Here is a 72,089-nt window from a genome sequence, read left to right as displayed (position 1 = left end):
CAAGGACCAATCGCCTCCGGGACAACATCTTCTGCTAGGCCAATCAGACTGATTCATTCATGCTGATACAATTGCATTTCCATGTTTTATTGTCTGTCCTATGTACAAACTATTTATTATAAGTTACAGATTGCACATTTAGACAGAGACGTAACGTAAAGGTTTCTACTCCTCATGTAATAAAGTCAATTTAATTCAATTCACCCTCTCCACTATCTATTCTGTCATTATGGCTCCCATCTCCCCTACAACTTATTTTAACCACATCACCTCCTCCCCCCCATACTAGTATTAGCAAGCCCTATCTCTTGTTCTGTTCCCCTAACTAACAAAACCCCTATCACCCATTTCACTTTAATCTGCCAGGTAATCCCCCCCACCCCAACAACTTCTACAGTAGTCCATCTGTTGTGCGGGTCAGCAACAAGAGTACTCTGTGATCGCTATTTAACCTCATTCCCCTTCCTGACTCTCAACCTGTTTCCTGTGTCCTGCACCTTGGGTGTAATTCACCTCTCTTCCTGTCATATCTATCAGCCCCTCTAACTCCTGGATGATCCGGAATTCATCCATTTCGAGTTCCAAATCCTTACAGTGCAGGGTTACAAACTGCAGCTGGATGCACATCTTGTAGATGAGGGCATCAAGGCCACGAGATCTCCCCACCTTCCCACCAATCTCCCCTCTAATTTGTAATGACCAGTGTATACATAAATCTTGTACTGCGCATGTATTTTACCCAGTGACATGTGCACAGTAAATTTTCTGCAGAGTGGTTTTCATTTGAACGGCTAACAAATCGTTGTCAATAAGAACATTGATCACCTCTCGGTTTGATAGAGTTCATCTGCACTCTCACACAAACCATGCACCACACTTGTAAAGGGTAATGAAGGATTTTCTCACCAGAGCTTTTGCACATTGTCCATGTGTGGTTTGCTTGCCAAATTATGCTTTAAAAAGTCAGATTTCCAAGTATCACTCCACTTCTTCTCACTTGTAAAAAATCTTCAGCAACTTTTGCATCACTATAATACACACAGGTAACACCAGTTTCTATATTGGACATAAATATTTCCCCTGAACCCTCCAGACGAATTGAGGGTATATGAAAAAAAAATAATTTTGAACCTATGTAACCTCTGGCTAAAAGAACAATTGGGACTGAATAGGAATTTTTGTACTGAAGTAAACTCTGTCTTCAGCAGGTAGCTAAGACAGGCTCATTACCAGTTCACTGCAGCTTGCAGAGAGACACACTGAGAGCTGGTAACATCATACATTGTACCCTCATTTGAGTAAAGGAAGAAGGACTTGCAGATAAGGACAGGAATGAACTCTATCTGTAATTAAATCCGGACCCTGCAAAGGGAATAACTGATAAGGACAGGACAGTACATCCATCTGTAATTAAAACTTTGATCTAGTGAACACTCTTAACTAAGTAATTAAGTTTTGCACCAACAGACTTGGTGGGCATACCAGTTGAAACAACATCTTGCAAGAGTAATATATGGGGCTTACTATGTATAAACAGATGGCTGTAACCTGACTGAGTCAGTCCACTTGTCAGATGGTGGCAGTGCTTATGTGCCTTCCCGTTGACAACTGGGTCTCATTCTCCTGCAGGAGAATACACAATAAACTGTGGAGACGTTAAGAAGCTGGTCTCCCAAGTTTTATTCATATTCAACTTTAACATTTGGCATCATGAACAGGATCCCAATATCGGTCGTGCCAAACAGATGGGCTGAGTAAGCGACTGGACCACTCTGGGGAATACGGAGACCGACCGGGCACCCAATAGGTACCTGACCTATTGTCACTCTCCGTTAGTTCCTTTGGAGGTACGGTCTCTCGCCCAAGGCAGATCGCATAACCTTGACAGGATTGGGAAGGAATCCATCGGGAGACTCGTATAAGGTAGGCAAAATTTATCAATTGAGCAGATGGTGCCAGCCGGGTAAATTTATTAAGTAGGCAGGAGGCTTTGTGCCGGGTAAATTAATAAGAGAACAGGGGTCAATTGCAGTCGAGTGATACGAGTGGGCCAGGAGCAGCCCTACAGGCAAAGAGGCCAGGCAGCGCAGGCGCATGACGTAGCGCTCCAAAGGTTTAAAAAGAAAGACCGCCAAATACAGCGGCCATCGTTGGAGAGGACTGAGACAGAATGGGTCAAATCAGCTCAATCAGGCTTCAGCGAGAACAGGCAGAGGCGAGGTTTGAACAGGGCACAACTGCGCAAGCACGTGTAAGTCAGTGGGAGAATTTAAATAGCGAGTAGAGGCTCTGTATAAGCTACACTCCAGGTGAGGTAAGGCCGGGTAAGATCCTTTAATTAATCTAATTAGATTAGGAGTAGGTAATGGAGGCAGCAGTTAGGGTAGTTGAGTGCTCTGTTTGCAGTATGTGGGAAATCAGGGTGAGCACAGCTGTCCCTGATGACTACACCTGCAAAAGGTGCATCCAGCAGCAGCTCCCGACAAACCGAGTTAGGGAACTGGAGCTGGAGCTGGATGAACTTCAGATAATTCGGGAGGCAAAAGCAGAAATAGACAGGAGTTTCAGGGAGACATTCACCCCTAGGAGTCAGGAGACAGGTAGTTGGATGACTGTCAGGAGAGGGAAGGGGAATAAACAGGAAGAGCAGAGCACCCCTGTGGCTGTTCCCATCAACAATAAGTATACCGTTTTGGATACTGTTGGTGGGGACAACCTACCAGGGACAAGTTGCAGTGGTTGCGTCTCTGGCACTGAGACTGGACCCTCAGCTCAGAAGGGAAGGAGGGGAAAGACAAGAGCAGTAGTGATAGGGGATTTGATAGTTAGGGGGACAGATAGGAGGTCCTGTGGAAGAGATTGAGAATCCCAGATGGTCTGTTGCCTCCCTGGTGCCAGGGTCTGCGCTATCTCGGATCGAGTTCTCAGTATTCTCAAGAGGGAGGGTGAGCAGCCAGATGTCGTGGTCCATGTAGGGACCAATGACATGAGTAGGAAGAGTGTGGAGGTCCTGAAAGGTGAGTTTAGGGAGCTAGGTGCCAAGTTAAAGGACAGGACCTCCAGGATAGCAATCTCAGGATTGCTACCAGTGCCACGTGCGGGTGGGTTTAGAAATAGTAAGATAGTGCAGATCAACACATGGCTGAAGACAAGGTGCAGGAGGGAGGGCTTCAGATTTATAGACAATTGGGCAGTTTTCCAGGGAAGTGGGACCTGTTCCAGCAGGACGGTTTACATCTCAACTGGAGGGGGACAAATATTCTTGCAGATAGGTTTGCTGGAGAGGCTCGAGTAGATTTAAACTAGATACAAGTAGGGAGGGGAACCAGAGTGTAGGAACAGATGTATGGGAGAAGGAAGAAAAAAAACAGTACAGTTCTTTATACTGTTAGAGATTAACAGAGAGGAAGAGGTGGAGAACTTCTTAAATGCGTTTATTTTAATATGAGGAGCATTCTAAGAAAACTGGATGAGCTTAGAGCATGGATTGATACCTGGAAATATGATGTTGTAGCTATTAGCGAAACATGGCTGCAGGAGGGGTGTGATTGGCAACTAAATATTCCTGGATGTCGTTGCTTCAGGTGTGATAGAATTGGAGAGACAAGAGGGAGTTGTGTTGCGTTGCTTTTCCGAGAAAATATTACAGCGGTGCTCTGGCAGGATAGATTAGAGGGCTCATCTAGGAAGGATATTTGGGTGGAATTGAGGAATGGGAAAGGTGTAGTAACACTTATATGGGTGTATTATAGACCAACTAATGGGGAGTGAGAATTGGAGGAGCAAATTTGTAAGGAGATAGCAGATATTTGTAGTAAGCACAAGGTTGTGATTGTGGGAAGCCTATACTGTAAAAGGGATGGATGGTTTGGAGTTTGTAAAATGTGTGCAGGATAGTTTTTTGCAGCAATACATAGAGGTACCGACTAGAGAAGGGGCAGTGCTGGATCTTCTGTTAGAGAATGCAGGTGATGGAGGTATGTGTTGGGGAGCACTTCGGGTCCAGTGATCACAATGCCATTAGTTTCAATATAATTACAGAGAAGGATAGGACTGGACCCAGGGTTGAGATTTTTAATTGGAGAAAGTCTAACTTTGAGGAGATGCAAAAGGATTTAGAAGGAGTAGATTGGGACAATTGTTTTATGGGAAGGATGTAATAGAGAAATGGAGGTCATTTAAAGGTGAAATTTTGAGGGTACAGAATCTTGATGTTCCCGTTAGGTTGAAAGGAAAGGTTAAACATTTGAGAAAGCCATGGTTTTCAAGGGATATTGGAAATTCGGTTAGAAAAAGAGAGATATCTACAATAAATATAGGCAGCATGGAGTAAATGAGGTGCTCAAGGAATATAAACAATGTAAGAAGAATCTTAAGAAAGAAATTAGAAAATCTAAAAGAAGATAAGAGGTTGCTTTGGCAAGTAAGGTGAAAATAAACCCTAAGGGTTTCTACAGTTATATTAATAGGAAAAGAATAGTGAGGGATAAAATTGGTCCCTTAGAAAATCAGAGTGGACAGCTATGTGTGGAACCGAAAGAGATGGGGAGATTTTGAACAATTTCTTTTCTTCGGAAATCACTGAGGAGAAGGATATTGAATTGTGTAAGGTAAGGGAAACAAGTAGGTAAGTTATGGAAACTATGACTACTAAAGAAAAGGAAGCCCTGACACTTTTAAGGAATAAGAAAGTGGATAAATCTCTGGGTCCTGACAGGATATTCCCTTGGACCTTGAGAGACATTAGTGTACAAATAGCAGGGACATCGACAGAAATATTTCAAATGCCATTAGAAACGTGGATGGTACCGCAGAATTGGCATATTTCTCATGTGGTTCCATTGTTTAAAAAGGGTTCTAAGAGTAAACTTAGCAATTATAGGCCTGTCAGTTTGACGTCAGTGGTGGGTAAATGAATGGGAAGTATTCTTAGAGATGGTATATATAATTATCTTGATAGACAGGGTCTGATTAGGAACAGTCAACATGGATTTGTGCTTGCAAGGTCATGTTTGACAAATCTTATTGAATTTTTTGAAGAGGTTATGAGGGAAGTTAACCAGGGTAAAGCAGTGGATGTTGTCTATATGGACTTCAGTAAGGCCTTTGACAAGGTTCCACACTGAACATTAGTTAGGAAGGTTCAATCATTGGTATTAATATTGAAGTAGTAAAATGGAGTCAACAGTGGCTGGATGGGAGATGCCAGAGAGCAGTGGTGGATAACTGTTTGTCAGGTTGGAGGCCGGTGACTAGTGGTGTGCCTCAGGTATCTGTACTGGGTCCATTGTTGTTTGTCATATACATTAATGATCTGGATGATGGGGTGGTAAATTGGATTAGTAAGTATGCAGATGATACTAAGGTAGGTGGCGTTCTGGATAATGAAGTGGGTTTTCAAAGTTTGCAGAGAGATTTAGGCCAGTTAGAAGAGTGGGCTGAACGATGGCAGATGGAGCTTAATGCTGATAAGTGTGAGGTGCTACATTTTGGTAGGAATAATCCAAATAGGACAAACATGGTAAATGGTAGGGCATTGAAGAATGCAGTAGAACAGAGTGAGCTAGGAATAATGGTGCATAGTTCTCTGAAGGTGGAATCTCATGTGGATAGGGTGGTGAAGAAAGCTTTTGGTATGTTGGCCTTTATAAATCAGAGCATTGAGTATAGGAGTTGAGATGTAATGTTAAAATTGTACAAGGCTTTGGTAAGGCTGAATTTGGAGTATTGTGTACAGTTCTGGTCTCCAAATTATAGGAAAGATGTCAACAAAATAGAGAGAGTACAGAGAAGGTTTACTAGAATGTTACCTGAGTTTCAGCAGCTAAGTTACAGAGAAAGGTTGAACAAGTTAGGTCTTTATTCTTTGGAGCGTAGAAGGTTGAGGGGGGACTTGATAGAGGTATTTAAAATTATGAGGGGGATAAATAGAATTGATGTGGGTAGGCTTTTTCCATTGAGAGTAGGGGAGAGTCACACAAGAGGTCATGACTTGAGAGTTAGGGGGCATAAGTTTAAGGGTAACATGAGGGGGAATTTCTTTACTCAGAGAGTGGTAGCTATCTGGAACGAGCTTCCGGTAGGAGTTGATATTGTCATTTAAAAAAATATTGGATAGGTATATGGTCAGGAGAGGAATGGAGGGTTATGGGCTGAGTGCAGGTCGGTGGGACTAGGTCAGAGTAAGCGTTCGGCAGGGACTGGAAGGGCCAAGATGGCCTGTTTACGTGCTGTAATTGTTATATGGTTATATATGTATGAATATTGGGTAAGTAGTCTTTATAGGCTATTTAGTATAATGTATTGATATATTTTTTTCCTTGCAGTCTTTACTCTTATATGCAGATTAATAAAAATATTGGAAAGAAAACACTCTTTTAATATTGACCGAACCCAAGACATTGTATCCCATCTCTGGGCAATTTAAGGCCATGAAGTCGACCGCACCAACTGACCCCCCCCACCATCCGGATTGCCGTGAATGAAGGACAGACTCTCCCATTCATTCTGCGATACACCCTCAAGCCCGGGGTAACGTTTTATGAGGACGAAAGCTCTTTTCTGGATCCAGAAATCCAGAAGGAAAACGATATTCTGGCTATGCGATATTAACGGAGAGTGAAGTCATTGAGCAGGCCTCCTTTGAAGCAGCTGTCTCCGCCCAGAAGTCGGAGCTGTTTGCTCTGACTCGTGCCAGTAACCTAGCAACAGACAAAAGTGCGAACATTTACACAGACTCCCGTTATGCATTTGCAACTGTGCGTGACTACGGGGCTCTGTGGGAACATAGGGATTCCTGACTTCCTCTGGCCACCCCATTAGTAAACAACTTACTCACCGCTCTACAGCTACCTTGACTTTTGGCTATTATTAAATGTGCGGCCCACACCCACATGTCCAACCAGGTCACTAAACACAATACTTTAGCGAATAAGACAGAGAAAGGTACGGCACAACCCTCCGTAGCTGTCGTCCCCTTGGGTTCCTGTCAAGCAACCTTCCGTGACTTAAGCAGAACGAGTTTGTCAGACGTGCAGGATGTACTTACTTTTCAGAAGGATGCCTCTGAGGAGGAGCTGTGGTCCCAGATGGGGTGCCAGAAAGACCCGACCTAGGTTTCCGGATCACCCTAGCGGGACAGGTTAGTGTTCCTGCACAGTTTTTACCAATATAGGTTGATTATATACATAATTGTACACACCTGGGAAAGGAGGGAATGGTTGGTAATCTGTATTCTGCACTCCGGGTACCGCTCCCTTGACAGGTGAAATGTTTTCCTGTCTACAAGTTGATTTTATTGAATTGCCTAGAGTACATTGCTATAGATACTGCTTAGTTATTGTAGACGTGTTTAGTAGATGGATTGAAGCTTTTCCAACTACCAATAATACTGCTATGACTGTTGTGAAGATATTATTACGGGATATTAATTCCCAGAGATGCTGAGCTCTGACGTTCCCACACTTTGTAGCAAAAGTAAACGAAGGGGTATGTAACAAACTAGCTATCAAGCAACTATTCCACTGTGTACACAACTCACGGGCCACTGGCATAGTGGAAAGAGCCAATGGCACTCTGAAGAGTAAATTGGCCAAACAAACAGCGGAGACTGGACTCACTTGGTTGAAGGTCCGACCACTGGCCAAATTCCACAGGAGGGTTACCCCACAGGGGAAAACGGGTTTGTCACCAGTTGAAATCATTTCTGGTCGGCCCATGAGGACACCCTGGACACCAAGACCTTCTGTACCACTGCTCCCAGAACGTCTACCAGCAAAATTGGATATGCATACCCTCGGGGAAGAGATGGGGAAATATATATGCCAACTAACCAAAATTCTTCAAGCATTACATTCACAGGTACAACAGGCTCACAAGGAAGAGAACTACCCCACAGAGAGGAGTGACTATCCCACCATAGAACCTGGGAATTTTGTCCTGATCAGAACAGGGATCGAGGGAAACTCGGACCTCGGTGAAGAGGACCATATCAGGTGTTACTGACCACTCCCACGGCTGTGAAACTGAAGGGGCAATCTCCGTGGATATTTTGAACAGATTGCAAATGTGTTACTGAAGGAACTGAGTAGAAGGACTCTCTCGGACTAAAGGGAAATGTATTGGTTGATAGTGGACTGATGAAACCTTAGGTTTCCAGCCGTGGACTGTCATTTTAAGAGAAAGTGCCTGAGTAACATCAGCCACCGGGTTTCTCGGCTCCTGTTTGATCCTTACAAAGAGAGAGTGAGGGGAGGAACTATTTGACTATGCAGCGTGTTTACACTTGCTCACAGCTTGTGTTCACATAGCTTGCAGTTTGTTTTATTTAAGCAAGGACAGTCACAGACACAGTCAGATGGAGAGAAAGAAGGAAGATGGAAGGTTCGACACACAGGTCAAAGGTCATGTTTGGACTCTCCTATGCCCACAAGGGTGGGTTGATTATTGATCCAGCGTATACCGAATGTGTGATTGTCACTCTGTTTGATCTGTAGGAGTGGATCTGTTGGTTTGGGAGTATCCTGTGAAGACAACTTGTGCTCACCCTTGCCTGGGGGTGGTGATTCACTTGAAGAGCATACCTGTGACAAATCCCTGTTGGTGATGATTCCTATAATCCATATGTGGATTTTGATGGAGTATCCAATGGCTACTTTTCTTAACCCTTAGCTGCATTTGGGTGTGTTATGTGGTAACCACTTGTGAGAAGGGATATTCTGTGCAAATCACTGTTGGTAATACTTTGTGTGTTGGATCTCGATTGACGGATTGAAGTACCTTGTGGAGTCTGCCTGTGTGTTCACCCTGCCTTGGTGAAAGTTCCCTCTGAAGACGATACCCCTGTGATAAGCTACTTTTGGTGATTATTCATATGTGGATTTGGAATGACGACCGATAACACCTACGGTGATTGTTATCCTGCCTTACCACCATGGAATTTGTGGAATTCGATGTAATGCCTTCTCTCGACACTCACCCTGGATTACCAATATCTCTCTCTCTCATCATTTATTTCATGGATGAACTGAACTTTCATACCTCACCATCTCAAGACTCTAAGCTTGGTATTCCCTGAGCTCAATGGTTTGGGAGTTATATTTACACATATGAATACTCATAACACTTAACTTTTGATTGTTTTGCATGAGTTGTTATATTACAAGTAGATACAAATAGAGTTAGAGCTGTTAACATCAAAACCAGACTCCAGGTGTGGCCTGTTACTGCTGGTTCATTTAAACCGTTACGGGTATGTAATCGTGGTGTTCGTGTTTATGTCTTTGAGAGGGCTCACCCCAGAATCCAGGGGCCCGCATATTAACACCTTTCTGTCTCTCTGTCACACTGATGCCAAACAGGTACAACTGGGGGCCTGCTGGGTTTGTGCTGAAATTGCACAGCATGCTCAAATTATGATTCCAGTGTCAGTAATCCCGCTCAAGCAGAGAGAGAAACTCTCAGCCTGGGCTTTCTCGGGGAAGTGAGGTCAGGAACTGTGGTCCAGTCAGAGGTGACTGTGGCTGTCAGTGTTTTGAGGGATTGTATCTCAGGCCCCCACCAAATGGAACCTCCTGTACTGAGAAACATGCATCCTGGCCATACTTGCAGGTGCCCAGCAGCGGACAGGAATAACTGAGACTGAGCGATTTTGGATGATCACTTTTCTCTCCTATGGAGTAGCCAGGAATTCACAAGAGGTAATTAATTTGGCTACAGCACTTGAGGGGCTGGCCACAATACTGCAGAGGCTCTGACAGAAACACAGACCCAAGTAACAGAAATATCCACTGAAATGATTGCAATCCGGCAAACGGCCCTACAGAATCGTATGGCTTTAGATTTTATCCTAGATGAGAAAGGGGGAACCTGTGCTATTATTGACACAGAATGCTGCACCTATATCCCTGATGAGTCTACTAACATTACATCCCCTCCAAGCACAATGCCCAGGAGAGTGACAGCATCAAGAAAGTAGGGCAGGAATTACACGGGTTCACCGAAGGATCGAAACGGTGCTCTTTGAAGGCCAGTTCGGTAATTTGTGGGGCATGCTGGTGCTTCATGGCCTAACAGTTGTACACATCATTGTTATAATTATTGTTGTACGCTGTTTTTACCCACTGATAAGTCAATGCTGTACTTCATTGCTTTCTCTGTAAAAAAATTACTGCTTTGTTGATCATGTAATAATCAAAAGGATGGAGTGATAAAGTATGTAAAAGGGTTAACATCTTGTTAAAAAATAGCAGCCTGTTTTCTGACAGAAACTGCTGATGATGAACAGATGTGCTAAGCCATGCTGAGTCATATTTCTTCTTGAGGGTAGCCAGCTATGGTTTCAGGATGGTTATCTCCTTGTGCACTCATGCGTAGAGATAGGACAGCTTCAGTCTGTTCTGTGTGTGTAAGCCATTATGACTATTTTGTAAGTTGACTTTAGGGGCTGTCATGTAATAAATAACTTTGGCTCCAGCCTGTCTTGTGTGGGGGGTATCTGGACAGATATATCTGTGGTGTAAGGGGAATTGTTGCTCAGTTAGTGGATTGGGCAGGAAAAGTCATAGACTGTTTCTGTTTGAACAACTAACTGAGTAAGCCCTGGGTGCTTGGAATAAAGAGTTTGTACTTATATGGGGTCTCAGTGACTTTATCCAGATTTGATTTCCACAGAATGGGAGTGGTTTTAAAGGGCTGGGCTGCTGGAAGCACATCACCAGACCTGGAGTGATTGCATCTGGGTCTGACAGAGGAATAACTGGTTCTTCTGGGCACATTCAGTCTCACTCCAACTATTCCCTACCTTCCCTTGTACAGGTATGTAATGTCTAAAGGACCAGAGTTTGAGTAAATGAGACTCACCAAGCTTTCTCCTGACTGAATCACTGGAATCTCCGAGTCAGATGGGTTCCCTCAGTCTCCAGTTGATGCTCTCAGTCCTCGTTCATTTGTTGCTGTTCCCTCGTCTTCGGTCGTGGTTTGCTTCTAGTTGGGGATTTTTCTTCCAGTAAATCTCTCACTGGATCTAACTTTAAATTGAAAGATAATGAAGCACATTAACAATAAAAAAGAGAACCAAACATTTCTGCTTAATGGTTCTAAGAACAAAACTCACCGAAATCTAAATATTGAAGGCAAATACACAGTAATGATCTCAGTGAACCTTTTATTCTCCCTCACACGTCACAAAACAATATGGGATAAGCAGGAGCCATCATTCAGTCATGGTGAGACGTAAGACACAGGAACAGAATTAGGTGATTCGATTCATCTGGTCTGCCCCACCACTCAACCATGGCTGATTTTTATTCCAACACCATGTTCCTGCCTTCCCCCTGTAACCCTGTAGCTACTTAGCAAACTGGAATATATTAATCTGTCATAAATATACCCAAATGGCAGGCTCAAACAACCTCTGCGGGAACAAATGCCATACTTCAGATATCTTTTGGCCAAAATAATTTTCTCAACTCAATTTTAACAGGAAGCATCTTTATTCTGAGACTGTGCTGTCAGATCACAGACTCTCCGTCTGATGGAAACATCCTCTCCTTGTCCACGGTATCCAGGCTTTTCAGCATTCAGTAGTTTACTTAACCGTACATCTCCCCACCACACCACCATCCCTCTGAACTCCATTGAGCACAGGTCCAGAACCATCAGATGCTCCTCATACATAACACTGATCATTCCTGAGATTATTCTTGTAAACCTTGTTGGCAACAACTGTACTGAACACATTTCCAGGAATAACAGATAAATTGGTACCAGGATAATTTTCAGGGAAATGTTGTGCTTTCTTTACTGTTCTACTATCACAGAACGAGCCAATTCCATTTCCAGGTTTAAACAAGTCCGTTTCAGGAAATATAAGCCATTGCAGGGTGAATGTAATAAATAGAAACCGGAATTACCAGAAACGCTCAGCAGCTGAGGAACAGCTGTGGGAGGAGGAACAAACTATACAATTCAATTAATAACGTTCGTCAGAATGACCTCAAACTTTTTCAGATGTTAGTGCAGATCTCCAGCAACTTGAGATGCTGCCTGATTTCCTGCGAGTGACAGTGAGGGGGGATTTCCAAACACAGTTTGAACACCAAACTCACGGGTCTACTTCTACTGTTCTAAACAACGGTGCAGCCCATCCGGGGACTGTCCACCCACATCACGTGATCTTCCGTCATAAAGCGGAGGGCGGGGCAGATCGGGGCACACAGGCTCACGTGACCCGTTGGCGGGATTTCCATTTCATTTAGAAACATAGAAAATAGGAAATAGGTGCAGGAGAAGGCCATTCGGCCCTTCGAGCCTGCACCGCCATTCAGTATGATCATGGCTGATCATCCAACTCAGTACCCTGTACCTGCTTTCTCTCCATACCCCCTGATCCCTTTAGCCACAAGGGCCGTATCTAACTTCCTCCTAAATATAGCCAATGAAGCGGCCTCAACTGTTTCCTGTGGCAGAGAATTCCACAGATTCACCACTCTCATTTCTACGGAAACTAACAGCCTGGGCTCCTGGTTTGCATCGTTCAATGCCGATCCAGTGAAGCTGACACATTTCTGACGAGCCCAGATGACTGGGTACTAAATGAGTAATCGGCCCTCAGGGCCAACATCGGATCTCCCCGGTCGGGATCGGTCTCAATACTCACCGACGCAGACAGTGATACCGACCCGCGGCTCTCGGCGATAATCCTTTAGCGACCCCACAGACGATCCACTCCTGCGCTGAGCGGAAAGGAAACACGGTCACACGGAGACAGTGAGCATGCGCGAATAGATTGTTACATCATCCGGAGGGCGGGGCCTCGGAAACAGTCGCGCAGATGCTGCCCGTCTGTGGTTAAATGGGAAGGACAAACGTAATCACGTGACCGGTGGGGTCTCCCACCCCAGGAAAAATATATCATCTGTCCACTCTATCTTTTCCTCTCGTAATCTTGTAAACGTCCATCCAGTCTCACCCCAGCCTGCGCTGCTCGACAACAACATTTTGTACAACGTTTCGCTATCGCTCATACTCTCCAATCCAGGCAGTATCCCGGTAAAGCGCTTCTGCACCCTCTCCAAAGCCCCGACATCCTTCCGAGAATGGGGGCAAACAGAACTGTATCAAACACTCCAGATGAGGTCTAACTAGTTTTATAAAGCTGTGTTACGAACTGTAACACAGATTTTGCTGCTGACCTGTATACAATGATACCATATTCTAATCTTGATCTTATTAATACTTCAGTGATGTAAAATCAGCACCCCATTCCAAACCAGCAAGACACCTCATGACATTTATCACATTTTTACATTTAGCAACTACATATCTAACATGTTTTCTCCATGTTAATCTCAAGTCAAAGTGCACTCCCAAAAACCAAAAACTTTCAGCTCTCTCCAGGTTACTTCCATACAGAGTCAGATAAAGTCCCCTGATATTTTTCCTTGTAAAGAACAGGTTTTTTGTCCTCTTCACTGAAAATTTAACACCCCACTTTGTCCCACACTCTTCAATTTGATTAATTCCATCTTGCATTTTCAGAACTATATGTTCAATATTTCTCCGTCTTTTCCACAAAGTCCCATCATCTGCAAACAAAGACCTTCCCACATCCGTTGGTATATTTACGAATATATCATTTGTCAAAATGAAAAATAAATTTGGACTCACTACACTCCCCTGAGGCGTCCCGTTTTCTATAACATACTGGCTTGATAGCTCTGATCCTATCTCCACCTGAATAGTTCTCCCATTTAAAAAGTCCTTAACCGAATTGAACATTCCCCCCGATTCCCATTAAATGCAGCTGAAGAGCCCCTCCTTCCATAACATATCATCAGCTTTCTTAACATCGAAAATGACAGCAACCACTGTCTCTTCATTTACTTGTGCTTTTCTTAGACACACCACTGGATCCATAGTATTCCTTCCTTTCCTGAACCCGCTTTGATACGTAGCCACCATACCTCTACTTTCCAGAAGGTACACTAACCTCTCATTTATCATACGTTCCATAAGTTTACATATATGAGATGTCAAGGCAATTGGCCTGTAATTTCCTGGTCTGCTGGCATCTTTTCCAGGTTTCCTTATTGGAATAATTATTGCCTCTTTCCAGCTCCCTGGTATTCTCCCTTCATCCCAGACTTTGTTATACTGAAGCAGTAGTTTGTCCAGACTTCCTTCATTCAGGTGTGTTATCATACTATAGCACATTTCATCCTTACCTGGTGCAGTCTCTCCTGTTCTATCTCGTGCCCTTCTTAATTCTCCCATGCTAGAAGGGACATCTTACACACTGTCAAGGTTAGTTTTCCTATGAAAAGCCTCCATATTTCCATCTTTTGTTCTCTCTCTACTTCTTCTTCCCTTCTCAGACAAATTATCAGAACTATGTACCATAACAAAAGTACTGGCAAACAACTCTGCCTTTTCCATGTTTGTCACTGCAGTCACATTTCCATTCACCAGAAATGGGTACTTCCACTCTCTCCTGTTCACTGCCATCCTTCTTATCATTTCTCCCCCCCCCCTCCTACCCACACCTCTCCTACTTGGGTTGTGCTTCTGATTGAATCACAATACTTTTTCCAGTGTGTCCTTTTAGCATGTCTTATTGTCCTCCTCACTACTGCCTGAGCTTGTTTGTACTGAATCGTATGTTGGAAGTTATGTGTTACTTTAACCAATTTAAAAGCCTTATTTCCATTTCTCACTGCTTCCTTACAATTATCATCCCACCATGGCATTACTCTCTTCTTTGTTCCTCCTTTACTTTTAGGAATGGATTCTAATGCAGCTGATGTTATACCTTGTTTTAATATGCTGTCAAGTGTTTCTATGTCCATCTCACCACTGACCCAACTTAGATATCTATCACTTTTTCCAGAAACTTCTCCCAATTGGCTTTCTCAAGGATCCACTTACCACCTATATTCTCTGTGACCCATGAGGCAGAAATATTTATCTTGCACCAGATTGAGTAATGATCACTCCCTACAGTTCCTTCTTGTTATACTAATCACTCACATACTGAAGCAATAGAGTCTGATACTAATGTAAGATCAAGCACAGATTGACCCACTCATCCTGTCTCTTGACTTGACTGTATGCTGAGATATCATTTACCTCTTCCCATTTTAACCCTATCATACCCAAATGGTGCTGTGCAGCTTTCAGAATAATCTGAATCCTTTCAGCTTTAGATTTGATCTCACAAGTTGCATTTATCACTCCTGCTATAAAGATCACCAATTTCTTCTTCTCTAGTCATGCATTCTTCTTATCTTGCCTTTCTTTAGCTGCCACATGCTCACTCAATCATTTTCTTCTGTCCTGCCAACTTGACTGCCTCAGCATATGAGACTTTTTCCTTTACCCTTATCTTCTGCACCTCCATCTCTTTTTGCACCACTTCAGTACACTACACTATGGTTATGTCCACAATTACAGCACTTTAGACCCACTCCCTCTCCATATTTTCCATAGTCATGTTCCCCACCACACCTAGCACATCTTCTCTTTCCTTTGCACACTTTGGCCACATGCCCAAACTCCTGGCGATTGTAACACCTCAGATTTTGGTATATCTTCTCTCACATTGTATCACAGAAATCAAAAATATAACTCCTTTGGAGGCACCTTATCCTCAAATTCTACGGGAACAGTTTCAGTCTCCCTTTGTCATTCTTTTCGCACTCTTCACTGAACTATTCCTCACCCTTAAGTTCGCCACTAGCTCCTTCATATTAACACTGAGGGGAAACCCAGACATCACCCCCTTGCAACCATTGACCCTTTGTGCTCCAACAACCGTGGACACTTTGACTTTCCCAACATTAGTCACCTTCATTGCCTTCTCCATCTGCTCTTTAGTTTTACATCCTATCAGCAGGTTTTCATCTCCTAAGATTCTCACATGGCTCAATCCCCTACTGGCCCTCTGATGGTTTTTGTTAGATTGAGCGGATTGATTGTCTTTACTCCCTGTTCTCCCACAAATATTACAACTACATTTAGCAATTTTGCCCTCAGGCCCTTCTCCTCAACTTCTCATCCCTCATTTTCCCATCCACCTACAACCAACACTGCCATCATCTCCACTGTATACACCGCTAACTTATCAGATATTCTTCTGCTGATTGCAATTGCTTTTGCTGGTGTAGCCACCCCAAACCCTGTCACTCCTGTCTCAGGTTCCTTAGCACCATCTATATAGACCTGAGTATAATCACTATACTTTTCCATCACATGACAGTTAAATGCACTTACCAAATCAGCTTTATACTTCCCTTTCCTTTTTACCTCTAACAAATGCCAGTCTACATCAGGCCATACCAGCTTCCATGGAGCTACAACTGGATAAACTACTGAAGGACTTATCCTTAGATCAAACACTCCACATGATCTAGCAATATCATTCGCTACCCGACTAAAGTTTTCCCTCTGAAACCTCCCATTTTCCCAGGACTCCTGCAACACTCCTTTAGCAGGGTGAGTACCATTGTGTCTCTGCAAATTAACCCAATAGTTTGCCATCAATTGCATCCTTCTTAATTCCAAAGGCATTACTCCCATTTCTACCTGCAGGACTGATACTGGTGATGTTTTAAAAGCCCCACTGCACACTGTCAAAACCTGAGCCTGAATCACACCCAGTTTCCTTATAAGAGACCTAGCTGCTGATCCATATGCTACACTTCCATAATCCAACACCGATCTTACTAAAGCCGCATACATTCTCTTCAATGCTGAACAACTTGCTCCCCATTCCCTACCAGTCAAACATCTCATCACGTTTATTACTTTTTTACATTTCTCCTCAACTTTCCTGATATGGTCTGCCCATGTTAATCGTGAATCAAATATAACTCCCAGAAATTTATATGATCCAACCCTTTCTAATTCAATCCCATACATCCTTAACTTCTTCCCCACTTCAATTCTTTTCCTAGTGAAAAATACAGTTTGAGCTTTTTCCACTGAAAATCTACATCCCCAATCATAACCCCACTCCACCACTTCATCAATTGCTCCTTGTAGTTTCCTGATTATATGCTCCATGTTCCTGCCTCTTTTCCACAAGGCCCCATCATCCGCAAACAGTGATCTACCTATATCCACTGGTACCTTTCTGAAGACATCATTGATCATAATGATGAAAAGTAACGGGCTAATCACACTACCCTGAGGTGTGCCATTTCCCACTATGTACTGTTTTGATAATTCTGATCCAATCCGAACTTGAATTTTTCTACCAAACAAAAAATCTTTAATCCAATTAAAAACTCTACCCCCAACCTCCATCTTGTGCAGTTGTGCACTTCCTTCCACATCATATCATAGGCTTTTTCAATGTCAAAAAACACCGTAGCTACTGATTCTTTATTGGCCTGGGCCTTTCTTATTTCAGTCTCTAAATTTATCACTGAGTCCATGGAATTCCTTCCCTTCCTAAAACCACTCTGATATCTTACCAGCATTCCTCATTTCTCAAGATCATATGATAACCTTTCAGTTATCAACCTTTCCATGACCTTACATATATTTGATGTTAGTGCTAGTTGTGTAGATGTTGTGTAGCTAGTGGGTTTTGACAGATCCTTGCCCGGTTTCCTTACTGGAATTACTACTGCTTCTTTCCATGCACTTGGTAATCTTCCCTCCTCCCACACTCTGTTATAAAAACGCAGTAACTTCAAGAGCACTCCTTCTCCTAGATTTTTTAGCATAACATAGCATATTAGATCTTTCCCTGGGGAGGTTGGTCTCGATCTCTTTATTGCTCTCACCATTTCTGCCAAAGTAAATGGATCGTCAATCATATCATCTGTTTCTTTCCTCCTGTTTAACACGCCTGGGTATTGACTCATTGTACTTACTCTTCTCCTTCTCCCTTCTTCAGACAAATTTTCTGAACTATGTATCTTTACAAATGACTTAGCCATGGTCTCAACCTTATCCCTGCTGGAGACTGCTGTTTCCTCCTCAGATATCATTACTGGATACTCCCAATCCCTTCTATCTCCCCCCCATCCTCTTAACCATTCCCCATACATCTCCCACAGGCGTTGTTCTTCCTATTTTGTTGCAAAAACTCCTCCAACTTGCCCTTTTAGCTTGATGTATAGTTCTTCTCACCACTGCATGTGCCTTCTTATACTGAATCAAATGCTGCATATTATGGGTTCTTTTAACTAGCCTGAATGCTCTATTTCTGTTTTTTACAGCCTGACAACTTCCTCTGTCCACTATGGCACTATTTTTCTATTCATCCTATTTTTACTCCTGGGTATAGATCCTTCTGCTGCCATAATAGTTGCTGAGGTCACCTGAATGTTCAATTCATCCATATCTCCGGAAATGTCAATCTTTGTCAATGCTTCATCATTTAACTTCTGGCACTTACCCCAATCTGCTTTTCCAAACACCCACTTTGGGACTCCCCCACCTGGACTTATTTCAACTCTTTCACCCTCTGAACATAAAACTGGTTAGTGATCACTGCCTACTGTTCAAGCTGTCCAAACTCCCCAGTTATTAATGCCAGCCAAGACATGAGACACTAACATAATATCCAATACCAACTCAGTTCCTGTTGTTATGTTTATCCTTGTTCCTCTACCATCATTCATACATACCAAATCCCTTTCTTCCATCAAATCTTCAATTACCGTTCCATTTGAATCTGTAATCGGATCCCCCCATATTGTGCTGTGAGCATTGAAATCTGCACACCGCACTACTTTATGTCTATTTTGTCCTTGTATCCTTAGTAGGCTGTCCAAATCCAACCTTTTACATAGATTGTAGTGGTTAATTATAACCACTCCCTCCCCTCTCTCCCATATTTCCACCACTATGTATTCCTGATCGTCTCCTTTTCTAGTACTCTATACGGTATACCTTGCTTGATTAACATAGCACAACTTCCTCTTCCCCCTAGATTTCTATCTTTCCTTATCATTGTATACCCATGTACCACAAAGTCTAAAGCTGGTTTCAACCAAGTTTCCTGAATACACACTACATCCGGTTTTACAATCATTTCCTTAATAAAGTCCTTAAATTCCTGGCCATTGGCCAGTAAACTCCTTGCATTCCATTGCAAAAGAATCACCATAATGAGTATTAACCAACCTATGACACTTGGTGGCTTGACTGATCAGTGAGGTTCTCCCTCACTTCTTCCCATGTCAGTCCTGCTAACGCTAAATGGTTTACTGCTGCTTTGACCACCAGCTGAATGTTGTCACTTTTTGACTTTACCTCTACCGTACTATTAATGACTCCTGCAATGAATGTTACTAGAGCTTTTTTTTCCCACATAATTCCTGTCATTTACTCTTTGCTGCATCTCTGGCACCCCTATTGCTCTCTGGTCATTAGGAGCATTATTCTGTTCTCTTGACATTCTTACAGCTTCTGCATAAGTGATCTTTCTTTTCAATCTTATTTCTTGAATTTTAGTCTCCCATCTCATAACCTCACACCTACTGTATACCACATTATGAGCTCCTCCACAATTACAGCATTTTGGTTGCACTCCTGTTCCGCACTTTCCATATTCATGATAATCCCCACAACTAGCACATCTCCTCTGCCTTTTACAGTTTTTAGCTATGTGTCCAAACCTTTGACAATTATAGCACCTCAATGGCTTTGGCGCATATACCCTTACTGGGTAACTCATGAAACCCAGGAACACATTCCTTGGAACTCTTTCTTCTTCAAATTCAATCAATACTGTTACACTTTCCTCTTTCATTCCCTCCTTTGTTGTTTTCAGTCTTAGAACATTAATTACTTTCCCCCCTTTGATATTCCTCTTCAACTCCTCCATGTTTATACTCATTGGTACACCTATGATCACTCCTTTACAAACACCATTTCGTGCTCCCACACTCCCTGTATATTCTACATTGCATTTTCCTATCTCTTTTAGCTTGAGTGTTTTCTCAAGTTGTTCCTCATTTGCACATCTTACCAATAGATTGCCATCACTGAGGACTTTTGCAAATACTATTTCCCCTATCTTATTTGCCAAAGTTGTTGTTAGCACAAATGGGTTAATTTTCTTCATGTGTCCTTGCGTCTTCTCATTAAACCTAATTATGACAACACCTCCTCTCTGAACTTGTTCACCTTCCTCACTTTCAGAACTCTCTCCATTGTCATTTCTTATTCTTTTATTCCCTTTTGTCTCGGGTTTCATTCATCCGTCCCCTCAGTATCTCCTTATTCCCTTTATTTCTCCCTTCACAATAACCCATTTCTGCCCAGTTGCCTACCTCTGATCCCAAATCCCTATCCCACTCCTTTCCCACTCTCTTTCCCTCAACAAGTTCCAAACCACTTTCACACATGCACCACAGCAAATGAAGCTGAGCCCAGGAGCTATTTATGCAGCCAGCCCAAAATGAGAATCAGGTGCCTCAATTCGAGCACCCACCAGAACAAGGGAAAACTGGAAAACCTGGAATATGTAACTCTGGACCAGACCGTGAACTGGAATGCAAACTTTACAGACCGGACCATGACACTACTATGAAAATTAAATCTCTTATCCATTCACACACACAAGTTAAAAAACTATTTTTCAATCAAACCATTGCTATCATTCCGCAAACATACCCACAGTGAACTATGTGCATTGACTTCTCCACAACATACAACCCTCAGTGCATGAGAACTACATATACTTTCTCACAAATCAATAGAAAGTTTTCCACAAAGATTGTAAAAAATAACCACTTTAATACTCCTACCTGCTGAATCAAATATTTCGACAAGTTCCTCACATGTTTCATCCACAATCACAACTTTGCAGCCTGCCCCTTTCCTTAAAAAACTGGTAATGCTATCCCTCTACCAACTAACCTGTCAAGCCTAACGACATTATCATCCTGCACAGGAAAACTTAAAATGTGTAAAACCGGGTTTCCTCAATATATGTCGCATCCGGAGAATCTGACCAATCAGAAATAAATTTCTTAAAGTCTTGTTCATGAGAAATCAGTCTTCTCGCATTACGCTGCAATATTTTAATCCTATTATTTACGTTCACAAGTAGACTGGGATACAGATAACAACACACACAAAATGCTGGTGGAACACAGCAGGCCAGGCAGCATCTATAGGAGAAGTACTGTCGACATTTCGTTAGGTTTCGGCCCGAAACCTTGCATCTTCCTCAACATTCTGTAGCAGTTCCAGGACTACTATGAACAATAAATCTCATACTCATTCAGGCACACAAGTTGAGAAAATCTTCGACAATGAAACCACTGCCATCATTCTGCAAACATCCCCACAGTGAACTATGGCCATTAAAATCTCCACACTGTGCAACCCTTAGTGAGTGAGAACTACATATACTTTCTCAGAAATCAATGGAAAGTTTTCCACAATGATTGTAAAAATTAACCACTTTTATACACCTTCCTGCTGAATCTAATATTTCTTCCACAAGTTACTTGTACACTTCATTCACTTTCACAACTCTACACCCTGCCCCTTTCCTTATAAAACTGGCAACACCACCCCTCTACCAACCAACCCATCATGACCACTGACGATATAACCCTGCACAGAAAAAAAAACCTTTAAACGTGCAAATATCAGTTTCCTCAATACAAATAACATCAGGAGAATCTGACTGACAAATCAGAAATAAACTTCTTAAAGTCTTGACCATTAGAACTCAGGCTTCTTGCATCCCACTGCAATATTTTTAATCCCATTATATACTTTCACAGGTAGACTGGGGCACAGAATATCCCACCCATCAGAGCTCCTCATTACAGATCGTAAAGAGCACCAAATTTCTTGGTGTCCACCTGACACAGAATCTCACCTGGTCCCTCAACACCAGCTCCATAACAAAGAAAGCCCAGCTGCATCTTACTTTTTGCGAAGGCTGAGAAAAGTCCATCTCCCACCCCCATCCTCATCACATTCTACAGGGGTTGTATTGAGTACATCCTGAGCAGCTGCATCACTGCCTGGTTCGGAAATTGCACCGTCTCGGATCGCAAGGCCCTGCAGCGGATAGTGAGGACAACTGAAAAAATCATCAGGGTCTCTCTTCCTGCCATCACGGACATTTACACTACATGCTGCATCCGCAAAGGAAGCAGCATTAGGAAGGGCCCCACGCACCCCTCGTACAATCTCTTCTCCCTCCTGCCGTCTGGGAAAAGACACTGAAGCATTCAAGCTCTCACGACCAGATTATGTAACAGTTTCTTCCCCCAAGCTATCAGACTCCTCAATACACAGAAGCCTGTCCGGACACCTTGCCCTACTGTCCTGTTCATTATTTATTGTGATGCCTGCACTGTTTTGTGCACATTATGCAGTCCTGAGTAGGTCTGTAGTTTAGTATAGCTTTCTCTGTGTTGTTTTGTTTTATTATTACATAGTTCAGTCTAGTTTTTTGTACTGTGTCGTGTAAACCATGGTCCTGAAACACGTTGTCTCATTTTTACTATGCACTGTACCAGCAGTTATGGTTGAAATGACAATAAAAGCTGACTTGACTTCAACTACAGCTTCCCACATAACACCAGTTACACCAAGATACCTTTCTGCAGCTTTCACAATCATTTTAGTTTCCTCATTAGGACGAGATGTCTGATCAGTACAATTCACCACATCTGTTATAAACATCAGAAAATTCATTTTATTCAGCAGTGAAGTATCTTTAATGAGAGAACTGTGATGACAACATATATCCACAGATGTCACAGTCTGTTCTCTGACTGGGAACACTTTATCAAATTTACCTGCTCTACTTGCTGAACTTGTCCTTGAACAGGCCCTTCTGCTCACTGTGTTGTTCTGAATCAATTGAAGTGTTCATTTTATGCCTTACTAAATCAGTCCCTTCAGCCTGCACAAGGAACACATCCCTCCATTCGCCTCACATTCATGTGGTATCTAATAGCCTCTATCGCATCTGTCTCCACCACCACCCCTGGCCTTGAACTGAAACAGAACCACTATAAGCATGAAAAACAAAACTTGTAATGCAAATCTCCTTTAAACATTATGAGTCAAATTTTTAACATCATTGTCTTTTCTAAGTTGTTTTCAAAAGGCAGCTGTGCAGAGAAAAGATACAAAATTACACTAAATTACGAAATACTTAAACTGTTCAAAAGGGACCAATGAGGTGGTGTTCCCCCTTTCTCCTGAAGTGCATGCCCTCCAGTATTAGACATGTCCTCCTTAGAGAAAAAAAAGTATAGGATATCCACACTGTCTGTGCCTCTCACGTTGCCAAAACTTCCATCAGACTTCCCTCAGCCTCTGCCGGTTCAGAGAAAATTACCCGAGATTGTCCCATCTCACTTCATCCAGACATCATCCTGTTAAGCCTCTTCCACTCACCATCCAAAACCTCCGCATCAGTCCTATATTAGAAAGCAATTCTCCACGTGTGGTTAGACTAGTGATTTATACAACTGCAATATATGTGCCTGACGGTGGAACGACGATCTCGGAATTATGAACTCGGATTCCAGGATCCCTCTGTAGATCAACACAGTCTAATCTCGCCCCATAAATATAGCAGCAAAGGGATAATGCTGAACCTTTATAACACACTAGTCCGGCCACACCTGGAGTATTGTCAACCATTTTGGCCCCCATATCTCAGAAAGGATGTGATGTCATTGGAGAGAGTCCAGAGGAGGTTCACAAGGATGACTTCGAGAATTAAGGGGTTAACATACGAGGAGCATTAGGCAGCTCTAGGCCTATTCTCATTCGAATTCAGAAGAATATGGGGGGGGGGGCAGATCTCATTGAAACCTACTGTATGTTGAAAGGACCAGATAAGGTGGATATTTCATATGGTGGGGCTATCAAGATCTAGAGGGCACGTCCACAAAGATGAGGGGACACCTTTTCTTTCTTTTTCTTTCTCAATCTTTTTATTACTATTAATAATATGAACAAAATACAACTGATATATTAATAAAGAAATTACAAACATGCAAATTCCCATTACAGATGAAAAAATACATAAGCAATGGTTACAGTATAAATGAGTTTACCAAAACATGAACCATACAGTATATGTATGAACATGGTAAGTCTAGATATTTCGTAATATATGATATAAAAAAACAGAAAAAAGAAAAAAAATATATAATACAAAATTAATTACCCTACTAATCTAATAACTAATAAAGAAGAAAAAAGAGACAAAAAGAGAAAGAAAGAAAACTAGAAGAGAAAAAAAGGGCTGTTTATATATCTCACAAGAATACATAATCATCAATGTCGTCAACTCCGCTCATCTCAACAAACATAAGCTAAAAGCTGGAAAGTCAAATGAACTTGAAACAGGGTCATATTACATCATATGAAAATATTGAATAAATGGTCTCCATATCTTTTCAAATTTAATAGAAGTATCGAATACACCACTTCTAATTTTTTTCTAAATTTAAACATAACATAGTTTGAGAGAACCAATTAAATACAGTGGGAGGATTAATTTCCTTCCAATTCAACAATATGGATCTTCTAGACATCAGAGTTAGAAATGCAATCATTCGACAGGCGGAAGAAGATAAATGCAGTGAGTCCATCATTGGTAAACCAATTGTGGTAATAGGATGAGATTGTAAATCGATATTCAAAACCGCAGAGATAATATCATAAATATCTTTCCAATATTTTTTCAAAAGCGTACATGACCAAAACATATGAGTTAAAGACGCGATTTCAAATTGACATCTATCACAAATAGGATTTATATAAGAGTAAAAATGAGCTAATTTATCCTTGGACATATGGGCCCTATGTACGACCTTAAATGGTATTAATGAATGTTTCGCACATATCGAAGATGTATTAACTAATTGAAGAATTCTATCCCAATTCTCAGTAGGAATAATAAGATTAAGCTCTCTTTCCCACTCATTTTTGTCTTATAAAGGGGCTCTGAACGTATCTTCATAATTATATTATAACGTTTTGATATAAACTCTTTTTGCAAAGGATTTAATTCAAACAAACTCTCCAAAATACCTGAAGCCACAAAATTTGGAAACGTAGGAAGTACAGTACTTAAAAAATGCCTAATCTGGAAATATCTAAAAAAATGAAATCTAGGCAAATTATATTTATTAGATAATTGCTCAAAAGACATAAAACAATTGTCCAAAAATAAATCAGAAAATCTTAGTAATCCCTTAGTTTTCCGAGCCAAATAAGCTTGATCTGTAATGGAAGGGTGGAAAAAGCAATTATTTTAATAGGACTATTTAAAACAAATTGAGTCAACCCGAAAAATTTCCGAAATTGAAACCATATACGTAAAGTATGTTTAACTATCGGGTTGTCAATTCGTTTCGGCAATTTAGAAAGAGCAAAAGGGGGAGAAGTCCCTAAAATAGAACCCAGAGCATAACCTGGTACCGATTTAATTTCTAAACTCACCCAATGACAGCCAAAAGATTCACCCCAGTCTTTCAACCAACATAACAAATATCTAATATTAACTGCCCAATAATAAAATCTGAAATTAGGTAATGCTAACCCACTTTCCTTCTTTGTCTTCTGTAAATATATTTTACCTAACCTGGGATTTTTATTCTGCCATATATATGAGGAAATTTTTGAATCAACATTAATAAAAAAAGATTTCGGAATAAAAATTGGTACCGCTTGAAAAATATATAAAAACTTAGGTAAAATAACCATCTTAATAGCATTAATCCTGCCTATTAGAGATAGAGATAATGGTGACCACTGAGTAAACAAGTCTTTAATCTGATCAATTAAGGGTAGAAAATTAAACCTAAATAAATCTTTATGGTTTTTTGTGATTTTGATCCCTAAGTAAATAAAAGAGTCATTAACTAATTTAAAAGGTAAATTTCCATATATTGGGACCTGTCTATTCAAAGGAAACAATTCACTCTTATTAAGATTTAACTTATACCCAGAAAACTCACTAAATTGAGCCAACAATGATAGAACTGCTGGAATAGATTTCTCAGGGTTAGAAATGAATAATAATAAATCATCTGCATACAAAGATAACATGAATATTTATCCCACGATTAATACCCAAAATATCCTGTGATTCTCTGATGGCAATTGCCAACGGTTCTAAAGCAATGTTAAATAGTAATGGGCTCAGAGGACATCCTTGTCTAGTGCCCCGAAATAAGCGAAAAAAGGGAGATCTTTGATTATTAGTAAACACTGAGGATACTGGAGTGTGATAAATCAGTTTAATCCAAGAAATGAAAGTCGGACTAACATTAAACTTCTCCAACACATTAAATAAGTAAGGCCATTCAACTCTATCAAATGCTTTCTCCGCATCTAATGAAATCACGCATTCTGAAGTGCAATGTGAGGGAGTATAAACAATATTCAGTAATCTCCTAACATTGAAAAAAGAATAGCGATTTTTAATAAAACCAGTTTGATCTTCTGAAATAATTTTGGGTAATACCTTCTCTAACCTGGATGCCAGTAACTTGGAAAAAATCTTGGAGTCTACATTCAATAAAGATATTGGTCTATAGGATGCACAGTCAGTGGGGTCTTTATCTTTCTTCAATATTAAAGAAATGGAAGCTCTATAAAAAGATTGTGGCAAATTCCCCAATCTAATTGCTTCCTCAAAAACCCTACATAACCAAGGAGAAAGAGTAGCGGAAAAACATTTAAAAAATTCTACTGTATACCTATCTGGACCTGGTGCTTTCCCAGAATTCATTGAGGAAATAACCCCTTTAATTTCTGCGTCTGTAATAGGAGTATCTAATATTAAAATATCATCGGATGATAATCTTGGGAAATCTAATTTCTCAAGAAAATCACACATGGTATTACGATCCTGACGGAATTCAGATTGATACAGGGAGGTATAGAAGTCTTGAAATGACTTATTTATCTCATCATGGTTAACTGTCAAATCCCCATTCTGCTGATGAATCTTAGTGATTTGGCGTTTAACCAATGCATTCTTCAACTGACTAGCTAACAGTTTTCCTGATTTATCACTATGTAAATAAAAATCAGATCTGGTTTTCATTAATTGATTTTCAATCGGAGATGTAAGTAATAAACTATGTTCCATTTGAAGTTCATCCCTTTGTTTGTAAAGCTCCTTACTAGGAGTTATCGAATATTTCTTATCAATCTCTTTAATTTTATCGACCAATAAAAGAGTTTCCTTCTTAATGCGTTTTCTCAAACCAACGGAGTAAGAGATAATCTGTCCACGTATATACGCTTTAAAAGTGTCCCAAAGTGTTCCGCAAGAGTTATCATCCGTGGAATTAGTTGAAAAGAAGAAATCGATCTGTTCCTTCATAAATTTAATAAAGTCTGGATCTTGCAGTAAGGTAGAGTCAAATCGCCATTGTCTAACATTAGAAGCTGTATCCGTAAATTTAATAGAATGTTTTAATGGAGCATGGTCAGAGATAGCTATAATATCATAATTACAACCAATTACCGATGGAATAAAACAAGGGTCAATAAAAAAAAAATCAATCCTCGAATAAGAATGATAAACATGTGAGAAAAAAAGAAAACTCTTTATCGTTAGGATGCCGAAATCTCCAAATATCAAAATCTCCATTACGAGTCAAAAAGGAATTAATACAAGTGGCCGACTTATTGTGTAAAGTCTGAATAAATAAAGATTTATCCATCAAAGGATTTAATCAACAATTAAAGTCACCACCCATTATTAATGTATAGTCTTTTAGATTGGGTAAGGAAGTAAATAAGGACTTAAAAAGATCAGGACAATCCACATTTGGAGCATAAACATTAACCAAAGCAACCTTTTTAATACAAAGTAAACCCATAATTAACAAAAATCTACCATTTGGAACCGAAAAAATATCATGTTGAACAAATGCAATAGAGGAGTCAAAAAAATTGAAACTCCTCTTACTTTGGCATTCGAATTTGAATGATACTATTGACCCCGCCAAGACCTAAAAAAGCGATATTTGTCCTCCTTCCTAACATGAGTTTCTTGTAGAAAAATGATATGAGCATTAAGTCTTTGGAATACTTTGAAAATCTTCTTTCGTTTAATCGGATGATTTAAACCGTTAGTATTCCAAGATACAAAATTAATGGTCTGAGCCATAATTTTAAAATCAACCCTTTGGTGTAGAAAGGGTTAACCAAATTATAAACTCATGCTCCCGGAAGAGGAACAAAAAAAGGGCGGACCCGGAAGTGATGACAATGCAGACATATTTGAAGTTCAAAAACAGCCCAAATGAAAAAACTAAAACAAACTGGTGAAGGAAAAGTGAAATTAGAAAACAAACTAAGCCCCACCCCTACAAGAAAAAGATAAGAGAAAGCCAAAATATGTCGAGAAAAAGGAAAAAATGAGATTAATTCAACCCGCATGTCAGCGGAAGACCACTCCATATATAAAGGATATATATATTAAAAAAAAACCACCCCGACTTTAAAAATTAAAGTTACTATACTAAAAACCATACTTCTAAATATAGTTAGTTGTAAAAAAAAGAATATAGTCACTAAAAGCTGATAACTCGGGCTATAGCCCAGACAAAACAAAAAGTATTTAAGCTATGATAAGCGATGCATTGTAGGAAGAAGACAAGATAGAAAAAAAACGCCATCTTAAACAAAACCAAAAATATTTTTCAAAAAACCACCATCTTAATAAAAAAAAATTCACCTTTGAAGGGTTAAAAATATACCTTTGAAGGAACAAGAATAGTAGTCAAGGATGTAATATAATGGTTGAAGTGTATAAAACAAAGCGATTAATATGACAAAAACACACTTTAACTTAAATAAAAAGTATAGGATAAACCTACACCAATAACCAGAGGTTAAATCTGGTTTACGAAATCAAGAATCATCTTACACGATCAGAATCATTCATTTATTAAAGACTGGTGTCTGTAGCAGTAGGGAACTTCTTCTCCAGATAAATTCTCGCTTCGGATGTAGAAAGGAGATCTGGCGTGGAGCATCTGGCTGAGAGATTCTAAGCTTCGCAGGGTATAAGAGCGCAAGTTTTAATTTTTTCTCAAAACATTCAGCCATCAGTGGTTTAAAAAGAAGACTTTTTTTCATAACTTCAGGACTAAAATCTTGGGGACACCTTTTCAAACAGCCAGGGAGTATTGGATCTGTGGAATACTCTGCCACAGACTGCCGGAGAGGCCAAGTGTGCGGGTATATTTAAGGAGGAAGTTGATCATATCCTCATCAGTCAGGGCATCAAAGGATATGGCGAGAGGTCAGGTGTATGGAGTTCAGTGTGATCCGGGTTCAGTCATGATGGAAAGGCAGTAGACTCGATGGGCTAAATGGCCTAATTCTGCTGCTATAATTTGTGGTCTCATGGACACAAACCCCCACAATCATGGTGAATCTCCTCTGTCACCTTCCAGCACAAAACATCCTTTGTACAGAATGCTAAGCAAACCTTTTCAAGAACTTTGGCAAGTCAGGCAGCATCTGTTGAGGGGAATAGAGTCGATGTTTGGGACAGAACCCCTCTCCTGCAGCATTGATACAGACCCTTCGGCCCAACCTTTCCAAGCCATCCTGGTGTCCTTTTAAACTAATCCCATCTGCCTGCCTTTGACATAGAACACAGAAATCTACAGGACATTACAGGCCCTTTGGCCCACAATGTTGTGTTGACCATGTAACCTACTCCAGAAACTGCCTAGGATTTCCCTATTGTATAGTCCTCTATGTTTCTAAGCTCCATGTACCTGTCTAAGAGTCTCTTAAAATATCCTATTGTATCTGCCTCCACCATCGCTGCTGGTAGTGCATTCTATGCCCCTACCTCTCTCTGTGTGGAAAACTTACCCCTGACATCCCCTCAGTACCTATTTCCAAGCACCGTAAAACTGCGTCCCCTCATGTTCATTTTAATCCTGAGGAAATGCCTCTGGCAATCCACATGGTCAATGCCTCTCATCATCTTATACCCCTCTATCAGGTCACCTCTCATCCTCCGTCGCTCCAAGGAGGTTAATATAGCATCAACGCTACCTCACAGCTCTTGAACTCAATCCCACGGTTGATGAAGGCCATCACACCAGACACCTTCTTAACAAAACTGCCAACCTGCACAGCAGCTTTGAGTGTCGTATGAACACGGACCCCAAGATCTCTCTGACCCTCCACACTACCAAGTGTTTTAACATTAATGTTATATTCTGTGTTCAAATTTGACCTGCCAAAATGAGCCACTTCACACTTATCTGTGTTGAACTCCATCTGCCGCTTCTCAGCCCAATTCTGCATCCTGTCTATTTCCTGCTGTAATCTCTGACAACCCTCCAGACTCTCCACAACAGCACCAACGGTAAAGAATTTTTCGGTGGGGGACTGACACGTTTCCTGTTCGCTTGGCCTTCTGGGTAAAGAGGCAACCATGGATGACACTGTTGGATTTGTCCTCGTACAGTCGGAGGAAATCCGAGCGAATATATCTCCCAAACACTGCCGAGCTCCAGCTATATAAATGCAAATATCAGTAACCCGGAATAAAAATATATTTCCTAGTTAATCTTAGATGAAAAGTCCGACTTTCATTCAATAAAAATGTTAATTAGTGCTATATGGCAAAAAAATCCTTCCGTCAGATTTAGTTCTCTCTGGGTAAATAAAGATATGAAACACCTTTGTCCTCGAGGACAAGTGACATGTGGCTTTCACATCACGGAAGTGCCAGACTCCAATGAGAATAACTGCTGCCCTCACCTTCATGTTCATTGGTATTGCCATCGATGGGTTCATCACTGTCAATCAGCTGGGGGTGGAGATCCGAGTAAATAGAAAATCTCCAGAATTCTACATGTTGTAACAATTGCTCTTTGCAGTGTTGTGGAACATGGCCAGAACTTGAAATAATACTAAAGGACAGAGACAGATTTGCCAAGTCACAGGTGGATTGCACGCAGAAACATCCCATCCTCATAGAGACAGGAATACAGTCACAGAATCTGATGGTCAGCGAAGATGCCTGATCCATGTCGAAGTCCTGCATAGTGACAGACACAGGATTCCCCACCCAAAACGACGACATTTCCTTCGTCTCCAAAGCTCCTGCTTGACCCGTTGACTTCCTCCCGAATTTTGCCCTTTTGTTCCAGACTCCACTATCTGCCTCCTCTCAAATCCTCACCTTTGTTCTCAATGGCGATGGTATCTCCCCGATTGTAGTTCTAGTGACGGTCACTCCCAATACTGGTGAACCGAGTTGTCAAATACTGGAGGAAAGCCCGCAGTATCGGGATCCCAGTGTACACAGTGCACATTGCTGCAGGACCATTAGGTTATGTGCTCCACTCTAGACTTTATCTAACAATTAGTCATCTATTAATCTATAAATTCATATCTGTAATACATGTTTTGAAAATTGTATTGAAATACAGCGAAGGGTAGACCTAGCAATCCCCCATTTAATCCTATCCTAATCATGAGACAGCTTACAATTAATCTAACAACCGGCACCGCTTCGAACTGTGGGAGGGAGCCGGATGAGCTGGAGGAAACCCATCCGGTCACGATGGGAACATACAATCCCCTTACTGGCTGAGGCGGGTATTGAGCCAGTACTGTAAGCGTTGTGTTTACCACTGGAAACCACTGCACAACTGCCCGCTCAAGTACCTCTCCAACCTCGTGCACGACGACTCCTTAGAGCTCAAATCATAACACTTTGATACTTCATTAACAGGCAGATCTGGCTTCCAATATTTTCCTTCATGAAGTGGATTTCCCGATCGTATCTGTTTTACAGTTAGCATAGCCGGTAAAGTTACCTTTACGAGAGTTTCAGCAGCGCACACAAGGAGTGACAGAATTTAAGGAATTAATCTCGCTTACCAGGAACTCCAATGATTGCAATAATCACTTACAATATTCCACTGTCACTTGCAAATGTTTGCCACATTTCTGTGTGAGCCTATTCCGTTCCGATCATTTTGTCAGCACACTTTGCGAGTGGAACACTGGCATGGCAATTTATCAGTCTTTATAGCATTTCCGAACTCCACGTGGACGTGTTTCAACACTTTCCACAAGCAACGGCAGAGTGAAATCCCTACAGGTCAGTCTAAATTTGGTCAGTGCTGACGTAATTGTTAGATTCAAACAACTCACGTTGCAGGAGACACGTCATCCTTGTATGATGTGAACGGCCATGCAATCCAAATGCCAGTGGCCCCGTCAAGAATGAATGAAGCATCTCTAAAACTTCGTATAATTAGTTAAACTTCTCTGATGTTTACAACAGGCCATCGGTGAAGGGTCTCGTCCCGAATCCCCTTCCCGCCCGCCTTCCTTCTTCACCCCATTTGCTCCCCCCACCTCAGCGCTCTCTGATGATGGGTGAAAGTTGAAATATGTTAGGATAAATTGAGGAGGGAACTTCTTCACCCCGAAGGTGATGAGAGTGTGGAACGGGCTGCATGTGGAATTGGAGGATCCGGGTTCCATTTCGACACTTCAGAAAACGTTGTAAAAGTATATGGTTAGGCGTTGTCCGGAGGGCGGATTGTGCAGGTAGATGGGGCTAGACAGAAAAATTAATTCGCCTTTGACTAGGAGGGTCAAAGTGCTTGTTTCTTTGCTCTTCTGCTCTGTGTCTTTAATAATATTCTGAGTTGTAATTTCCACAGTTAGTTCGGTGCTGCTAATAAATGCACCCAGAAATTTACAGAATGGCTGAAGAAGCTTGGAAACTGTGCAATGGGAGGATATGCAGGTGATAGAGAAAGGACGCGCTCTGACCAATTGTTTGAGATGTGGCTATTAGAATGTGAGGAATATTATGATTAAAGCGGATGAGTTTACAGCGTGGATCATTAAAGATAGAATGCATTGGTACAGCCTAGGTAGGGACAAGTCTGGCACAGATTTGTGGGCCAAAAGGCCTATATGGTGATGTATGTTTTCCATGTTTCTATGAACGACCTCAGAAATTTCCTTTATGCGTGAAGAGGTTGCCCAGTGAAGATTCCCGTGGGCTACGTCACGGGGATGTCCGATCACTGTTCAGATAGTGTCCTCTCCATTCTCTTTCACTCAGGCTGTCATTCATCAAGTTGACTGATTACAGAAAATCACAGAAATCCCAGAGAAGGGAACCCCGCAGTGAATTTCGCGCTTTTCCTCAGGTCACATGACGTAATTTTCCCGCCGGTGTGAGGTCATGTGATGGGCTGTTCCAACGGGTATAAAACGGGAAAGCCCTGCTGTGACACAGGGAGTTTTGTGGTGATCTGTCACTTACTCCGTTATGCTGCCTGTTCGTTTCATGACGCAGTTTCCTTTTAGAGTGGAGTTGTACTTTCTGTTTTAAAGTCCAGACATTTTTTCCGGCAGTCTCACCAAACGCTGTCAGGTTTTTTGGTCCGTTTTATTTTTACAGTATAGTCAGAGAATGAAGACTTTACCGAAGTACGGGAGCCTGAAGGATTGAGTAAAGTTGGTGTCATCGGCGGTTTTGTTAAAGATCAACCTTATTGAGTCTTCGTCCCAGAAAAGTGACCTGCATTCTGAGATGGCCCCTGCAAGAGCAGGAAGGTTTTCTGCAGTGCTCATACTCCAGGAGAAGGTCAGTTCCTTTAAGCTGTTTTATTTCCTTCGTCGGGAATCCTTCAGACAAGGAGTGCCTCGGCTGCAATCCGCAGGTCGTCGTTACTTCAAGGAATTCTGCTTTTCAGGGAAGTCTCTCCTAATTGAATGTATAAAATACTTGGGCATTTCTAATGTACCACTTTAAGATTGTTTTCAAATTTACTACTTTAAGAACTGTTCCATTTGTCGCCTGCTGTTAAAGATCTGAATAGCTATTAACTTCACGTTGTTAGTCGTTTGCTTATTTTTCATTATTTTTATTCAGAGTTTAATAAATGATTATACTTGTTTATAAAAAAAATCCTGACTGAATTCTATATTTATTGATGCCAGAGACCGACCGTAACAGCTACAAGACTCCTTCCCAGCTAAGACACCGGCACTGAGAACTTGCCAGTTTTAATTAGGAAAGCTGACGGCTTCCGTGTGAAAAACCCTATGGTCTTTCCACCTCTCCTTAATCTGCCTGCATGGATTTTCCTTAATCTCCCACTGGCTATTGGGGTGCCTGTAGTAAAATATGATCAGAGTGAATGCACCCTTTTTTGGATTTTATCAGCAAAGACTCAGTGTCCGAGGCATCATTATGTCCCTACTGAGTGTAGGTGTGGTATTGACCCTGATCAGTACGACAGACCACCCCCAGTAACCTTTTAAGTAGATTATCTGCGGTATTAAGCACCCGTTCATTTCCCTCTCTCAACTAAGTCTATGCGACGGCCACAAAATCATGTCCTGATCCATATTTCAATTTCCTCACTTTTACCCATATTATTCTGAGAATTAAAATACACACATTTCAATCTACCCATTTTATCGTACCAATTGCCCAGATATCCATTTTCTCTTCAAGTCTCCTGTCAGCTCTGTTAATGGGTTGGGATATGAGATGATTGTTCATGAGTAACCAACACTTCACACGTAGTCGTCTCCACACGTACTGATACAGCTGGCGACAGATGAGGCCTATCCTTTGATGTTTGTGTCTCCCCGATTTGTGCCAGCCCTTTGAACATCTGCCAAATAATAAATTCAAGGTAAAACTAAAGCATAGAGAACGCCTCATTAACCAACACAGAGATCGTCCTATTGACTGGTTTCTCTATTTTCAGTAGGGGATGGTATGGTAGAATTAACATTGTGAAGGTGTGGACAGAAAGGCCAGGATCAGGTACAGGAATGGTTTTGAAAGCACTAAATCCGTTTGTCTGAACATGGTTGACTGCGTCTGTTCCTATTATGTCCCTGGTGACCTGTTTGTATTTGGAATTTGGGTACAAAATTCAGTATAAGAAATTAAAATCTTAATGCAGAAAACATTTTTCAACAACTCTTTTGAAATGCTGAACAAGCAATATAACAATAAAATCTGTGTACTATCCCTGAAGGACCGAATATCATTGCACAGTGACGCAATGAGCAAAACTTAACTAGGGTATTTGTTCATTGAACTGTAACTGATGTTGTTGACGACGTTGTCACACTAATGAGCTCAACAACCTTCTTTTTGCTGCATAAAAGCTTATTGAACGACTCAACGATATAAAGTGTTCCTCGGCAAATTCTGTACCACTGATCACCACTTCAGATGGAAAATGGCATATCCAACTAATTACTACATAGTGAACATACACTTTCCCGTACTTGTGGTGGTTGGCTTTCTTACTAAGTCACTATAGCTGGCTTCTATGTGCGTTTTTACAACTGATGTATATACCTATTCAACTGTTCGACTGCAGCTATAACCCCTGACATATGTTCTGCCTGCAATGATAGATGGGATTCAGGTATTTTTATTTCTTTGTTTTGCAAACTCGTGGAAAGTGGGTGAACCGCTGTGCAGCGGGGTAACCCTGACTGACTGAGTTTCCACCCTCTGATTCCAAACTAACGTGAACAGCACACGGGCAGCAGAACTCGAAAGAGAACAAAATTTAAAATGGAATATAGAACAATTAATGAACAACTTTCCGCTAAGAGATTGCATGTTTCTTCTTTTTCATACAGTTAATATAATGGTGATTGTCATCCTTTCTCGAGGAAAGTGTGGACTCTCGAAATGCATCACAGGTTACTTGGGGGGAATGGCAACAGAGGATCTGATGAGGGCTATCTTCACTGCTATCATGCTGCACTGTAATAGAATTTATAACTACGCTGATTTCTTGTTTATTCATCCAATTTGCACTCTGATACTTGTACTCAGTATAGCCATCACGGACTATTCCGTTTGGTTTACAGTCCGACTCACTTTCCATCGTTTTGTTGGAATTTCATGTCAAAAGTTAAGTGAACGGTACTGCACGGAAAGAGCAACGACTGCGGTTTTAGTGACTGTTATAGTGAGCTTTGCAAGGTCAGTCCTGTTTTCCTTTATAGTAGAGCCAGAGATCATAATAAATAACTGCATCTACACATCTGAATATGTAACGTCCCCAGCGTGGAAAGACTACGAGTTATTTGATAGTATCTTAATTCCTCTATTACCAATTTGTTTAATTCTATTGTTTAACCTTTTAAAAGGCTGACATATTATCTTGGCAAATGTTGGAGTCTCCAGAACAACAGCGTGAACCAGAAGGATCCAGAATTGAAGAACCAGCGGAAGTCCATAATTCTGTTGTTTGTTCTTTCAGCCAATTCCATAATACTGTGGTTTCCTAATGTCATACACCCCATGAACTGGCAAGTGCAGAATTATTCTCACACAGACAAATATTTGAATACCTCAGTATATATCCTACAGCAAGTTGGATTCATGATGAAATCCCTCAGTACCTGCACCAACACGTACATCTACACACTTCCACAGAGAAAATTGAGAGGAGCTCAGAAATGGAATGAAGTATCTGTTCACACTAAGTGGACGGTTCTAGAGGGAACTTGCCCCTAACGATGGAACTTGGCTGCAGATTGTTATGACTGGTGTACATTATTCATTGTTTTAATCAGATACTTAACAGTCAGGAGCCTGATATTTCCACAGAAATGTGCAAAACCAATTTTTTTAAATAGAGAAGTCTGATAATGTAACTAAGTGCTGGACGTGATATATTTGTGTTATTTTTTTTAACCACAGGACTGCAGACCAAATCATTTATTAACTGGAACATAAGTCGACAAGACATGTTGTAAGAGTATGAACATATTAATGATCGCAGGGAAAGCAGGTCAGTCAAAGGAAGCCGGAAAGCTTTTGATTTCCATGGAAGTCTTGATAAGAAAAACTTTCTGTTCAAGGTGGTGGGTTGGAGTCCTGAAGGATGAGAGATGACCTGATAAGGCAGGGGTTCCCAACCTGGGGTGCGAGATGGAATTTCAGGGGGTGCAACAAAGAGTGACTTGTGTCCTTGAGTGACGAGTCACAAGTCATCACTCAGCCAGCTGCCAGTGTGCCTTGAGAAATGGTAGTAATGTTTGTCGCAAGCTCACTCCAGTCTCCCACTGCCTGAGTCGAGAGAGACGTAAACTCACTCCAGTCTCCCGCTGCCTGAGTCAGCGTTGAGGATTCTCATCAGTGTTACCTGGAAGTTACACCTCAGAGTTGAGGAGTCTCATCAATGTTAGCTAGGTTACAACTCAGAGTTAAAAACCATCTCATAATGCCAAAATCTTTATACACCCCGAATCAACCATCGAGTAATGACTTCACGTTAAAACCAAACCTGCAGACAGTAGGTAAATAATTCAATTATAAAATTTTTAAAAGCCGCATTTTGATAAAAAGTAGCTGAAGTCATTCATTCGTATTTGTCTCAATGCATTAAAGAAGTTTTTGAATTTCAAAGGTTTATTCCTCTTCAAAGGTTTTATTTCTTGAATCGTTGATAATTTTGAATTGGGTTAGTTGAGGTATCACGTTTAGCACCGAGAACTTTGAATCGTGTGATGGAAGTTCATATCTCCAGTAATCATCAGAAATAGGTGTGTAAATTCAGTAAAGAGTAGTCTAATAAGTCACGTCGTGTCCCCGTAGCATTTCCACCTGACAATTTATCTTGGCGTAACCGCAGATAGTTTTTCTCATATTAGCTCCTAGTTTTCTCTTTACCCTTAACCCTTCATCATGTCAGAAAGAAGGAAATGGAATGATGACTATGTGTGCTTTGGTTTCACTTGCACAACAGGAAATGATGGCTTGCAAAAACCCCAGAATAAAAAGCATTCGGAATCAGTCAAGTTACATCAAGTGAAAGTGTTGAATAAATAGGATCAAAAGTGACTCTTCTAATTTTCTAACTTCTAAGTAATAAGATGGATGTAAATCAATACTCAAAATTGTTGAAATAACCTCAAAAAATGTCTTCCCAATATTTTTCCAAAGAAGGGCAAAGCAAACTAAAGTTTCATTCGAATAATTATGAATGCAATCAGTGCCAGTACATTTCCAGTTGTTGCTATTTCTTATAACCACATTTAGCAAATGGATTTAACTTTGGGTTTTCACATTATTTTCCAACCGTGTGTGTGCTTTCTTTGTGTTCCCTAGGCCAGCCGACTTCTGGATTGCGTGTCACCCTGTTTGACCAGATATTAGACCAAAATTTCATTATCTGTTTTTTGGTTGATAATTTCTCATGTAGCTGAAACTTTTGCTCGTCGAGTCGAGTTTCGATGTCCCCATCTGCGCCAGTTTTTCTTACCCTAATCTAAGAAGTGATGTGCTAACATTCTAAAGGGCTCAAAGGAGGTTAACAAACATGATTCAAATATTGAACGAATTCTCATATGAGGAGCGTTTTATGGCACTTGACCTCTACTCCCTGGAAATTGGAAAAATGATGAGTGACCTCAGAGAAGTGTATCAATAGCCTTAATAGAGAGGATGTGCAGAGGCTGTTCCTATGGTCGTGGAGTATGAGACTAGCCGACACTGCCTCAGAATAAAGGAATGTGATTTTGAGAAATATCCTGAATGGAATTTGTTGCCACACGTTGTAGCGGTCAGGTCATTGGCTACATTTAAGACAAAGGTTGATAACCTCTTGATTACTTAGGGCATGAAGGGATACAGGGAGAAAGCATGAGATTGAGCCTGAGAGAGAATGGATCAACCAGGATGAAATGGCGCAGCAGTCTCTATTGGATCCAATGGCTACATTTGCTGCGTTATCTTATGGTCTGGTTGTTGGTTTGCAAGTATTGGAGCGGATTCTTGGATGTAGGATTTAAGTACCTTGGGAGAAAGGTAGGCCAATTGGAGATCATGGCTTTGTGAGAGACATGTCGTGCACAGACCGAATGGATAGACACTATTTCAATGATGGAAATGGAGGTATAGCAGGTGTGGAGGAACGTAGAGGTGGGTTCTCAGAGGCTTTTTTTAACGGAGCGAGAGAAGTGGGTGCGTGGAACAGGACGCCAGGATTTTTGTAGAAACACATATAATAGGTTATTTATCTTATAAAAGAACAAAAATGGACAAAAATTGAGTTCTATGTGGAAGAGAAAAGGGTGCATTGATTTTGAAGCAGATGAAAGGGTCAACCATCTTCGTGCACTGTACTTCTCTATATCAAACACCCCAGGGAGGAAGATAGTAAGGTCAGAAGTTCTTCATTGTGCAAACCAGAAAGAAGCGATTCCTGAGCGTGGTGCTACGTGTTGTGCAGCATTTTTAATCTTTGTCAATGGCGGGGCGGGGTGGAGGGGTGGCAATTGTGTGCTTCCATTCTGTTGTCTGTTTAAATAATCTAGGGAAAGTTGGGACAGAGTTAATACAGGTGAAAATGATTAGCGTGATTGAATAGACTGGCTTCAGCAATTTGTTGCCTTTGTGCTCATAGCCATTGCTACACCGAGCTTCATTGCACCTGGAATTCAATTCAGACACTTTCAGTTGTTAAACTTTGTGCAGTGAAATGAAATGTGGGTGTGTGTTGCAAATGGCAGGATGCTGAGGAACGTTATTATACATTGCCATCTTGTGCATCCCAGTTCTACAGCATGTTGAAAGCGACAGCAGAAGAGGTTAGCAATGAAGGCATATGGTATGCTCATTTACGCAGACTGGACACTGGTTTTAGAAAACGGGAAGATAGGTTGCAGCCGTGTAAAGCTATATTTTGTAAAGATTTGATTTACTGTGTGCAGATCCTACTGTCCTATCACAATAAGCATGTTGGCGATTTGAGAGAGCACGTCAAGGAGATTTTTTTTCCCTGCTTATTTGTAATGGAGTATTTGCTAAAAGTAGAATTTGGACATTTTTGCCAGAATCAGAAATGAGCGACCAACTCGTACATACAGTTGAAGTCAGAAGTTTACATACACCTTAGCCAAATACATAGAAACACAGTTTTTCACAGTTGCTGACATTTAATCCCAGGAAACATACCCTGTCTTAGGTCAGTTAGGATCACTACTTTATTTTAAGAATGTGAAATCTCAGAATAATAGCAGAGAGAATGATTTATTTCCATTTTTATTTCTTTCATCACATTCCCAGTAGGTTAGAAGTTACATAAACTTTGTTAATATTTGGTAGCATTGCCTTTAAGTTCTTTAACTTGGGTCAAACGTTTTGGCCAGCCTTCCACAAGCTTCTCACAGTAAGTTGCTGGAATTTTGTTCCATTCCTCCAGACAGAACTGATGTAACTGAGTCAGGTTTGTAGGCCTCCTTGCTCACACATGCTTTTTCAGTTCGACCCACAAATTTTCTATCGGATTGAGGTCAGGGCTTTGTGATGGCCACTCCAATACCTTGACTTTGTTCTCCTGAAATAACTTTGCCACAACTTTGGAGGTATGCTCAGGGTCATTGTCAATTTGGAAGACTCATTTGCAATCGAGCTTTAACTTCTTGGCTGATGTCTTGAGATGTTGCTTCAATATATCCACATAATTTTCCTTCCTCATGATGCCATCTACAAACGTTACTTCGTGAAGTGCACCATTCCCTCCTGCAGCAAAGCATCCCCACAACATGATGCTGCCACCCGCATGCTTCACATTTGGGATGGCATTCTTTGGCTTGTAGGCATCACTCTTTTTCCTCCAAACACAACGGTGGTCATTATGGCCAAACAGTTCAATTTTTTCTGTCAGACCAGAGGACATTTCTCCAAAAAATCCCCATGTGCACTTGCAAACTGCTGTCTGGCTTTCTAATGGCGGTTTTGGAGCAGTGGCTTCTTCCTTGCTGAGCAGCCTTTCGGGTTATGTTGATATAGGACTCATTTTACCGTGGATATAGATATTTGTCTACCTGTTTCCTCCAGCATCTTCACAAGGCCCTTTGCTGTTGTTCTGGGATTGATTTACACATTACCCATTTCGTGCCAAGGTACATTCATCTCTAGGAGACAAAATGCATCTCCTTCCTGAGCGGTATGATGGCTGCATGGTCCCAAGATGTATATACTTGTGTACTATTGTTTGTACAGCTGAATGTGGTACCTTCGGGCATTTGGAAATTGCTCACAAGGATGAAGCAGACTTGTGGAGGTCCACAATTTTATTTTTCAGAGGTCTTGGCTGATTTCTTTTGATTTTGCTTGTAAACTTCTGACCCACTGGAATTGTGATATCGCCAATTAAAAGTGAAATAATCTGTAAACAATCGTTGGAGAAATTACCTTTGTCATTCACAAAGTAGATATCCTCAATGTCTTGCCAAAACTATACTTTGCTAAAATGAAATCTGGAGTGGTCAAACAATGGGTCTTAATGACCTCAACCTAAGTGTATGTAAGCTTCTGACTTCAACTGTACATGGGAAATAGTAAACAGTCGACATTTCAGGCTGAGACCCCTCATCAGGACTGGGAAAACAACAGATGAGACGTCAGAGGAAGAAGTGTGAGGGTGAAAGCGGTGGAAGAAGTGGTAGGTGATAGGTGAAACTGGGAGAGGGAGATTAGTGAAGGAACTACTTAGGATATAATTTCTTAGCGATTCTCAAAAGATCATTGCTAATGCCTCCACATCTCTTAAGCCACCTCTTTCAGATCTCTGGGGTGTACACCATCTTGTCCAGATGATCTATGTACCTTCAAACCATCTGTTCCTCAACAACCTTCGCCCGAGTAACATAACTTTACACATTCTGACCACTGACATCTGGGACTTCCATATTCCTGCCAGTGCCTTCCACAGATAAGGATGTTGTATAATACTTATTCAGTTCATCTGCCATCACCTTGCACCCCCACCCCGTTAGGAACTCTCCAGCATCATTTTTCAGTCATCTGATAGCCACTTCTGCCTCTCTTTTACACTAGGTGTACCTGAAGAAAAAGCTGGTATCCTCTTTAATATTACTGGCTAGATCACCTATGTATTCTATCATTTCCTTCTTCATTATTTTGGTTGCATTCTGTTGGTTTTTAAAAGCTTGCCAATCATCTAACTTTCGAGTAATTTTTGCTCTCTGCTCTCTCTTGGTTTTTATGTTGTCTTTGGTTTCTCTTATCAGCCATGGTTTTGTCAGCTTACCTTTAGAATATTACTTCCTCTTTCTGATGTATATATCCTGCCATCCGAATTGCTTCAAGAAATTCCAGCCATTCCTGCTGTTTTCATCCCTGCCTGTGTTCTTTTCAAATCAATGTTGACCAATTTTTCTTTCAAGCCTCTCTAATTCTTTTTATTCCACATCTGACCATATTTTCTCCGTCTCTAACATCAGGGTGAATTTGATCATATTAAGATCACTTACCCATAAGGGTTCTTTGAACTTAAGTGATCTAATTAATTCCGGTTCATTACAACACCCAATCCAGAATCGTTGATCCCCAAGTGGGCTCAAACATGAGCTGCTCTAAAAAAGCATCCTGTGGGCATTCTAGGAATTCCTCCTCGAGACAAACACCATCCTAATTTTCCTAACCACCTGCATGACAATCCCCCATGACTATTGTAACATTGCCCTTTTTGGCATGCATTTTCTATATCCATTGGAATTTGTGGACCACATACTTACTACTGTTTGGAAATTCCTGTCAGGGAATTTTCTTTACATTTGCTGTTCCTTAATTCTACCCACAGATTCTACACCTACCAACCCTATGATACCTCTTTCTAATGATTTTATTTAATATTTTACCAACAGAGCCACACAACCTCACAATCAGCTTGTTCATGGCCTGTTCTTTCAAGAAACGTATCAGTATCTGGGAAGCAAGAGGACCTGCAGATGGTAGAAATCTAGAGAACTACACACAAAGTGCTGGAGGAGCTCAACATGTTATGCAGCAACTATGGATGGGAATCAACATTTCAGGCCAAGACCCTTCATCGGGACTCGATACCCACGTATCTGGAATATCAACAAGCAAAGAAAATAGAAGGTAATGCAAAATAGGGAAAAACATTGACAAAATTTAGTTCAAGGCTTAAAAAGAACCTGCCAAGCAGAGCTGAATCGTAAACAAATACAACAAAGGCAATACACTTTCATCAATACCGTCATTGACTTTTTTTTAATAAAAATATCTTGGTTCAATTTCAATCAGTGAAATTTACAACAATAAATAAGAACTAGAAAAGACTACTTACATTCAAGCCCACTGAGATTAACACAAACAAGGCAATAAATGCAGACGATGCCAAGAGAAACCAGCCACAATCCAATACATTCCAGGATCCTGCAGCAGTTTAATTCAATCTGATTTCTTATGCAGGTACAATCAAGTGGTAAATATCATTCACCAAAATCTTGCTTTAAAATACAAACTCATGAACGACTACCATAACTTCATTAAGGCACCATAAATTCAAGACTGATCCACTTAAGTACCAGAGACAGAGTTTAAAACACAACTGATTTATTTGTCTCAGATTTAGAATATTAAAGTCTAGTCCCATTAAAGGTGAATGTGCAGCAGAAGAAACTCCTCCCATGCCCAGTGACCAGGGTGCAGAACTGGGTGTGGTGAGCAGCAGCAATAATTGCAGAGTTCAGCACCGACAGTCACTCTCAAGTTTGCATTCAGCAATGGTGATCGACAAATACACAGCATGCAGCTTAATGAAATTTTCTCACATTGTGTACCTGTTAATGTGTCACTAGTGTAACATGCTGTAAGGATTCACTGCTAATGTAATGGCCTCTCTGTAATATTTCACTGCTGAGCTAATGGTTTCTCTGTAGCAACATTTAGGTTACGACGAGAGATAAGACCATAAGACAAAGCAGCAGAAGTCTGCCATTCGGCCCATCGAGTCTGCTCTGCCATTTTTTCATGAGCTGAACCAATCTCCCCTTTAGTCCCACTTCCCCACCTCATCATATCCCTTGATGCCCCAACTACTCAGATACCTATCAATCCCTGCCTTAAATACACCCAATCACTTGGCCTCTGCTGCTGACCGTGGCAATAAATTCCAATAATTCACCACCCTCTGGCTAAAAAAAATTCTTCACACCTCTGGTCTGAATGGGCGCCCTTTAATCCTTAAGTCATGCCCTCTCGTACTACACTCCCCCACCATGGGAAATGTAGGCCTTCTGAAAATACAAATACACAACATCCACTGCATCTCCCTTGCCTAGCCTACTTGTAATTTCCTCAAAAAATTGCACTAGGCTTGTCAGGCAGGATTTTCCTTTAAGGAAACCATGCTGAGTTCTGCCTATCTTGTCAAAAGCCTCCAGGTACTCCGTAAACTCATCCTTGACAATCGACTCCAACAACTTCCCAACCACTGATGTCAAGCTAACAGGTCTATAATTTCCTTTATGCTTCCTTGCCCCCTTCTTAAATAGCGGAGTGACATTTGCAATCTTCCAGTCCTCCGGAACGAGAGCAGAATCTCTTGACTTTTGAAAGATCATTGCTAATGCCTCCGCAATCTCCACAGCTACTTCCTTCAGAACACAAGGATGCATTCCATCTGGTCCAGGAGATTTATCTACCCTTAGAATATTCAGCTTCCTGAGTACTTTCTCTGTCGTAATTGTGATTACGCATATTTCTCTTGCCTGACACCCTTGAGTGCCCGGTATACAGCTGATGTCTTTCTCGGTGAAGACTGATGCAAAATACTCGTTCAGTTCCTCTGCCATGTCCTTATCTCCCATTACAATTTCTCCAGCATCATTTTCTATCGGTCCTATATCTACTCTCACCTGTCTTTTACTCCTAATACACATGAAAAAGCTTTTAGCATCCTCTTTGATATTATTTGCTAGCTTCCTTTCATAATTTATCTTTTCCTTCTTAATGACCTTCTTAGTTTCCTTTTGAAAGCTTTTAAAAACTTCCCAATCCTGTCTTCCCACTAATTTTTTCTTCCTTAATTGCCCTCTCCTTTTATTTTGGCTTTTACTTCTTTTTTCAACCATGGTTTCAACCTTTTTCCACTCGAAAATTTCTTTTTTTGGAATATATCTATCTTGCACCTTCCTCACCTCCCGTATAAACTCCAGCCATTGCTACTCCGCCGTCCTTCCAACTGGTGTCCCTTTCCAGTCAACTTTCGCCAGTTCCTCTCTCATGCCACTGCCCTTCCTCCACGTCAGATTTCGGCTTCTCTTTCTCAAATTTCACAGTGAACTCAATCTTGTTATGATCACTGACTCCTAAGGGTTCCTTCACCTCAATCTCTCTAATCACCTCTGGTTCATTACACAATACCCAATCCAGTACAGCTGATCTCCTAGTGGGCTCAACAGCAAGCTGTTCTAAAAATCTCGTAGATATTCTACAAATTCTCTCTCTTGAGATCGAGTGCCAACCTGATTTTCCCAATCCACGTGCATGTTAAAATCCCCTACAATTATCAAAACACTGCCCTTCTGGCAAGCCTTTTCTATTTCCTGTAGTAATTTGTAGTTCACATCACTGCAGCTGTTAGGAGGCCTGTATATAACTGCCATCAGGGTCCATTTACCCCTGCAATTTCTTAGCTCAATCCATAAAGTTTCTGCACCTTCCGAGCCTATGTCAACTCTAATGATTTAATATCGTTTCTTATCAATAAAGCCACGCCACCCCCTCTGCCTACCTGCCTATCCTTCAAATACACCACGCATCCTTGGACGTTCAGCTCCCAGAGACATGCACCCTTTAGCCACATCTCAGTGATGGCCACAATATCATACCTGCCAATCTGTAGCTGTACGACAAGATCATCCACCTTATTCCGAATACTGTGCGCATTTAAAAAACACCTTAAGTCCATTATTTGGTACTTTTTGCTTTTACTTCACTGCAACTTTATTGCACTGCAACTCATCCCAATGGCTGAAAAATTTGCCCCATTCCATGCCTGTCCTTCCTGACATCCTTACTACTCACTATCTTAGATCTATTTCTGTTTTGCCTCTCCTCTGCTCTATCATTCCCGTTCCCAACCCCCTGCCAAATTAGTTTAAACCCCCTATAACAGTTCTATTAAACTCTCCTGCCAAGATATTGGTCCCCTTCGGGTTCAGGTGTAACCCGTCCTTTTTCAAAAGGTCATACTTCCCCCAGAGGAGATCCCAATGATCCAAGAATCTGAAACCCTGCCCCCTGCACCAGTCTCTCTGCCACACATTCATCTGCCTGATCCTACTATTCTTGCCCTCGCTAGCACGTGGCCCAGGTAGCAATCCTGAGATTACTACCCTGGAAGTCCTACTTCTCAGCTTCCTTCCTAATTCCCAGAAATCTCTCTTCAGGACCTCCTCCCTTTTCCTATCTATGTGATTGGTACCAACATGTACCAAGACAGATGGCTGCTCAACGTTTCCCTTCAGGATATTTTGGACCCTATCCGAGACATCCCGTACCCTGGTACCTGGGAGGCAACCCACCAAGCGGGTATCTCTATCATGGTTACAGAATCTCCTGTCCGTTCCCCTCACTACGGAATCCCCTATGACTACCACAATACTCTTCTCCCTCCTTCTGTCCTGCACAACAGTGCCAGACTCCCGGTCACCGTGGCCTTTCCCTGTCAGATCATCCCCGTCAACAGCGTCTAAAACAATATATTTGTTCCTGAGGGGGACAGTCACAGGGGTGCTCTCCACTATTTTCCCTTCCCTCTCCTGACAGTCACACAATTTTCTGACCCCTGTAACCTAGGGATCACTACCTATCTGTAGCTCCTGACTATCACCTCTTCACTTTCCCTAATAAGCAGTAGGTCATCAAGCTGCAGCTCCAGTTCCCTAACACGGTCTCTGAGGAGCTGCATCTCGGTGCACCTGGTGCAGATGTGGCCATCAGGGAGGCTGCAGGTCTCCCAGGATTCCCACATCTGACACCCCGAACAAAGCACAAATCTTGTAGACATGCTACTTAATTCTACAAGAATGAAATAATGAAAAATAAGCCTACCCAACCACTTACCTCGCCAAACACATGAACTTTTTAAACCGTTAGCTCATACTGTTAGCTGTGTGAGCCCTGCTGTTCCTTCGTCTGTCCAGGCCGTTTCATCAAGGGGAAAAAAGAGAATTGATGCCTTGCACTCGCCTCTTCCCATTACCGCCTAAACCCTTTGAGCCAAAGACCTGCACTCTGCTGCCTGCTGTATAGGGTGGTCTTCTTTTTTAAACTCTCCACACTGTCCTGTCTACGTCACACGGGCCTCTGCAGTCTCACCCTTCTTGTACTGAAGAAAGTTTTTTTTATAAAAACTGTCTTCCTTCAGGGTTTAGCTCTGATGCTGCACTTCTTGTCCCGATGAAAAGAACAGGGTTTTGGAATGGGGGCTATCCAATGACAGAAATGTTGTTCTTTCTTGTGAGTCTGGAAGAGAGATTTTCATGGTCTTTATCCAGGGAGAGATGAGAAGATGCGACTAGAGAGAGTGAGCTATTTTTCTATTTTTTGTTTTCTTCACTAACCCTATAGTCAAAGTAAGAATTATAAAGCTCAATCGTTTGATCACACATTCTGTACCGTTTTTCATTTTGGGGTACTGATCCGTAACAGGGGGCACATCACGCAGCATCCACTCAAATGAAGTCTGGCCCGGATCACCTCCAATAATATGCTGTCAGCTTAAGCGGGAGTTACATAAGGTTAGATGACTGAGTGAATCTCTTCCCACATTTACAGCAGATGAACGGCCTCTAGCCAGTGTGAACTCGCTGGTGTTTCTTTAGGTGGGATGAGCAAGTGAATCCCTTCCCACACACTGAGCAGGTGAACGGCCTCTCTCCAGTGTGAACTCGCTGGTGTTTCTTTAGGTGGGATGAGCAAGTGAATCCCTTCCCACAGACTGAGCAGGTGAACGGCCTCTCTCCAGTGTGAACTCGCTGGTGTGCTTGTAGGCTGGATGACCAATTGAATCCCTTCCCACATTCTGAGCAGGTGAATCGCCAGTGCCCAGTGTGAACTCGCTGATGTTTGTGTAGGTGGGATGAGCAAGTGAATCCCTTCCCACAGACTGAGCAGGTGAACGGCCTCTCCCCAGTGTGAACTCTCTGATGTACCTTCAGTTGGGATGAACAAGTGAATCCCTTGCCACAGTCCGAGCAGGTGAATGGACTCTCCCCAGTGTGAACTGACTTGTGTGCCAGGAGGTCCGATGACTGAGTGAATCCTTTCCCACATTCTGAGCAGGTGAATCGCCAGTGCCCAGTGTGAACTGACCGGTGTGCTTGCATGTGGGATAACCGAGTAAATCTCTTCCCACAGTCTGAGCAGGTGAACGGCCTCTCCCCAGTGTGAACTCTCTGATGTACCATCAGTTGGGCTGACCGAGGGAATCCCTTCCCACAGTCTGAGCAGGTGAACGGCCTCTCCCCAGTGTGAACATGCTGATGTACCTTCAGTTGGGCTGACCGAGGGAATCCCATCCCACACTCTGAGCAGGTGAACGGCCTCTCCCCAGTGTGAACTCGCTGGTGTACCTTCAGTTCAGATGACAAAGTGAATCCCATCCCACAATATGAGCAGGTGAACGGCATCTCCCCAGTGTGAACTGACCGGTGTCTCAGTAGTTGGGATGACTGACTGAATCCTTTCCCACATTCTAAGCAGGTGAATGGCCACTCCCCAGTGTGAATTGACCGGTGTGCTTGTATGTGGGATAACTGACTGAATCTCTTCCCACAGTCCGAGCAAGTGAACGGCCTCTCCCCAGTGTGAACTCGCTGATGTACTTTCAAATGAGATAACTGAGTGAATCCCTTCCCACAATCCGAGCAGGTGAATGGCCTCTCCCCAGTGTGAACTCGCTGATGTACCTCCAAATGAGATAATCGTGTGAATCCCTTCCCACAGTCCGAGCAGGTGAATGGCCGCTCTCCAGTGTGAACTCGCTGATGTACTTTCAAATGAGATAACTGAGTGAATCCCTTCCCACAGTCCGAGCAGGTGAATGGCCTCACCCCAGTGTGAACTTGCTGATGTACCTCCAAATGAGATAACTGAGTGAATCCCTTCCCACAGTCTGAGCAGATGAACGGCCTCTCCCCAGTGTGAACTCGCTGATGTACGTCCAAATGAGATAACTGAGTGAATCCCTTCCCACAGACTGAGCAGGTGAACGGCCTCTCTCCAGTGTGAACTCTCTGATGTACCTTCAGTTGGGATGAGCAAGTGAATCCCTTCCCACAGTCTGAGCAGGTGAACGGCCTCTCCCCAGTGTGAACTCTCTGATGTACTGTCAGTTTAGATGAGCAAGTGAATCCCTTCCCACAATCCGAGCAGGTGAATGGCTGCTCCCTGGTTTGAACTCTCTGCTGAGCCATTAGGTCAGATGACCGAGTGAATCCTTCCCCACAAGTTCAGCAAATGACCAGCCTCTGCCCAGTGTGAACTAACCGGTGTGTCCACAAGTGGGATGAACAACTGAATCCCTTCTCACCCACAGAACAGGTGAATGGCCTTGTGCAGTGTGAACTTGCTGAGGCACCTTCAGTTGATATGACTATTTGTATCCATTCACACTGCCTGAGCAGATGAATGGGATTCCCCCTGTGTAAAATGACAGGCGTGCCAGTCAGTCAGATGGCCGAGTGAATCCCTCCCCACAGTCTGAGCAGGAAGGATGATCGAGTGAATCCCTCCCCACAGTCTGAGCAGGAAGGATGATCGAGTGAATTCCTTGCTCCACTTCTTAAATATCTGGACAGAGACAGCAAAACTGGCGTGTCCTGTTCGAAATTCCCACAGATAAATTCCTTTTCATTTTTAACCTGTAAAAAGATTTACAAAATACGTCAGACAACATTTCAGATGAGATCCCTTGAGTTGTCAAGGTGTAATCTAGCATAACACTGTTACAGTGAAGTTAAACCCAAGTTGTAGAGAGAACTAACTGGGCACAGTGCTGGTAACTGGAATGACCAAACTCTCTGATGCTCTTCCTGTCTCTATAAGAATGGGGCATTTCTGCCATCACCAATCTGTGACCTGGCTCAGTCTGACTATCTCCATTGGTATTACTCCGTGTTTCCACTGAGCCGTTTGGGTTCCTGGCCCCACAGTAACTGAAACACTCTCACACAAATAGCCAGCAGTGCATTCCACGCACCCACCACTTTCTGTGGAAAAAAACTTACCCTGACATCCCCTCGGTATCTATTTCCAAGCACCTTAAAACTATGCCCCCTCGTGTTATCCATTTCACCCTTGGGAATAAACCTCTGGCTATCCACACCATCAATGCCCCTCATCATCTTATAGACCAAAAACAGGCTCCAAACATAAACAAGGAGATTATACATTGCTTTGAGCATTTGTTGGAAGTATACAAAATTATGAGGGTATAGAGACGGTAAATGACAACAGCTTTTTCCACTGAGGTTGGGTGGGACTACAACCTGAGATCACGTTTAAGTGGGGAAGGTGAAAATTCAACGGGAGCATTTGGTAAGGCTCTTTACTGAAATGGTCGTGAGAGTGTGGGAACGAGCTCGGTTTCACCATTTAAAGGAAGTTTGGATGGGAGTCTGGGTATGGAGGGTGATGTCCTGGTGCTGGTAGTTGCTTTAGACAGCTTAAATGTAGCCTGTTACAAACTGAACCTCTCCATGTTTCTATGACAAAGAAGCTGGTCAAACTTGATTGGAAGGGCAAAGGTAGGAATTATGACGGAGCAGCAATGGCTGGAGTTTCTGGGAGCAATTCGGGAGCAGAGTGATCGATACATCCCAAAGAAGTGGAAGTATTGGAAAGGCAGGAGGACACAACCGTGGCAGAAATGAGAAACCAAAGCCAACGTAAAAGCCAAAGGGAGTGCAAACAGAAGAGCAAAAATTATTGTGAAGCTTTTAGAAACCAGCAGAAGATGATTAAAAAAGTCAGCTGAGCTCAGGGTGTGGAATGGTGATATTGTAGTCATTAATGAGTCTTGGTAGCACCCAACAGTCTGAGGCATTTACAGGAACAAAATATATGGGGCCTCAATATCTCTTGAACACCAAGGTTCCCTACACCAGTTACCTTTCAACTTTTATTTTGGCTGGCACATACAAACTAGACACCCTCAAAATTTCACTTATGAAGGCTTCCTGCTTATCAAGTACTCCTTTGCCAGAATACAGCTTGTCCCAAACCACACTTAGCAGGTCCTTTCTGATACCATCAACATTGAACTTTCTCTAATTTAGAATCTCAACCCATGGACCAGACCTCTCTTTTTCCATATTTACTTTGAATGTCATGGCATTATGATCACTGATTCCTGTCACCAGCCCTAGCTCATTTCCTAACAGCTTATTGAACACCTCTATGTCGGGAATTCTACGTACTGATTAAGGGCACATTTCACAAACTCTACCCCATCTAGTCCTTTTACAGTTTGAGAGTCACAGACAATATTTGGAAAGTTAAAATCATTTACTGAATCAACCTTTTGTTTCTTGGCATGGTCTGCGATCTCCATATAAATTTGTTCCTCTAAATCCCTCAGACTGTTGGGTGCAACCAAGTCCCAGTAATGGCTACAATATCATAATTCCGTCCTGAGTTCATCTGGATTTCCTACAATGCTTCTTGCATTGTGATATACACATCTCAGCATATTCATCGCACCATGCTCAACCATTTGATTGCTGACTCTATCTGAGGTTTGAAATCCTAAGAATTTTCTACACGGAGACAATTGAGAGAATCCTGACTGGCTGCATCACTGCCTGGGGTGGTAACTGTACTTCCCTTAAACACAGGATCCTGCAGAGACTGGTGCCGACAACCCAGCGCATCTGCAGATGTGAACTTCCCATTATTCAGGGCATTTACAGAGATACTTGTGTAGAAAGGACCCAGACGATATTGGGGACCCAATTCACCAGAACCACACACTGCTCCTGCTGCTGCCATTCAGGAAATGGTCCCACATCAAAAGGACCAATCATTTCTGGGACAACATCTTCTGCTAGGCCAATCAGACTGATTCATTCATGCTGATACAATTGCATTTCCTTGTTTTATTGTCTGTCCTATATACAAACTATTTATTATAAATTACAGATTGCACATTTAGATAGAGACGTAACATAAAGGTTTCTACTCCTCATGTAATAAAGTCAATTTAATTCAATTCACCCTCTCCACTATCTATTCTGTCATTATGGCTCCCATCTCCCCTACAACTTATTTTAACCACATCACCTCCTCCCCCCCATACTAGTATTAGCAAGCCCTACCTCTTGTTCTGTTCCCCTAACTAACAAAACCCCTATCACCCATTTGACTTTACTCTGCCAGGTAATTCCACCCCCCCAACAATTTCTATAGTAGTCCATCTGTTGTGCGAGACAGCAACAACAGTACTCTGTGATCGCTATTTAACCTCATTCCCCTTCCTGACTCTCAACCTGTTTCCGGTGTCCTGCACCTTGGGTATAATTCACCTCTCTTCATGTCAAATCTATCAGCCCCTCCAACTCCTGGATGATCCGGAATTCATCCATTTCAAATTCCAACTCCTTACAGTGCAGGGTTACAAACTGCAGCCGGATGCACATCTTGTAGATGAGGGCATCAAGGCCACGAGATCTCCCCACCTTCCCCCCAATCTCCCCTCTAATTTGTAATGACCAGTGTATACATAAATCTTGTACTGTGCATGTATTTTACCCAGTGACATGTGCACAGTAAATTTTCTGCAGAGTGGTTTTCATTTGAACGGCTAGCAAATCATTGTCAATAAGAACATTGATCACCTCTAGGTTTGATAGAGTTCATCTGCACTCTCACACAAACCATGCAGCACGCTTGTAAAGGGTACTGAAGGATTTTCTCACCAGAGCTTTTGCACATTGTCCACGTGCGGTTTGCTTGCCAAATTATGTTTTAAAAAGTCAGATTTCCAAGTATCACTCCACTTCTTCTCATTTGTAAAAACTCTTCAGCAACTTTTGCATCACCACAATACACACAGGTAACACCAGTTTCTATATTGGACATAAATATTTCCCCTGAACCCTCCAGACGAATTGAGGGTATATGAAAAAAAAATAATTTTGAACCTATGTAACCTCTGGCTAAAAAAACAATTGGGACTGAATAGGAATTTTTGTACTGAAGTAAACTCAGTCTCCAGCAGGTAGCTAAGACAGGCTCATTACCAGTTCACTGCAGCTTGCAGAGAGACACACTGAGAGCTGGTAACATCATACATTGTACCCTCATTTGAGTAAAGGAAGAAGGACTTGCAGATAAGGACAGGAATGAACTCTGTCTGTAATTAAGTCCGGACCCTGCAAAGGGAATAACTGTTAAGGACAGGACAGTACATCCATCTGTAATTAAAACTTTGATCTAGTGAACACTCTTAACTAAGTAATTAAGTTTTGCACCAACAGACTTGGTGGACATACCAGTTGAAACAACATCTTGCAAGAGTAATATATGGGGCTTACTATGTATAAACAGATGGCTGTAACCTGACTGAGTCAGTCCACTTGTCAGACGGTGGCAGTGCTTACGTGCCTTCCCTTTGACAACTGGGTCTCATTCTCCTGCAGGAGAATACACAATAAACTGTGGAGACTTTAAGAAGCTGGTCTCCCGAGTTTTATTCATATTCAACTTTAACATTTGGCATCATGAACAGGATCCCAATATCGGTCGTGCCAAACAGATGGGCTGAGTAAGCGACTGGACCACTCTGGGGAATACGGAGACCGACCGGGCAACCAATAGGTACCTGACTTATTGTCACTCTCCGTTAGTTCCTTTGGAGGTACGGTCTCTCGCCCAAGGCCGATCGCATAACCTTGACAGGATTGGGAAGGAATCCGTCGGGAGACTCGTATAAGGTATGCAAAATTTTACTAAGTGGGCAGGTGGTGGTCACGGGTAAATTTATCAATTGAGCAGTAGGTGCCAGCCGGGCAAATTTATTAAGTGGGCAAGAGGATTTGTGCCGAGTAAATTACTTAGAGAACAGGGGTCAATTGCAGTCGAGTGATATGAGTGGGCCAGGAGCAGCCCTACAGGCAAAGAGGCTAGACTGCGTAGGCGCGTGACGTAGCGCTCCAATGGTTTAAAAAGGAAGACCGCCATACACAGCGGCCATCGTTGGAGAGGGCTGAGACAGAATGGGTCGAATCGGCTCAATCTGGCTTCTGCAAGAACAGGCAGAGGCGGTTTGAACAGGGCACAACTGCGCAAGCACGTGTAAGTCAGTGGGAGAATTTAAATAGCGAGCAGAGGCTCAGTACAAGCTTCACTGCAGGTGAGGTAAGATCCTTTAATTAATCTAATTAGATTAGGAGTAGGTAATGAAGGCAGAAGTTAGGGCAGTTGAGTGCTCCGTTTGCAGTATGTGGGAAGTCAGTGCGAGCACTGTTGTCCCTGATGACTACACCTGCAAAAGGTGCATCCAGCTGCAGCTCCTGACAAACCAGGTTAGGGAGCATTCATCATTAAGGACCCTCATCACGCAGGGCATGCCTTTTTCTCATTGCTGCCATCAGGAAGGAAGTACAGAAGCCGAATGATTCAAAAAGTGCTTCTTCTGCTCTGCCATCCAATTGCTGAATGGACATTGAACCCATGAAGAATACCTCGCTATTTCCTATTCTATTTTTTGTACTAGATATTGACACATACAACTATAACACAGACGCAAATATTTGATAGAGATGGAGGGGGGGGAGAGGGGGAGAGAGGGGGAGAGAGGGGGAGAGAGGGGGAGAGAGGGGGGGAGAGGGGGGGAGAGGGGGGGAGAGGGGGGGAGAGGGGGGGAGAGGGACGGGGAGGGGGACGGGGAGGGGGACGGGGAGGGGGACGGGGAGGGGGACGGGGAGGGGGAGGGGGAGGGGGAGGGGGAGGGGGAGGGGGGGGAGGGGGAGGGGGAGGGGGGGGAGGGGGAGGGGGAGGGGGGGGAGGGGGAGGGGGAGGGGGAGGGGGAGGGGGAGGGGGAGGGGGAGGGGGAGGGGGATGGGGAGGGGGAGGGGGATGGGGAGGGGGAGGGGGATGGGGAGGGGGAGGGGGATGGGGAGGGGGAGGGGGAGGGGGAGGGGGAGGGGGAGGGGGAGGGGGAGGGGGAGGGGGAGTGTGTGTGTGTGTGCGTGCGCGCGCGCGCGCACCCCGGTCAAAATTTCTGTACTGTAAATAGTTAAGTGAGTAGAAGATGAACTGATCTCCAAAAGTCATAAAGTTAAAAATGAAACATTCTTTTCAACATTTTAAGCAAGATTAGTTTTTAGAGTGAAAAAAAGGAAAGGAACATCATGCAAATGTTTAGGCATCCCAAGAGATTTGAGCTCTCAGATAATTTTTACCAAGGTCTCAGACCTTAATTAGTTTGTTGGGGCTATGGCTTGCTCACAGTCATCATTAGGAAAGGCCAAGTGATGCAAATTTCAAAGCCTTAAAATACCCTGACTCCTCAAACCTTGTCCCAACATCAGCAGCCATGGGCTCCTCCAAGCAGCTACCTAGCACTCGGAAAATTAAGTAATGCCCACAAAACAGGAGAAGACTATAAGAAGATAGCGAAGCGTTTTTTATGTAGCCATTTCCGCAGTTTGTCATGTAATTAAGAAATTAACAGTTAACAGGAATGGTGGAGGTTCTTGGAAGACCAAGAAAACTTTCTAAGAACTGCTCGTAGGATTGCTAGAAAGGCAAATGAAAACCCCCGTTTGACTGCAAAAGACCTTCAGGAAGACTTAGCAGACTCTGGAGTGGTGGTGCACTGTTCTACTGTGCAGTGACACCTGCACAAATATGACCTTCATGGAAGAATCATCAACAGAAAACCTTTCCTGTGTCCTCACCACAAAATTTGGTGTCAAAAGTTTGCAAAGTAACATCTGAACAAGACTGTTGCATTTTGGAAACAAGTCCTGTGGACTGATGAAGTTAAAATAGAACTTTTTGGCTGCAATGAGCAGAGGTATATTTGGACAAATAAGAGTGCAGAATTTCATGAAAAGTACACCTCTCCAACTGTTGAGCACCGAGGTGGATCGACCATGCTTTGTGCTTGTGTTGCAGCCAGTGGCACAGGGAACAATTCACTGGTAGAGGGAAGAATGAATTCAATTAAATACCAACAAATTCTGGAAGGAAACATCACACCGTCTGTAAAAAAAAACTGAAGCTGAAATGAAGATGGCTTCTACAACAGGATAATGATCTTCCTTTCTTTCTTTTTAAATCTTTTTATTAGTTTTAAACAAACATAAATGAAACATGAATGCAAAGTGTTTGAGTGTACATAATTAATGGTTTAAATAGACATTCAGATATATAATAATAAAAATATATAACCTCTCAAACTCAGAACATTAATGAACAAAGTAAAAAGAAAAAAAAAAGAAAGACCCCAAAAAAAAGAGAGAGAAAAAAAACAAAAAAAAAACACTAACCAACATGGGCCATTGAATAATATTACGTACATATACAGTAGTGCCAATAACTCCGAACCTCCATCCAAATAATTAAGAATAATATAAGTAAGGTTTAGGAAAAGACAATTCAACTCATATGAAAATGTTGAATAAATGGTCTCCAAGTTTCTTCAAATTTAACTGAAGGATCAAAAACCACACTTCTATTTTTTTCTAAACTCAAACAAGAAATAGTTTGAGAAAACCACTGAAATACAGTTGGAGGATTAATTTCTTTCCAATTCAATAAAATAGATCTTCTAGCCGTTAATGTAACAAATGCAATCATTCATTGAGATGAAGCAGATAAACGATTATTATCTGTCATCGGTAAACCGAAAATTGCAGTAAGAGGATGCGGTTGGAAATTAATATTTAAAACTCTTGAAATAATACTGAAAATATCTTTCCAATAATTTTGTAAACAAGGACAAGACCAGAACATATGAGTCAATGAAGCAACATCAGAATGACATCTATCGCAGGTTGAATTAAGATGAGAATAAAATCGAGCCAGTTTATCCTTAGACACATGAGCTCTATGTACAACCTCAAATTGTATTAGGGCATGTTTAGCACAAATAGAGGACGAATTTACAAATAACACCATTTTTTCCTATTGCTCAGTAGATATAGGAAAATGCAACTCTTCTTGCCATTCCTTCTTAATTTTTTCTGATACATCTAACTGTAAATTCATAATCATCTCATAAATGATGGCTACTAAACCCTTTTGATAAGGATTAAGGGCTAAAATTCTATCTGTAATGTCCAATGGACATTCTTCCGAAAAAGACTGGAACTCATTATACAAAAAATTTCTAACTTGAAAATATCTAAAAAAAAATGGGTTTTAGGTCAATTATATTTATTAGATAGCTGTTCAAAGGACATACTGTTATCATCCAGAAACAGTTCACGAAAACATGTTATACCTTTGTTTTCCATAAAAGAAAAGCTTGATCCATAGATGAAGGCCGAAAAAAATAATTAGATATTATAGGACATGATAAAATAAATTTATTCAAACCAAAAAATTTACGAAATTGAAACCAAATTCGTAATGTATATCTGACTATAGGATTAGTTATCTGTTTATTCAATTTGAATAAAGAAAAAGGAAGTGAAGATCCTAAGATTGAAATCTGTGAAAAATCTTGCACAGGTTTACATTCCAAATTTACCCATTGTGGGCAAGTAGCTATCGTCCATTCTTTTGTCCAGAATATTAAATACCGTTTATTGACTGCCCAATAGTAAAATCTTAAGTTTGGTAAAGCCAAGCCGCCCTCCTTCTTAGGCTTCTGTAAATATTTTTTGTAAATATTTTCTGTAAATATCTAGGATTTTGTAAATATATCTAGGATTTTGTAAATATTTTCTGTAAATATCTAGGATTTTTGTTCTGCCACAAGTAAAAGATATTTTAGAGTCAATAGTATCAAAAAAAGCTTTAGGAATAAAAATTGCTAATGCTTGAAATAAATATAAGAATTTAGGTAGTATCGTCATCTTAATAGCATTAACTCTACCAACCAATGACAAAGATAGTGCAGACCACCTAATAGCTAGTTGCTTAATTTGATCAATTAAAGGTAAAAAGTTAACCTTAAATAAATTTTTATCTTTTTTAGTAATTTTAATACCTAGGTAAGTAAAATAATCTGTAACAATTTTATATGGTAAATGTTTATAAATTGGAACTTGCATATTTAATGGAAATAGGTCACTCTTGTTAAAATTCAATTTATAACCAGAAAAATTACTAAATTGAGCAAGCAAAGACGAAATAGCAGGGATAGATCTTTCAGGGTCAGATATATATAATAACAAATCATCAGCATATAATGATACTTTATACGTCCTCTCCCCACGGGTAATAACCAGAATGTTAGGTGATTCACGAATAGCTATAGCCAACGGTTCTAAAGCAATGTCAAATAGTAAAGGACTTAAAGGGCAACCTTGCCTTGTACCACGAAATAGCTGAAAAAAAGGGGATCTTTGATTATTGGTAAAAACCGAAGCTAAAGGTTTATGCTATATTAATTTAATCCATGATATAAATTTTGAACTAAAATTAAATTGTTGCATTGTAGTAAATAAATATGGCCATTCAACTCTATCAAATGCTTTTTCAGCATCTACAGAAATAACATGTTCTGATATTTTAGATGAAGAAGTATAAATAATATTAATTAATATTCTAATGTTAAAAGATGAATAGTGATTTTTAATAAATCCAGTCTGGTCTTCAGAAATAATTCGAGGTAATATATTTTCTAATCTAATAGCCAAAATTTTACTGAAAATCTTAAAATCCGTATTTAATAAGGATATAGGCCGATAGGATGCACATTCAGTGGGGTCTTTATCTTTTTTAAGAATTAAAGAAATAGAAGCTTCATAAAAAGATTGTGGCAATTTACCTACACTTAATGCATCTTTAAAAATTTTACAAAGCCAAGGAGAAAGTATAGAAGAAAAAGATTTAAAAAATTCTACAGGAAAACCATCTGAACCAGAAGCTTTACAAGAATTCATTAAAAAAATAACCTTTTCTATTTCAGACTCCGTAATAGGTGTATCTAAAATTACGTTATCCTCAACAGTTACTTTTGGAATATTCAATTTCCTTAAAAATTAATTTATTATAGAAGAATCCTTAGTGAATTCTGATTGATATAAGGAATTATAAAAATCTTGAAAGGCTCTATTTATCACTTTGTGGTCGATCGTCAGAGTACCATCTTGTTTCCGAATCCTAGTAATCTGTCCTTTATCCGAAACAATTTTCAATTGATTAGCCAGTAATTTACCAGACTTATCTCCATGCATATAGAATTGAGTTTTGGATTTAATTAACTGACTTTCAATCGAAGAGGATAATAATAAAATATGTTTCATTTGAAGTTCCACTCTTTCTTTATAAAGTTCTTTACCAGGGGTCATTGAATAAATCTTATCAATTGCTTTGATTTTATCAACTAATGTTAATATTTTAGAATTAGTTTGTTTCCTAACTCCAGCAGAGTATGAAGTAATCTGTCCATGAATATATGCTTTAAAAGTATCCCACAAAATTCCACTAGAGATCTCTGCTGTAGAATTTGTTGAGAAAAACAAATCAATTTGTTTAATAAAGTTAACAAAGTCTAAATCCTGCAATAAAATAGGATTAAACCTCCAAAATTTAGCATTGATATATGAATCCTTTATTTTAATAGACAACTTCAGAGGTGCATGATCAGATATGGTAATGCAGCCATATTTACAATCAGTAACATCTGTGAGTAAATGGTGATCAATGAAAAAGTAATCAATTCTTGAGTAATTATGATAAACATGGGAAAAGCATGAAAACTCTTTGTCATTAGGGTGTAGAAAACACCAAATTTCACAAATAGCTGAATCAATCATAAAAGAGTTAATAAGAGAAGCCGATTTATTCGGAAGAGTTTGGGTAGGCTTGGATCTATCCATCACAGGGTTTAAACAACAGTTAAAATCCCCACCCATTATCAGTCTATATTGATTCAGATTAGGAAAGGATGTAAATAAGCATTTAAAAAATCCAAGACAATCAGTATTTGGAGCATAAACATTAACTAAAACAACTTTTTGATTAAAAAGTAGACCAGTAATAAGCAAAAATCTACCTTGTGGATCTGAAATTGTTTCATGATGTATAAAAGAAGTTGATGAGTCTATAAAAATAGAAACACCTCTTACTTTGGCTTGCCAATTTGCATGATACTGTTGACCCTTCCAAAACCTAAAAAAAGCTGACTATCCACCTTCCTTACATGAGTCTCCTGCACAAAAATAACATTGGCATTCATTCTATTGAATACTTTGAATATTTTTTTCCATTTGATCGGATGATATAAACCATTAGTATTCCAAGAAACAAAATTAATAATCCTATCCATATTGACAATATTTATTACAGTTAACACAGAAGTTTAAAAAAAAGGGAAACTCATGAACCCGGAAGAAGGAAGTGAGTTCAAGGAGAAACCGGAAGTCACGGCACTGCAACTATTTTTGCAGTTTCATATAGGCCCATGAAATAAAACTATGCAAAAAGCAAGCAAAAAGAGAAAAAAGAAAAAGAAAAATCCCCCTCCCTCCACCCTCGAAACCCCAGGAAAAAAGCCAAAAAGAGGCAAGCAGGCAATCTAATACTAAAATTACCCCCGTGTCTCAGGACGGCAACTCAAGACAAAAAAAAAGAAAAAAATTCAAACAACCCATATTATAAGAAAGGGTTAATACAACAAAAGTTAAAATATAAAATTAGTATTATATATATATATATAACAAAAAGGTTAAAAAAATTAAATTGATAAAACCCATAAATAAATACCACTAAATTAATATTTTAAATGAGAGTTTAAAACTTTCAAACTCATCAAAACGGATATGACGTTCCAAGCACTGGAGTCTGTCGGGAAGAAGAAACGCCATTTTATTATTATTTTTTTTAATCTTAATACTTAAATGTTAAAAATATAAAAAAGCTTATACAAACTTAAAAAAAGGAACCCTAATCAGTTATTTTCAAGGTTAATAGATTAATAACCAAAAAAAAAAGAGAACTTTTACAATATATAAAAAATACATGTCACCCAATGTGGAAGAGATTGAGAATCCCAGATGGTCTGTTGCCTCCCTGGTGCCAGGGTCTGCGATTTCTTGGATCGAGTTCTCAGTATTCTCAAGAGGGAGGGTGAGCAGCCAGATGTCGTGGTCCATGTAGGGACCAATGACATGAGCAGAAAGAGTGAGGAGGTCATGAAAGGTGAGCTTAGGGAGCTAGGTAGCAAGTTAAAGGACAGGACCTCCAGGATAGCAATCTCAGGATTGCTACCAGTGCCACGTGCGGGTGGGTTTAGAAATAGTAAGATAGTGCAGATCAACACGTGGTTGAAGACATGGTGCAGCAGGGAGGGCTTCAGATTTATAGACAATTGGGCAGTCTTCCCAGGGAAGTGGGACCTGTTCCGGCAGGACGGTTTAAATCTGAACTGGAGGGGGACAAATATTCTTCCAGGTAGGTTCAGCTAGTGAGGCTCGAGTAGATTTAAACTAGATTTAAACTAGTAGGGAGGGGAACCAGAGTGTAGGAAGAGACGTATGGGAGAAGGAAGAAAAAAACAGAGGAAGAGGTGGAGAACTTCTTAAATGCATTTATTTTAATGCTAGGAGCATTCTAAGAAAACTGGATGAGCTTAGAGCATGGATTGATACCTGGAAATATGATGTTGTAGCTATTAGTGAAACATGGCTGCAGGAGGGGTGTGATTGGCAACTAAATATTCCTGGATTTCGTTGCTTCAGGTGTGATTTAATCGGAGAGACAAGAGGGGGAGGTGTTGCGTTGCTTTTCCGAGAAATTATTACAGCGGTGCTCTGGCAGGATAAATTAGAGGGCTCATCTAGGAAGGATATTTGGGTGGAATTGAGGAATGGGAAAGGTGTAGTAACACTTATATGGGTGTATTATAGACCAACTAATGGGGAGTGAGAATTGGAGGAGCAAATTTGTAAGGAGATAGCAGATATTTGTAGTAAGCACAAGATTGTGATTGTGGGAGATTTTAATTTTCCACACATAGACTGGGAAGCCTATACTGTAAAAGGGATGGATGGTTTGGAGTTTGTAAAATGTGTGCAGGATAGTTTTTTTGCAGCAATACATAGAGGTACCGACTAGAGAAGGGGCAGTGCTGGATCTTCTGTTAGAGAATGCAATAGGTCAGGTGATGGAGGTATGTGTTGGGGAGCACTTCGGGTCCAGTGATCACAATGCCATTAGTTTCAATATAATTACAGAGAAGGATAGGACTGGACCCAGGGTTGAGATTTTTAATTGGAGAAAGTCTAACTTTGTGGAGATGCAAAAGGATTTAGCAGGAGTGGATTGGGACAATTGTTTTATGGGAAGGATGTAATAGAGAAATGGAGGTCATTTAAAGGTGAAATTTTGAGGGTGCAGAATCTTGATGTTCCCGTTAGGTTGAATGGAAAGGTTAAACGTTTGAGAGAGCCATGGTTTTCATGGGATATTGGAAATTCGGTTAGAAAAAGAGAGATATCTACAATAAATATAGGCAGCATGGAGTAAATGAGTGCTCGAGGAATATAAAGAATGTAAGAAGAATCTTAAGAAAGAAATTAGAAAAGCTAACAGAAGATAAGAGGTTGCTTTGGCAAGTAAGGTGAAAATAAACCCTAAGGGTTTCTACAGTTATATTAATAGGAAAAGAATAGTGAGGGATAAAATTGGTCCCTTAGAAAATCAGAGTGGACAGATATGTGTGGAACCGAAAGAGATGGGGAGATTTTGAACAATTTCTTTTCTTCGGAAATCACTGAGGAGAAGGATATTGAATTGTGTAAGGTAAGGGAAACAAGTAGGTAAGTTAAGGAAACTATGACTACTAAAGAAAAGGAAGTCCTGATGCTTTTAAGGAATATGAAAGTGGATAAATCTCTGAGTCCTGACAGGATATTCCCTAGGACCTTGAGAGACATTAGTGTACAAATACCAGGGACATTGACAGAAATATTTCAAATGTCATTAGAAATGGGGATGGTACCGGTGGATTGGAGTATTGCTCATGTGGTTCCATTGTTTAAAAAGGGTTCTAAGAGTAAACTTAGCAATTATAGGCCTGTCAGTTTGACGTCAGTGGTGGGTAAATGAATGGGAAGTATTCTTAGAGATGGTATATATAATTATCTGGATAGACAGGGTCTGATTCAAAACAGTCAACACGGATTTGTGCGTGGAAGGTCATGTTTGACGAATCTTATTGAATTTTCTGAAGAGGTTACTAGGAAAGTTGACGAGGGTAAAGCAGTGAATGTTGTCTATATGGACTTCAGTAGGGCCTTTGACAAGATTCCACACAGAAGGTTACTTAGTAAGGTTCAATCATTGGTATTAATACTGACGTAGTAAAATTGATTCAACAGTGGCTGGATGGGAGATGCCAGAGAGAAGTGGTGGATAACTGTTTCAGGCTGGAGGCAGGTGACTAGTGGTGTGCCTCAGTATCTGTACTGGGTCCATTGTTGTTTGTCATATACATTAAAGTTCTGGATGATGGGGTGGTAAATTGGATTAGTAAGTATGCAGATGGTACTAAGATAGGTGGCGTTCTGGATAATGAAGTAGGTTTTCAAAGTTTGCAGACAGATTTAGGCCAGTTAGAAGAGTGGGCTGAACGATGGCAGATGGAGTTTAATGCTGATAAGTGTGAGGTGCTACATTTTGGGAGGAATAATCCAAATAGGACATACATGGTAAATGGTCAGCCATTGAATAATGCAGCAGAACAGAGTGAGCTAGGAATAATGGTGCACAGTTCTCTGAAGGTGGAATCTCATGTGGGTAGGGTGGTGAAGAAAGCTTTTGGTATGTTGGCCTTTATAAATCAGAGCATTGAGTATAGGAGTTGAGATGTAATGTTAAAATTGTACAAGGCATTGGTAAGGCTGAATTTGGAGTATTGTGTACAGTTCTGGTCACCGAATTATAGGAAAGATGTCAACAAAATAGAGAGAGTACAGAGAAGGTTTACTAGAATGTTACCTGGGTTTCAGCAGCTAAGTTACAGGGAAAGATTGAACAAGTTAAGACTTTATTCTTTGAAGTGTAGAAGGTTGAGGAGGGACTTGATAGAGGTAGTTAAAATTATGAGGGGGATAAATAGAGTTGACGTGGATAGGCTTTTTCCATTGAGAGTAGGGGAGATTCAAACAAGAGGACATGAATTGAGAGTTCGGGGGCAGAAGTTTTAGGGTAACACGAGAGGGAATTTCTTTACTCAGAGAGTGGTAGCTGTGTGGAACGAGCTTCCGGTAGAAGTTGATATTGTCATTTAAAGAAATATTGGATAGGTATATGGACAGGAGAGGAATGGAGGGTTATGGGCTGAGTGCAGGTCGGTGGGACTAGGTGAGAGTAAGCGTTCGGCAGGGACTGGAAGGGCCGAGATGGCCTGTTTACGTGCTGTAATTGTTATCTGGTTATATATGTATGAATATTGGGTAAGTAGTCTTTATAGGCTATTTAGTATAATGTATTGATATATTTTTTTCCTTGCAGTCTTTACTCTTATATGCAGATTAATAAAAATATTGGAAAGAAAACACTCTTTTAATATTGACCGAACCCGAGACATTGTATCCCATCTCTGGGCAATTTAAGGCCATGAAGTCGGCCGCACCAACTGCCCCCCCCACCGTCCGGATCACCGTGAATGAAGGACAGACTCTCCCATTCATTCCGCGATACACCCTCAAGCCCGGTGTAACGTTTTATGAGGACAAAAGCTCTTTTTTGGATCCAGAAGGAAAACAATATTCTGGCTATGCGATATTAACGGAGAGTGAAGTAATTGAACAGGCCTCCTTTGAAGCAGATGTCTCTGCCCAGAAGTCTGAGCTGTTTGCTCTGACTCGTGCCAGTAACCTAGCAACAGACAAAAGTGCAAGTACTTACACAGACTCCCGTTATGCATTTGGAATTGTGCGTGACTACGGGGCTCTGTGGGAACATGGGGATTCCTGACTTCCTCTGGCCACCCCATTAGTAAACAACTTACTCACCGCTCTACAGCTACCTTGAATTTTGGCTATTATTAAATGTGCGGCCCACACCCACATGTTCAACCAGGTAACTGAACACAATGCTTTAGTGAATAAGACAGAGAAATGTACGGCACAACCCTCGGTAGCTGTCGTCCCCTTGGGTTCCCGTCAAGCAACCTTCCGTGACTTAAGCAGAATGAGTTTGTCAGACGTGCAGGATGTACTTACTTTTCAGAAGGATGCCTCTGAGGAGAAGCACAAGCTGTGGTCCCAGATGGGGTGCCAGAAAGACCCGACCTAGGTTTCTGGATCACCCCAGCGGGACAGGTTAGTGTTCCTGCACAGTTTTTACCAATATAGGTTGATTATATACATAATTGTACACACCTGGGAAAGGAGGGAATGGTTGGTAATCTGTATCCTGCACTCCAGGTACCACTCCCTTGACAGGTGAAATTTTTTCCTGTCTACAAGTTGATTTGATTGAATTGCCTAGAGTACATTGCTATAGATACTGCTTAGTTATTATAGACGTGTTTAGTAGATGGATTGAAGCTTTTCCAACTACCAATAATACTGCTATGACTGTTGTGAAGATATTATTACGGGATATTAATTCCCAGAGACACTGAGCTCTGACGTTCCCACACTTTGTGGCAAAAGTAAACGAAGGGGTATGTAACAAACTAGCTATCAAGCAACAATTCCACTGTGTACACAACCCACGGGCCACTGGCATAGTGGAAAGAGCCAATGGCACTCTGAAGAGTAAATTGGCCAAACTAACAGCGGAGACTGGACTCACTTGGTTGAAGGTCCGACCACTAGCCAAATTCCACATGAGGGTTACCCCGCAGGGGAGAACGGGTTTGTCACCAGTTGAAATCATTTATGGACGGCCCATGAGGACACCCTGGACACCAAGACCTTCTGTACCACTGCTCCCAGAACGTCTACCAGCAAAATTGGATATGCATACCCTCGGGGAAGAGATGGGGAAATATATATGCCAACTAACCAAAATTCTCCAAGCATTACATTCACAGGTACAACAGGCTCACAAGGAAGAGAACTACCCCACAGAGAGGAGTGACTATCCCACCATAGAACCTGGGAATTTTGTCCCGATCAGAACTGGGATCGAGGGAAACTCGGACCTCGGTGGAGAGGACCATATCAGGTGATTCTGACCACTCCCACGGCTGTGAAACTGAAGGGGCAATCTCCGTGGATATATCGAACAGACTGCAAATGTGTTACTGAAGGAACTGAGTAGAAGGACTCTCTCGGACTAAAGGGAAATGTATTGGTTGATAGTGGACTGATGAAACCTTAGGTTTCCAGCCGTGGACTGTCATTTTAAGAGAAAGTGCCTGAGTAACATCATAACACTCATAACACCTAACTTTTGATTGTTTTGCATGAGTTGTTATATTACATGTAGATACAAATAAAGGTAGTGCTGTTAACATCAAAACCAGACTCCAGGTGTGGCCTATTGCTGCTGGTTCATTTAAACCGTTACGGGTATGTAATCGTGGTGTTCGTGTTTATGTCTTTGAGAGGGCTCACTACAGCATCCAGGGGTCCCCATGTTAACACCTTTCTGTCTCTTTGTCACACCGATACCAAACAGGTACAACTGGGGGCCTGCTGGGTTTGTGCTGAAATTGCACAGCATGCTCAAATTATGATTCCAATGTCAGTAATCCTGCTCAACCAGAGAGAGGAACTCTCAGCCTGTGCTTTCTCGGGGAAGTGAGGTGAGGAACTGTGGTCCCTCTTGCTGTCAGTGTTTAATTAATTTGGCTGCAGCACTTGAGGAGCTGGCCACAATACTGCAGGGGCCCTGACAGAAACACAGGGCCAAGTAACAGAAATATTCACTGAAATGATTGCAATCCGGCAAACGTATGGCTTTAGATTTTATCCTAGATGAGAAAGGGGGAACCTGTGCTATTATTGACACAGAATGCTGCACCTATATCCCTGATGAGTCTACTAACATTACATCCCCTCCAAGCACAATGCCCAGGAGAGTGACAGCATCAAGAAAGTAGGGCAGGAATTACACGGGTTCACCGAAGGATCGAAATGGTGCTCTTTGAAGGCCAGTTCGGTAATTTGTGGGGCATGCTGTTGCTTCATGGCCTAACAATTGTACATATCATTGTTATAATTATTGTTGTACGCTGTTTTTACCCACTGATAAGTCAATGCTGTACTTCATTGCTTTCTCTGTAAAAAAATTACTGCTTTGTTGATCATGTAATAATCAAAAGGATGGAGTGATAAAGTATGTAAAAGGGTTAACACCTTGTTAAAAAATAGCACCCTGTTTTCTGACAGAAACTGCTGATGATCAACAGATGTGCTAAGCCATGCTGAGTCATATTTCTTCTTGAGGGTAGCCAGCTATGGTTTCAGGATGGTTATCTCCTTGTGCACTCATGCGTAGAGATAGGACAGCTTCAGTCTGCTCTGTGTGTTTAAGCCATTAAGACTATTTAGTAATTTGACTTTAGGGGCTGTCATGTAGTAAATAACTTTGGCTACAGCCTGTCTTGTGTGGGGGGTATCTAGACAGATATATCTGTGGTGTAAGGGGAATTGTTGCTCAGTTAATGGATTGGGCAGGAAAAGTCATAGACTGTTTCTGTTTGAACAATTAACTGAGTAAGCCCTGGGTGCTTGGAATAAAGAGGTTGTACTTATACGGGGTCTCAGTGACTTTATCCAGTGATTTCCACAGAATGGGAGTGGTTTTAAAGGGCTGGGCTGCTGGAAGAACATCACTAGACCTGGATTGCATCTGGGTCTGACAGAGGAATAACTGGTTCTTCTGGGCACATTCAGTCTCACTCCAACTATTCCCTACCTTCCCTTGTACAGGTATGTAATGTCTAAAGGACCAGAGTTTGAGTAAATGAGACTCACCAAGCTTTCTCCTGACTGAATCACTGGAATCTCCGAGTCAGATGGGTTCCCTCAGTCTCCAGTTGATGCTCTCAGTCCTCGTTCATTTGTTGCTGTTCCCTCGTCTTCGGTCGTGGTTTGCTTCCAGTTGGGGATTTTTCTTCCAATAAATCTCTCACTGGATCTAACTTTAAATTGAAAGATAATGAAGCACAGTAACAATAAAAAAGAGAACCAAACATTTCTGCTTAATGGTTCTAAAAACAAAACTCACCGAAATCTAAATATTGAAGGCAAATACACAGTAGTGATCTCAGTGAACCTTTTATTCTCCCTCATACGTCACAAAACAATATGGGATAAGCAGGAGCCATCATTCAGTCATGGTGAGACATAAGACACAGGAACAGAATTAGGTGATTCGATTCATCTGGTCTGCCCCACCACTCAACCATGGCTGATTTTTATTCCAACACCATGTTCCTGCCTTCCCCCTGTAACCCTGTAGCTACTTAGCAATCTGGAATATATTAATCTGTCATAAATATACCCAAATGGCAGGCTCAAACAAACTCTGCGGGAACAAATGCCATACTTCAGACATCTTTTGGCCAAAATAATTTTCTCAACTCAATTTTAACAGGAAGCATCTTTATTCTGAGACTGTGCTGTCAGATCACAGACTCTCCGTCTGATGGAAACATCCTCTCCTTGTCCACGGTATCCAGGCTTTTCAGCATTCAGTACGTTTACTTAACCGTACATCTCCCCACCACACCACCATCCCTCTGAACTCCATTGAGCACAGGTCCAGAACCATCAGATGCTCCTCATACATAACACTGATCATTCCTGAGATTATTCTTGTAAACCTTGTTGGCAACAACTGTACTGAACACATTTCCGGGAATAACAGATAAATTGGTACCAGGATAATTTTCAGGGAAAAGTTGTGCTTTCTTAACTGTTCTACTATCACAGAACGAGCCAATTCCATTTCCAGGTTTAAACAAGTCCGTTTCAGGAAATATAAGCCATTGCAGGGTGAATGTAATAAATAGAAACTGGAATTACCAGAAACGCTCAGCAGCTGAGGAACAGCTGTGGGGAGAGGAACAAACTTTACAATTCAATTAAAAACGTTCGTCAGAATGACCTCAAACCTTTTCAGATGTTAGTGCAGATCTCCAGCAACTTGAGATGCTGCCTGATTTCCTGCGAGTGACAGTGAGGGGGGATTTCCAAAAACAGTTTGAACACCAAACTCACGGGTCTACTTCTACTGTTCTAAACAACGGGGCAGCCCATCCGGGGACTGTCCACCCACACCACGTGATCTTACGTCAAAAGCGGAGGGCGGGGCAGATCGGGGCACACCGCCTCACGTGACCCGTTGGCAGGCTTTCCATTTCATTTAGAAACATAGAAAATAGGAAATAGGTGCAGGAGAAGGCCATTCGGCCCTTCGAGCCTGCACCGCCATTCAGTATGATCATGGCTGATCATCCAACTCAGTACCCTGTACCTGCTTTCTCTCCATACCCCCTGATCCCTTTAGCCACAAGGGCCGTATCTAACTTCCTCCTAAATATAGCCAATGAAGCGGCCTCAACTGTTTCCTGTGGCAGAGAATTCCACAGATTCACCACTCTCATTTCTACGGAAACTAACAGCCTGGGCTCCTGGTTTGCATCGTTCAATGCCGATCCAGTGAAGCTGACACATTTCTGACGAGCCCAGATGACTGGGTACTAAATGAGTAATCGGCCCTCAGGGCCAACATCGGATCTCCCCGGTCGGGATCGGTCTCAATACTCACCGACGCAGACAGTGATACCGACCCGCGGCTCTCGGCGATAATCCTTTAGCGACCCCACAGACGATCCATTCCTGCGCTGAGCGGAAAGGAAACACGGTCACACGGAGACAGTGAGCATGCGCGAATAGATTGTTACATCATCCGGAGGGCGGGGCCTCGGAAACAGTCGCGCAGATGCTGCCCGTCTGTGGTTAAATGGGAAGGACAAACGTAATCACGTGACCGGTGGGGTCTCCCACCCCAGGAAAAATATATCGTCTGTCCACTCTATCTTTTCCTCTCGTAATCTTGTAAACGTCCATCCAGTCTCACCCCAGCCTGCGCTACTCGACAACAACATTTTGTCCAACGTTTCGCTATCGCTCATACTCTCCAATCCAGGCAGTATCCCGGTAAACCGCTTCTGCACCCTCTCCAAAGCCCCGACATCCTTCCGAGAATGGGGGCGAACAGAACTGTATCAAACACTCCAGATGAGGTCTAACTAGTTTTATAAAGCTGTGTTACGAACTGTAACGTTTTAGAAGCGAACCAGCAGCAACAGAGATCACACTGGAGTCTGATTTTAATGTTGAAACCACTCACTTTATTAGTATCTACTTACAGTAACTTAATGAAATAAAGATAACACTGTTATGTATGTATGAGTAAATATAACTCCCGAACTATCGAGCCTGAGCGAACAAAGCTTAGAGTGTTGAGATGGTAAAGTAGGAAAGTTCAGGAATCCTTTAGCTGTACCCGCCTTGATGCTTGCAAGGGCCGATACAGAATCGCGACATATCACAAAATTACTATCCTGCTCACTCCGTTCTAGTGCTAACAATATGGCAAACATTTCACCTGCATAAACACTCAAGCAATCCGGCATTCTCTTGCTAATTTCCACTTGATAACTTGGCACAACAATTGCAGACCCTGTTGCACCCGTTTCTGGATCCTTTGATCCATCCGTAAAAAATCTGTACGTCTTTATATTTACATTCCCTATACCTATAATATTCATGAGTATATCAGCTGCTTTATTACTGCATTTGATTTTAAGCAACTCCAAATCCACAGAGGGATTTTCTAATACCCAGAAAGGTAATACAGGCCACACCACACTTGGACAAAACTTTTTATCTTATACAGGAGAGCCGTTTGCTCTCCTGTCCAGCCAAAACTTTCTTTTTGTGTCCTTTCCATTTCCCAGCATGTCTCCAACACCCTTTTTGTAGGATGGCTATCACCATGCCCCCTTTCGTTAATCCAGTAACTGGCCTCCAGTAGTTTATGTCGCAGCCCCAGTGGCAATTCATTTGCTTCAACTTGGAGTGCACACACTGGGGAAGTTCCAACTGCTCCCAAGCACACCCTTAGAGCCCGAGTTTGCACGATATCCACTTCCGCTAACACAGATTTTGCTGCTGACCTGTATACAATGATACCATATTCTAATCTTGATCTTATTAATACTTCAGTGATGTAAAATCAGCACCCCATTCCAAACCAGCAAGACACCTCATGACATTTATCACATTTTTACATTTAGCAACTACATATCTAACATGTTTTCTCCATGTTAATCTCAAGTCAAAGTGCACTCCCAAAAACCAAAAACTTTCAACTCTCTCCAGGTTACTTCCATACAGAGTCAGATAAAGTCCCCTGATATTTTTCCTTGTAAAGAACAGGTTTTTTGTCCTCTTCACTGAAAATTTAACACCCCACTTTGTCCCCCACTCTTCAATTTGATTAATTCCATCTTGCATTTTCAGAACTATATGTTCAATATTTCTCCGTCTTTCCCACAAAGCCCCATCATCTGCAAACAAAGACCTTCCCACATCCGTTGGTATATTTACGAATATATCATTTATCAAAATGGAAAATAAATTTGGACTCACTACACTCCCCTGAGGCATCCCGTTTTCTACAACATACTGGCTTGATAGCTCTGATCCTATCTCCACCTGAATAGTTCTCCCATTTAAAAAGTCCTTAACCCAATTGAACATTCCCCCCGATTCCCATTAAATGCAGCTGAAGAGCCCCTCCTTCCATAACATATCATCAGCTTTCTTAACATCAAAAATGACTGTAACCACTGTCTCTTCATTTACTTGTGCTTTTCTTATTTCATCCTCTAGACACACCACTGGATCCATAGTTTTCCTTCCTTTCCTGAACCTGCTTTGATACGTAGCCACCATACCTCTACTTTCCAGAAAGTACACTAACCTCTCATTTATCATACGTTCCATAAGTTTACATATATGAGATGTCAAGGCAATTGGCCTGTAATTTCCTGGCCTGCTGGCATCTTTTCCAGGTTTCCTTATTGGAATAATTATTGCCACTTTCCAGCTCCCTGGTATTCTCC

The 72,089-nt window shown here is 41.5% G+C and overlaps 2 protein-coding genes across 10 annotated transcripts in view; both read right to left on the bottom strand.

The window, feature by feature from the left end:
• The window catches only part of LOC132394117 (gastrula zinc finger protein XlCGF57.1-like), a 22,399-nt gene extending 9,625 nt beyond the window's left edge, over positions 1–12,774 (bottom strand). For 2 of the 4 annotated variants that reach the window (XR_009512190.1, XM_059969881.1), the window contains exons 1-2: positions 11,913–12,132; positions 10,861–11,027 (exon numbers count right to left, since the gene is read on the bottom strand). The gene's annotated coding sequence lies outside the window, so the exon portion shown is untranslated. Of the gene's footprint in view, positions 1–906; positions 1,029–10,860; positions 11,028–11,912; positions 12,133–12,658 lie in introns of those variants that run through there. The other 2 variants (XM_059969898.1, XM_059969890.1) reach the window with 2 other exon arrangements.
• A 21,706-nt stretch (positions 12,775–34,480) lies between these two features.
• On the bottom strand, positions 34,481–69,869 carry LOC132394096 (gastrula zinc finger protein XlCGF57.1-like). 6 transcript variants are annotated; one of them, XR_009512176.1, is made up of 3 exons: positions 69,725–69,869; positions 67,927–68,093; positions 34,481–34,661 (listed from the first exon to the last, which is right to left on the bottom strand). XR_009512176.1 is itself a non-coding variant. In XM_059969840.1 (3 exons), the coding sequence occupies exon 3, from the start codon at positions 49,282–49,284 to the stop codon at positions 47,659–47,661; it is 1,626 nt and encodes a 541-aa protein (XP_059825823.1). In that variant the 5' UTR covers positions 49,285–49,731; positions 67,927–68,093; positions 69,725–69,869; the 3' UTR covers positions 44,235–47,658. The 6 variants fall into 6 exon arrangements, 4 of the variants coding, with proteins under 4 accessions (XP_059825823.1, XP_059825839.1, XP_059825831.1 ...); XM_059969840.1 differs by lacking the exon at positions 34,481–34,661 and adding an exon at positions 44,235–49,731; XM_059969856.1 differs by lacking the exon at positions 34,481–34,661 and adding an exon at positions 44,235–49,731 and having other exon boundaries at positions 69,747–69,786.
• Between the last annotated feature and the right edge of the window lie 2,220 nt (positions 69,870–72,089).

The sequence above is a fragment of the Hypanus sabinus genome, chromosome 1, assembly GCF_030144855.1.
Source record: "Hypanus sabinus isolate sHypSab1 chromosome 1, sHypSab1.hap1, whole genome shotgun sequence".
Classification (NCBI taxonomy): domain Eukaryota; kingdom Metazoa; phylum Chordata; class Chondrichthyes; order Myliobatiformes; family Dasyatidae; genus Hypanus; species Hypanus sabinus.
The sequence above is the reverse complement of the archived record's forward strand: the minus strand, read 5'-3'. Positions and strand labels throughout refer to the sequence as shown.

What these genes read in the sequence shown, in the direction of transcription:
- LOC132394096 (XM_059969840.1), bottom strand. Translation starts at nt 49,284, where the DNA reads ATGGCTCAGCAGAGAGTTCAAACCAGGGAGCAGCCATTCACCTGCTCG.